The sequence below is a fragment of the Hyaena hyaena genome, unplaced genomic scaffold (assembly GCF_003009895.1).
Source record: "Hyaena hyaena isolate Hyena2069 unplaced genomic scaffold, ASM300989v1 scaffold_200, whole genome shotgun sequence".
In the NCBI taxonomy this organism is placed as follows: domain Eukaryota; kingdom Metazoa; phylum Chordata; class Mammalia; order Carnivora; family Hyaenidae; genus Hyaena; species Hyaena hyaena.
In genome coordinates, this window is record NW_024080834.1 from 1,425,082 (window position 1) to 1,497,170 (window position 72,089).

At 37.5% G+C, this 72,089-nt stretch overlaps 2 protein-coding genes and 1 pseudogene across 2 annotated transcripts in view; 2 read left to right on the forward strand and 1 right to left on the reverse strand.

The window, feature by feature from the left end:
• Positions 1 to 3,222, forward strand: part of WDR49 (WD repeat domain 49) — a 145,855-nt gene extending 142,633 nt beyond the window's left edge. The window contains exon 19 of the mRNA XM_039241936.1: positions 3,075 to 3,222. Within this exon, the coding sequence (XP_039097867.1) occupies positions 3,075 to 3,222 (148 nt within the window). The remainder of the gene's footprint in view (positions 1 to 3,074) is intronic.
• A 2,808-nt stretch (positions 3,223 to 6,030) lies between these two features.
• Positions 6,031 to 36,987, forward strand: SERPINI2 (serpin family I member 2). The gene is made up of 8 exons (XM_039241949.1): positions 6,031 to 6,280; positions 11,625 to 11,855; positions 13,273 to 13,467; positions 13,546 to 13,738; positions 24,577 to 24,674; positions 28,511 to 28,597; positions 31,700 to 31,789; positions 36,766 to 36,987. Exons 1-8 carry the CDS (start codon positions 6,034 to 6,036, stop codon positions 36,840 to 36,842), a joined length of 1,218 nt encoding a protein of 405 aa, XP_039097880.1. The 5' UTR covers positions 6,031 to 6,033; the 3' UTR covers positions 36,843 to 36,987.
• Positions 36,988 to 54,049: 17,062 nt separating this feature from the next.
• LOC120238274 lies at positions 54,050 to 59,536 on the reverse strand (annotated as a pseudogene).
• Positions 59,537 to 72,089: the final 12,553 nt, after the last annotated feature.

Genomic DNA, 72,089 nt, shown 5'->3' on the forward strand with positions numbered 1-72,089 from the left:
TTTTCTGTAAATTTGGAAGTATTTCAAAGTAAATTGTTTTTTAAAAATGAAAAAGGTTGCCTTGGGAAAAAAAAAGATTTTTTGAGATGTTCCAGCAGAGGCTGAGTAACTCTCTCACGGGGATATTGCAGAGAATTCTTGTACTGGTTGGGAGGTTTGATTAGATAATCCATCATTTCAAACTTAGAGCATATGATTTATGAATCATAGATTGATGACAGTACAGTGGAGTGAAATTTGAGCCACATTTCTAGAAATTTAGAGGAATATTAAGATGTTAAAGAGAGAGAATATGGGTACCAACTATGCTGTGAAGGCTTTGTTTTACATCCACGCATCCATCCATCCATCCATCCATCTGTTCATCCATTCATCCATCTATCCAAACAATTCTTCAAGACACATACAAGGGAATGTTCTAGACACCAGGTATATACCTATAAATATAATGCGCTTCTCTTGCCGTCAGCTTCCTGGAGTGAAGGTACATAAAATTCAGTGGTTTATTAAGCAAAGTTTGAATATGTCCGCTAATTTTTCTGGTATAAGTTGGCAATTCTTTTGCTAGACATATTTTTCTTTTTTCTTTTTTTTTTTTTTACTCTTGTAGATGACTTTAAAATGGTTAGTGAAATAGTCTGGTTCATATAGGCCTACCTTCTCTCTATAGCCTACCACGCGTGTAAGGCACTGTGCTATGTTAAAACCCTAATCCCATCTTTAATTAACTTCAGGGCCTCTTCCAGGAAAGGAATTAAGAGGAGCTGTCTCACAAGTATATTTAATGAGAACAGAGCTTTTAAAGGTATGGAGGTCTCTTTTAATGTTACTGTTTCTAACAGTTTGAAACAAAAATGCACACAAAAGGAAAAAAATAAAAAGACATTTAGTTATTATGTCTTACTCTTCTATCTCATAACATCTAATTGTGCAAGGCAGGTAGCAGGGTCTCGCCTATTAAATGTTAATAGAACTGAAGACTTTATAAGCCATTTCTGAAATTAACACTTAGGTTCAATTATTTAAGATCCATTTTTCTACAGTGAAAAGAACTTGTCACATTAAAATAGAATGTGCCAGAACTTTCAATAGGCTACTTTGTTTGTAGTATGTAGATTTACACTAAATATAATTTAACCTGTTATCTTTTCAGAACATTTTCCTCTTATCACATGAAGTATATGGAGCAAAGTGACAGAGGAACAAAATGCCTGAAATTAATCCATGCTCAAATAGTAGAATTAGCTTTTAAGTGCTATTTTAATGAGAACATTTACTTGTATGTTTTCAAAGATGGGAATTAAATACAATTTTAATTTAAAAAAACTAAAAAATTCTAAGAAAGAAAATAAGATTTAACCTCTAACTTCTTGCTATTATTTTTTAATACATATTCCCAGATTTATTTTCTACAGTGAGGGAATGATGGCGCTTAAATATATACCAAGAGACTTTGGCTCTCACTAACGAATATATATATATATATATATATATATATATATGTATGTATACTGCTAATATACATACATATATATATTGCTAATGCTCTAGGGGCACAATGAGGTTGAAGAAGGAACAGATTTGTGAAAATATTGAAAAGGTCTGCAGTAATATTTTATGTACAATTGTGGTATCTTTATTGTCAATTAAAAGAGCTTAGACCAGAGAGAAGAAATTCATGGCCATTCTTTTTTCCTCCTCAAGAGACAGGAAAACGTACGTTGTGCTTGAACTGCTCTAACATAAGGTCCTCACAGAACAACTTCATTAAATGATCTTATGAAGACAGAGTGTCTATCTCTGTCATTGCAAGGAAAAGTAATGGCCTGTTCCTGGGTAAATCACAACATGATCTGAGTAATATGGAGAAATAATTATTTGGTAGCTAAAGGTACTTGTGATGGATGTTTGCTGGTGTCACTACAGGGGTAGGAAAACATTGATTGAGTGATAGTCTTGGACATTCAGACTTATTATTTATGAATTGCATAGTAGAACAAGAAGAAGGATAGCGCTCATGTGCTGCCTAACTCCACTTTTGGAAAATTACCTCTCACAGTGTTAAGTTAAAAGCTGGAAATGAGTTCGCTTATGTTAGAGCAAGTAATATTAGGACATAACCCAAGACTTAGAAAACATTTAGAGATGCCTAGCTGGGCAATTAAGAGTTTTAGTGAATTAGGATATTATGGTCTGTAGCAATCATCAAGTTTCTCATGGCTGTCGGTAAGCTCTAGCCCTGCTAGGACATTGAAAGACATCACAGGATTCTTGAAAAAGTTTTTCTAACGAATTCCTTATCAGGTATTTACATCCACTGTATTTCTTTTAATTTTTTTAATGTTTATTTGTTTTTGAGAGACAGAGTGCAAGTGGGGGAGGAGCAGAGAAAAAGGGAGTCATAGAATAGGAAGCAGGCTCCAGGCTCTGAGCTATCAGCACAGAGCCCGACACGAGGGGCTGGAACTCACAAACCATGAGATCATAACCTGAGCTGCAGTTGGATGCTAACAACTGAGCCACCCCGGCGCCTCCATTTTATTTCTTTTTTATAATTTATCAGAGGTGACATTACATTTAGTTATCAATAGTGTCTGTTTGTTTAATTGCATCTGAAACAAATTTTCCATTTCTCTTCCTAGAGGACATTGATGAATCAGTGTGTTTAATATCTGATTGCCATTGAGGTGATTGATTTGAACTAGAAGAATGAGATCACAATCCATTCAACTATGAATCCAATTTTTATTAATGAGCTATTGGTAGAGAAAATTATGTAAAAGTTTAAAAACATGTAAAAGTAACACCGATGTGAATTATCAAATTACCTATGTTTAATGGTATTGTCACATTATTTGGTAAATCAATAATCTTCATCTGGTCTTTTGATTCATCATAGAGAGTATATTTCTTCAATATCCACCCTTTTTCCTAAGGATTAAAATGGGCCTTGTAACCACAGGAAATTCCTTTGACTATTGTATGATTTGATGAATTGTTGAGAACTTCGTAAATGCAGCAGCAATTTGTCTCTTCATTCTGGACTTGATTTAGCTTTATCTGTTTTCTCACAGGCTTTCTGAAATATTTATGATGGTCTACAGTGGTAATCTGATGCGGAAGTCCTGTGAGAAACAAAAAGAACTAATTACTAGCAAATTTACAAGCCCTGGCACATTCTTCCAAATTCTGTTTCTACTTACTATAAAAGAAGTGGAATAATGGAATAAAGAATACAAGCTTAATGCTTTTTTAAAATTCTGTTATCGTTTCCTCTCTCAATTCTTGACTATTGTATCATTGATCACTAACCGATCATATTAGTCCTTTTATGCAAATGTAGTGAACACCTGCTTTGGGTTTAGAGGAATTAATCATACAGTGTTCAAGATAAGTAAGTTTGGCCTTGACTGATCAGGTATTTTATGTACTAGTGGTTCCCAGCAGGCACATTTCAGTTATAACATCCCAGTGAATAATCAGAAGCCAATTTGGGGTAAGTACCTTAAAATTAAATATCTTTTGAATGAAGCACATGTGTGATAATATTGATCATGAATGTTTAATAGAGCAGGGGAATGGCATTTCAGTTCACTTTGGTACAGATCTTATTTAAATTTATCAAATTAACACATTATTTTTATTCTCCTGAAATAATGTCATTATATATTTGAAGGTCAAATTCTTACAGGACTATTCATTATGTTGTTTAGTTCACCAGTACTTCATACTTTCTAATGAGACCTGATGAGGTAGGATCCAAAACCCAATGAGGTTAAGTGAATTTTTAAAAACATTTTGCGTGTGTGTGTGTGAGCTTATAATTTATTAAATGCCTAGAAATTTTCTGGGAGAATTAGATGCTCGAATAATATAAATTTTAATTATTAAGATTATTAGTATAATGAGGGGCGCCTGGGTGGCTTAGTCGGTTAAGTGTCCGAGTTTCGCTTGGGTCATGATCTCGCGGTTCGTGGGTTCGAGCCCCGCCTCGGGCTCTGTGCTGACTGCCAGCTCAGAGCCTGGAGCCTGTTTCAGTCTGTGACTCCCTCTCTCTCTGACCCTCCCCTGCTCACGCTGTCTCTCTCTCTCTCTCCTAGAAATAAATAAAACATTAAAAAAAAAAGATTATTAGTATAATGAGAGGATACCCCTCAGATTCTACCATAAGGGAAAAATTGTATCCTTCATAATGTTGTTTATTATTGTAATACAAACCAAATACATAATGATGTGCCTTAAGAACTATACTTGATGACTTAAAAGTGCTAATTACATTGTGACTACTTATATATCTACAAACTGCTATTTTTAATCAGAAATCTTCTGAGATATTGAATATATTAGAAAATAATACACAGAGGCATCTGGGTGGCTCAGTTGGGCAGTCTGACTCTTGATTTCTGCTCAGGTCATAATTTTATGGTTCATGAGTTTAAGCCCCATCTGGGCTCAGTGCTGACAGCTCAGATCCTGCTTAGGATTCTCTTTCTCTTCTCTCTCTCTCCTCCCCTCCCTCTTGCATGTGCGCTCTCTCTTTTTCTCTCTCCGCCCCCAAAATGAATAGATAAACATTTTAAAAAATGGTACACGGAAATTTATTTTGTGTATAAAACTTTTCTTACTCACTGTTGCACTTCCACTCACAGCCTTATGTACTAACAATCCTCTAAAAGCACTGATAATATATATTTATATTTACGACTTACCAAAATGTTATTTTTTAACAATTGTTTTAAATTGTATGTTGAGGTATTTTTCCTTTGCAAATTGTATATCTAAACAAATAGAGTTTAACTACAAATATTAGAAAGCAATTTCTAATTGCTAGAAGTAGCTAGATAATGACTCCACAGATTAGGTTTAGGGAGTATTTGACTATTAGTAATGTTTATATGTAATAGTGACTCTTACTCCATTTATGGGTCATGGTGACCCTTCTAATGGTCTGCAAACACACTTTGGAAATACAGTTCTTCATTTTTGAGGCTAACAATACATCGTTCTGGAGGCTTTTATCTTTACCCCCAATGAACAATTACTTCCTAGCAACCTATTAAACTAGGAGTTCCTAAGGGTTTCCAAAATATATTTTTTGCAAGGTAAAATTCGTGTTAATAAAATTTATAAGGCTTTCAGAGTCAATATTCCATGAAGTCTCAATATCCCATGAAGTCTGTGGCAATACTGCAAAATTCATTCTCAAGATATAATCAGATGGATGAATTTCCTGTACTTTTAGTGGAGAGCACATTAATAAGGTGTCATTTATATTGTAAATTGGCTAAAGTTTTCACCTGCAGCTTTCTTATGTGTTACTTTGTCAAATTATTGCTTGGTTTCTTAAAATAGGTGCTTTTTTCTTTTGTTATTGTTGTAGAGGTTATATTTAATTATAATTGTGTTTTTTTACAATTTTTCTGAGTTTTCCTTCCTTTGAAAAAGTACATGGTGAATTTTAGGTTATTTCACCCTTCAGAAGTGAGAGTCCATAAAGTATGAAAATTTGTACCATAAAAACTTTGCCAGATCACTCAAACTGATTTAGAATACATTAACTTTCTAATATTACAGGTTCAAACCCACACTGGAGTGTCTCCATTTTTTATTCCATTTCTCTTTTGATCTATAAGCCATTTTAGAGTAGTGTGGACAGAGGATTCCCTTGATAAAAGAATGACCGGAATCCCACTTAAAACCATGGGAAAAGATAGGAAAATGTATCCTGTAACTATTAAAGGTCATATTGCTATTAACATGATTCCAGAATTACAATTTCTCCTTTGCTTGTAGAAGACTGCCTTCTGTTTTGGACTAGTTCTTGAAGGAATAGGAAAACGCCATCAGCACAGGCTTATTTCTCCTAATAGCTAAGGCTTAGTCTGGAAACTGGCATGAGAATCTCCTTGTAATAATATGTTTGAATTAAGACAATGAGTTCTCATAGGTAGAAGGTTGTCAGTTGACCTCAGTATGGTAAACTCTGGTGATTTTGAAAACTAATGAATTTTGAATCAATGCACAGAAGTCAAAATGGATAAGATCCAGTTGTGGAGTCTTCTGTTGCTTTTTTCTGGAAGTCAAGCCTCACGACCCTTGGCCCAAAGAAGTATTGAATTTTCAGTGGATCTTTACCAAGCTATTTGCTTATCTCATAAGGACAACATTATATTTTCCCCCCTTGGAACAACGTTGGTTCTTGGGATGGTACAACTGGGAGCAAAAGGGCACGCACGGCAGCAGATAAGACAAGCGTTAAAACTTCAGGAAAACTCAACTGGTAAGATTCTTATGTACGATTATTTATGCTGGATAAGATCTGCCCAAATTTATTTTTAAAGTTAGAGAGAAGCTCGGGGTGACACAACTTAAATCAACGGAGAATGCTATCAAAAGTGTACAGTTATAATACAATGGAGAATTGTAAATGATAATCATTGCAGTTGTTCCCCAATGAAAATGTTACCAAAAGAATTTAACATTTTTCAAATGGATATTTTTTAATACAAATATAAAGCTGTGAGTGTGACACTATATTTTCTTCTCATCTGGTTTAGCCAGGTTTAGTTACTTGAGACTGTGTTGTGTGTGCATGAATGTGTGTGTAGCTATGGTTTTTTGTTTGTTTGTTTTTATTCTCACTATCATGATGCCGTGATCATTTTCTCACATCAGTTTCAGAATATGGTTCTTACTCGTTGCATTTTATGGCCTCTTAAGGAAATATCATTACTTACTTAATAATAAGTAAGTTGTTTATAAGGTTGTTTCCAGCATTTCTTTTTCATTTTAATTTTTTTAAATGTTTATTTGTTTTTGAGAGATAGAGACACACAGAGAGCTCAAGCAGGGGAGGGGCAGAGAGAGGGAGACACAGAATCCTAAGCAGGTTCCAGTCTCTGAGCTATCAGCACAGACCCCAATGCAGGGCTCAAGGTCACGTACTGTGAGATCATGACCTGAACCCTAGTTGAATGCTTAACCGACTGTGCCATGAGTCGCCCCATTTCTAGTAAGTATTTCTCTTATAAAAATACTTCAATGATCATTACCCAGAAATCTTTGTGTGCATCTTTCATTATTTTATTAACTTTTTAAAGTTAGTTAGTTTTCTAAAATCTCACTTTTTCACTTAATTGAGACCAAGAAAAGGTATTATTTTATACATTTTGAAATCTTGTTTGGTTAATATATATCTTTTTTAAAAAGCATTTACATAAACTATTTAAGGCCTTTTGGCATTTGAGGGGCTGATGCCTTGGAGTCTCCCAAAGGCCTGTCTGAGATACTGCGTAGAGCTGCGGTGCTGACATCCTGTTTGAAAGGGTCATTGTCTCTTTCTCGGGCCATCCTGTGTTCTCAATTTCCATAATAATTTTTAAAAAAATTTTTTTAATGTTTTATTTATTTCTAGGAGAGAGAGAGAGAGAGAGACAGCGTGAGCAGGGGAGGGTCAGAGAGAGAGGGAGTGACAGACTCTGAAACAGGCTCCAGGCTCTGGGCTGGCAGTCAGCACAGAGCCCGACGCGGGGCTCGAACCCACGAACCGTGAGATCATGACCTAAGTGAAAGTCGGACACTTAACCGACTAAGCCACCCAGGCGCCCCTTAATTTCCATAATAATTTTAATTTGAAACTTCTACATCACTGTCAGATAATACGTCCTAAACATCAGAACAAATTTCCAGAGTTTTAATTTGGAAATTTAATTACTATAACTGTAACTAATTTCAGTATGTTTGCCTTAGAATAGAGTGCTTGTATTTAGGAATTTGCTTTTCCTTTTTTACGAAGTCTTATTCACTTCATTTTAAATAAAGGGAATTTTATGTTGAAAAGAAGTTGGTGATAGTGAAGTTAATTGTAGGAATTTTCCTTTGTGAATAATGTGAAGTGAAGCCATGGTGTTACAGATTTAGTCTTGACTGTCTAGATTAATTTCAGCAAATCCCATAAGAGAGTTGCAGAGCATTTCATCACTTGATACTGCTTTGAAAAGTAAGAGTACATTTATAAAGATATGTAAAGTTGATTCTATGATAAATTAGCAAAATTAGTGCCTCTGAAATCTAAATTACTCTAAATGGATGTATCTTGTAGAGAAACAGAAATCTTAACAACTCTGGATTGTGAATGTAATGCTAATCGTAGCAATAATGATGATGACACTATCAAACATCCATATGACATAGCAGTCACTTTTTTCTGTGCTTGATATCTGTTATCCCAATTACTATTCACAGTTACTCTGTGAGGTAGACATAGCCCTGCTGTTTAAGTGAGGACACGGAGACAAAGAAAAGTTAAAGTAACTTATCCAGAATTAATTCCAAAAATGAGTCATTGAGAATTCTGAATCAAAAGAGCAATATATTATATTTCCCTTGGGAGAATATAGATGGACAATTAAACATTAGCATTCTAACACATGTAACAAAATCTATCAAAATTGCTTTCTTTTATGCTTTGTGAAGGGAGGGGGAACACAGATGGAAGGTAATTGCAGAAAGAAAAGAAAGATGAGCCACAGAGAGAGAAAATATGAAAAATAAACTCTGAGTAAAAAAAGGAGGAGAGAATTAGGGGACAAAGAAAAAGGAGACAGAGATAAGGATGGGAACAGAGTAGAAGAAAGCAAGGAAATGGAAAAGAGGCCCAGATGGCCTAGAGAAAGAAGAGCAAAGTGGTGTGAAGGGTGGAACAAGGGGTAAGACAGATCAGAAGGTAGTGCCTCGTAGAGCCACCTTGGAGCCCAAGATGAAAGGGAAAATCATTAGTAATGATCCCGTCTTTATTGAGCATTTTTACATTTGTTCCTCATGGATTTCTTTGCATTGATACTGATTTTTTTTAATGTGTTACAGTAAAATATTATGTTGATTATTGAGTCTGTTGGCATCTCATTAAATTTTATGCCCAATATAGATGTGTCATTGGCTCATCTTCTTCCTGGCCCTACCTTCCATTCCCAGTGGTTATCAAAAGTTACTGTATGTCATATTAGTCTGTATTTTACTTTTCCTGCTACTAGGGTGTTTTATGTTAACACCTGTCTTATTCTACAGATGGTCATACAGTTCCTGGCATCCTATCTCCACAGGGCTCTCAGTGTTCCTTCTTTCCCCCAACTGTCAAAACATCTGCTCAGAATTTACCTTCTCAAGTCTACTGAGCATCTGATGATGCTCCATTTTGCTTGGCCTCTAATATACTGCTTACTAATCAAAGACAAACCGAGGTCTTCCCTTATTCTAAGAGTGTTATGGAGAGAAGGTCAGCCTTGAATTCTGATCTCAGCTCCGAAACCAAATAATCTTGTGATTTGGTACCTCTCAAGTGACTGTATGTCTCTGGATTTTAGCTTCCTCAATATAAAAAGAAGAGTTTTAATAAATGATTTATATTTATTAAATATAAATATTTATATTTATTTAGACCTTTTGGCTAAAATAATCTATAATCCAATGACTGTCTTTGTTTTCATCTTTGGATCTCTCATATTTCACACACAGTTGGCCTTTGGGTTCTTAATAGCAGGAGAAGTAAACATGAATTGAATTTTAGAACACTTTCTGGAGGACTAGTACAATCAAACCAAAAGTTATATTCACCCCATGACCTGTAGGTTTTCTATGGCCCTCTTTTAGGAAATGAAATAAATTTCTTCTCAGTGCTTATTAGGAGCCATGTATACATATTTGCTTTGATCTGTGCTAGAAGAGGTTATTAATCTGTAAATTAAATCAAATTTATAAGACAGATAACTTTATATTCTCCTCCAAACTTGTGCTACTTGATGACATTTTTCATTGACTTCTGAGCCCAGTGATTTATCAAAGGGCAACTGACTGTCACAAAGTCTTAGACCTTAAGTACATGACATAAATCTATTTGCTCTGACAAATGAGTTGGAACTATTTTTTCTTCCCCTCTCCTTTCCCCCCATTCCTTTAAAGATGTTCATAAATTGCAAATTTCTGAAGATTGGTTTCAAATTCTGCCACTTCATTTCTGACCTTAATTAATTCTTTTGAAAAAACTCCCATGCCTCAACTCAAAAGTCTTCTCTGTCACCTCTCTTTATTGAGATATCTCCCTCAGGTTCAAATAGCAAATGATTGCATCTAAAACCATCACAGAAACAAATTACATAGATTAACTTTGATCCCTTCCTTAGGTAAGAATTCTAGGATTGTAAAGATTTGCTGAAATTCTTCAAATCCGACAAGAGGGAAGTAAGTTTTTATGGCTAAAATTATTTATGTTTGTATCTCTATGCCCAGAATGCAGCATCATGGAGTTTGAAATATAATGAAATATACCAGAGCCTTTGATATGGTTATGTGGGTTGTACCCTCCCCTGTACAAGAGCAGGCGAGGACAAGGAGACAAGTGGGAACATAAATGTAGCCTCCACTCAGCTAGGCGAGATATGAGGCCATGGGGCTGAAGCCCTCCTCCTCCCCCAGCTGTGAGGGAAGCTGTTCTTATTTATACAAAGATGCCCATTGACTGCTATCTTTCTGCTAAAGTGCACTTGCATGTGCACGTGCATGCACACGCGCACACACACTTATTTCCATTGGACAACTCAAGACAAGTTTTTAGTAAAACTTTTCTGTCTATTCAGTTGGTATCTTCTAATGATGAATGATTTATATTTTCTTCAATAATGATTAATTGGATATACTCAACGTTGAAGTTATGGAAGTGGTATTTTTAGTATTTAACTCAAAATAGAACAAACGCCCTGAAAGAAACTTTGATTTGAAATACAGTTCCTAGGCTTCATGATTGAGTTCTAGGATTAAGCTAGAACAGAATGAAAAAACATTATATTTTTGGTCATGGATGGGAAACCTCTGAACAATGATCAAACCTGAATTCTCTCATAGACACATGTATCTTCCCAACAATTGTGGTCAGAATAATCCAATGGTAAGTAAATAATAGACCAACAGTGATTCTTAACTGACTCTAGTGGAATCATTTGGCTAGTGGTAATAGTTGGAATGGTTAAAGACTGTTATTGTTCATGTAGACAGTCAAAGGACATACATTCATGAACCTGAAGAAATAGGCGAGTCTGATTCTTGCACATCTCTAGAGAGATGATTTACCTCATAAACTTTAAAGCTTGGACAGGTGCCATTGCTTGTCTCTTATGAGAACTTTCTTAAGCTGACATAAAAGCAGTAATGAAAAGGATTGCTCATCGCTGTCAGCAACCCCCATCAGTATTCATTCGTATTCTCCTTCCATAAATATCGTATGTTATGCAAAGAATGAGGTTCTAAAAATAAATTTCCAACAAGTAAGAATGAGCTAAATTTGAGTATAAAAAGGGAATTTCCTTCAGCTTGTTTAAATGCACATTCTTGTTTTTGACACATTTTAAATTTACATGGACATTCTTTTCTCCTATATAAGAACTGAATTCTTCATAAAATGCATATTCTATGAAGATAAATGCTTAAAATATTTATACTAACTTAGAAAGGATCGTTACTGTTACCTAAGGGTGCAAAAAATGGTGATATGAATCAACGCCTAGAAGTAAAGCTGAAAAGCTGTTGTTTTTATGTTGTTCGATATGTCAGTATACATTATAATTATTTTTTAGGAGAAGAATTTTCTGTGCTGAAGTCATTTTTCTCTGCCATCTCAGAGAAAAAGCAAGAATTTACATTTAATCTTGCCAATGCCCTCTACCTTCAAGAAGGATTCACAGTGAAAGAACAGTATCTCCATAGCAACAAGGAATTTTTTCAGAGTGCCATAAAACTGGTGGATTTTCAAGATGCAAAGGCTTCTGCAGAGACAATAAGTACCTGGGTAGAAAGTAAAACAGATGGTAAAGTTTCCCGTTTCCATAAAATCATTATTTGCTATTGTATTCATGGTTTTTAATATCCTAAAGTAAAGAATGGTTGAATCTTTTCCTGCAGCCTGTGGCTCAGAGGAATCACACCTCCCATTTTGCTTCCCTCTTATTCAAATTAATACTAACTTATAAAACTGAGAGAAAATATAAGCTGCTTCGAGAAGCACACAGATTTTTTGAGAGACGCCTATTTGGAGAATTTTTAATGAAAAATTTTTCATAATAAGTTTTGTTTAAGCATAGGTTTTTAATCTATGGCAGCTGAAATAATATCTTAGGTGAGGTTAAAAATCAGATCTGTCAGCCTCAAGTGCCTTCTTTCCCACATATACTGTAAATAATTACCACATCTCAGTTGGATGGGTTAATGTTTAATAATAAATGTTGATAATCCTTTCATAAACATGATAATCTAGCCTTTAATCGCAATACAAACTAGCAAAAATTCCTCAGGGACTATGGAGTGACATAGCACAAAGAACACAAGCTTAAAGTCCTCCAGATCTGAATTCAAATCCTAACCAGTTCTAAGCCATGGCCCTATCTAAGATGAGGATACTATTAAAATATTTCAGGTTTATGAGAAGATTTGATACTATTGTATGTGAAATAACAAGCATATATCAGGTCCTTGATTAACGGTAGTTTGTTCCATTGCTCATTCATTCTGCTACCCTAAACTATGATGGTATATGATGCTCCCATATTCTTTATAGGAAGCCTCATACAGAAAGGCATGGTTGAAAATGTGAGATGGCTGTTTTAAGCAGCATTCACAGGGAAGTTCCATTGATGGGACACAAAATGAATACCCCTAGACAGCTCCACGGCACTTGTTCATGCTCTTATCTCTTAACAGAAATAGTCACTGAACATAGAAGTAGCAAACTGGTTGTTTAGAAGAAGAAAATCATACTAACTATTCCATCCTTGTCTCTTCCCAATGGTCAGTGGCTGTAGCCACAGGAGTAGAAGGTTTGAGTGTACATTGACTTATTAATTCTGATTGACCTGCTGGAGAAACTTGAAATAAAGTTTGAAAAACATCAATAAATATGCTGGAAGAGACATTTAGTTTTCATTCTTTCTGGTTGAAGAACGATTTACACAAATAATCTTGCTGAAGAGAGTCCGATGGCAGGTCTGTCCAGGTTTGCCCAAGACAACCTCGTATCTCCTGTTTCCTAGTGAGATGTCTTTTGTAGCTGTTTCTAAGCCAAATGAGTAACAGTGCTCCTCTTTACTCTCAAAATTGCCAAGGTTAGATGATAAAGCACCCTGTTTATGATGATCTGCAAAGAAATTTTTGCTTGAATTCTATTTAGAGCTGTTCCGCTGAGTCACTCTTACACATCTCTCCCTGCCTCCTCCTGCACCCCCTTCACAGGGAAAATTAAAGACATGTTTTCAGGGGAAGAATTTGGCCCTCTGACTCGGCTCGTCCTGGTGAATGCTATTTATTTCAAGGGTGACTGGAAGCAGAAATTCACAAAAGAGAACACGCGGCTGATGAATTTTATTAAGAAAGATGGTGCAGCGGTCAAAATTCCAATGATGAAGGCTCTTCTGAGAACAAAATATGGTGAGATGAGAAATCACGCTTTGAAACATGATTTGGGGAATTGTCAAGAATATTTAATATTTTATTTCTCTGTTCCAGGCTATTTTTCTGAATCCTCCATGAACTACCAGGTTTTGGAATTACCTTATAAAGGTGACAAGTTTAGTTTAATCATCATACTCCCTGCAGAAGATGTGAACATAGAAGAAATGGAAAAGCGAATTTCTTCTCATCGAATCCTAAAATGGGTCTCTGAGATGCAAGAAGAGGAAGTGGAAATCAGCCTCCCTAGGTTGGTAATGTCCTTTTATTATTCCAGTTCTTAGCTTTTCACTTCTGGAGGAATTTGAATAGCTGGCTGAAAGATAACAAATACTTTAAAAGGCTATTGTCGAAAAGAAAAATGCATTTGGAAGCATAGGTCTACTTTAGGGATCCAAAGGCAAGTCTGAACATTGCCAGGACTGCTTCACCATGAGGAGGCACTGAATTTAAGTGCCTAACATTCCCTGCAATAGATGAAGAGGTGTAAGTGTTCCAGCCAGAACATCAGGATGAAAAGGACTTTTTATTCTTTTTATTATACAAACGTATCTTTCTCTCATTTTTTTTTTCTTAATTGGAATTTTAAATATCCATGTTCTGTTACATTTAAAGAAAATATAATCCCCCAACCACTTATGGTACCAGACAATTAAAGATGTGTTACATCAGCTTTGACCACCGGTGCTCCAACAGGCATTGAATTTGAATAGAGTCCTACAGACAGTTTGGGGTAGTTAATGCAAAAGATGGGAATTACAAAGGCTTATCTCAGGAAACAAGAATTATAAACACTGATTTCTAAATTTCTTAATGTTTTTTATTTATTTATGAGAGAGGGAGAGAGAGAGACAGCGTAAGCAGGGGAAGGTCAGAGAGAGAGGGAGATAACAGAATCTGAAACAGGCTCCAGGCTAGCTCAGACCCAACGTGGGTCTCAAACCCATGAATCCCATGAACCATGAGATCATGACCTGAGCTGAAGTTGGATGCTTAACCGACTGAGCCACCCAGGTGCCCCAAACACTGATTTCTAAATACCATGCTTCTAGCCGACAGGAGAAACTTCAGGTAAGTTATGCCCAAAGAACTCAATTCATACTCTACCTCAACTTCTTAAAAGAGGGAGATGTCTAACTGATGATATCTGTTCTTTCATTTCTAAAATTTTCTGCAAACCCATCACATCCTGAATGGTCTGTGCACCCCTCTTCCAGGCTTTTTGCCACCTAAATGTCTTGGCTTTTCCTTCGTTTTCCAATTAGCTGGGATCCAGTCAATCATTTCAATCATATTCACAGATATTTTTTATAGCTTTTTGTTATTTTGTCTTCATCCTGCTCTGATTTCTCCCTAATCATCCTCGAACCCCCAGTCTACTCAAAAAGCCACTCCTGCTCCCCAACTATTGATTTTGTTAAGCAACGGCCCAAGAAGCAGTCCCTTCCAGCATCATTGAGGCTGGAGCTGGCAACTCCTTGTTTCTCTTCAAAGAACTTTCTTTTTTAATACACACACCACACCAAAACTTAACTTCTGTTCCCCAGGCACTACTTTATGTTGATTTCCTTTACTCTCAACATATGTCTCAACTTTCTGTTCCTTAAAGAAAACATCATTAAGCAAATCTGTGTCTCTCTCCTTCACGCCAAATTTGTATACATCTTTGATAATCTTCCCTTCCTCTACCTTCTTTGTCATCCTGGAGAAATAGGTGTCCTATGCTTCTCTCACCCTCACTCTAGATTCTTGATCCTAATATTATTTACTATCTCCTTTTTCTTGAAAAATCTTTCTTTCTTTAACCCCTGGAGCACTCCTCATTCTGTTTATTTTTCTCTCCCCTGTAAAATTGTGCTTCTCCCTCACCTACATTGTTTTTTCTTTCTGTTCCCAACTAATGTTTACTAGAATTTCTTCTTCAGAATTTTCTCCTTCTTACTCTCTTTTATTTGTCCCTTTTTATTCATGTCTCTAAAATCTGAATTTCTCCTCAATCTCTTCCAATTCCCTAGCATCCCTGCATATCTCTACCTGAATATTATTCAGTCTTTCAAAGAGGGTTTTTTTTTTTGGTCCTACTACGTGTGAAACATTGGAAATAAAGGGGATGTGACAGATAGTTTATCTTCTAAAAAGGGATGTGACAGTTTATCTTCTAATAACAATTTAGGGGATTAACATATTTATTTTCAATCTCTCTCTTTTTCCATTGGAAACATCACTGTTTGGGGCCAGAAACACTGAGTTTGAAAATTGTTCATGTCTTGTACTAGCACTAGGGTCTTACGAGTTGCGGTTATATTAGTATGAAGTTCGAATAATGACACTTGTAGCCACGGTGGGCCCAGCATCATCAGCCTAGTTAACAAGTGCCTGGATAATAATGCATAAGTCTCCACAACTCAGTTGGCAACAGGAAATACAGGCTTTTTCAGAATTCCCTTCTCCAACGTTTTAGGAATCTCCACAAGAATGTTGCATAGCCTACACTTCCATCCAGGCGACTGCAGTCTGGACAGCAGACTGTTTGGTCTTATTATCAGCTTCTCTGAACTGTAGCCTCACTCCTCATACAACTTCTCTCATAGTGTGGACACAGACTTCTCTTTTGATTCCTCCAAGAACAGTTATGCATTTGAATTATGTCCTTCCCGATCCATACGTTGAAGTCTTCACTGCCACTATACCCAAAATATGTGAGATTGTTTTGTGACAGTCTTCGTAGAGGTAATCCAGTTAAAGTAAACTCATTAAGGTGGGCCCTAATCCAGAACTGCTGACGTCCTTATAAAAAGGAGAAAGTTGGATAGAGAGATACATATAGCAGGAAGGCTATGTGAAGAGACAAGGAGAAGATGGCCATCTACAGGCTAAGGAGAGAGGCCTAGAACAGGCCTTTCCCTCATAGTTCTCAGAAGGAACCAATGCCCACACCTTAATTTTAGACCTCTACAATTATGAAACAGTACATTTCTGTTATTTAAACCACCTACTTTGTGGTAATTTGTTGAGGTAGCCCTTGGCAAACTAATGCAAGTAAGAACAACTTCAATGTTTAACCAAATTTTATTGCCAACTTTATGTTGATAAAAGGGGACGATAAGGTGGAAATTTAAAACCCAGGTGACAGGGGTGAGTGCTCTGGAGAGCAAGCCAGGGAGTCTTCTCCTGTCCATTGCTGACCTCAGTCTGCCACTGTCATGGTACCAGAACCACCCTCACCCAGAGTCTTTTCTGTCCCCCTCCAACCCAGCATTTGGAGTCCGCCAACACCTGCCAGCAGAAAGGAGGTGACACACAGACTTTCTCCCATCTCCTCTGAGACCAGATTCCCAGTCATGATCAGAATCGACAACAGCAGGTCCTGACCTTCAGTGGATACCTTTTCACATCATGTAGAACACATTATACCCTCATCACTTCAAACGTCACTGTCTCCATCCCACCGGTTCTATCTGCGTTATGGAAATTCCATTGTGTTGCTTTTTCCCAAAAAATAAACACTCCGTCTTCAAGGCGAATGTGGATCTTCAGTGATATGAAAACAGAAATACTAATTGGCAGTTGTACTCCCTTTTCTCAAACAAATTCCAGGCACCAACGATTTAAAAAAATTTTTTTTAAAGTTTCAGTTACAGTACCTCATTACATAATTATATTCATAGCACAAAGTCTGGCAAATAGAAGATGCTAAATAAGTGATGACTATTTTTCTTTCTTTGTTAAGATCCCTGCTGAGTCAGTACCAAACTGGAAAGTCTTCTCTGACTCCTCAGTCTCTCTCATGCCTGTCCCCTCTGTCTGGCAGGCCCTTATCCATGGTGTCTAATCAGGAAATTCTCGTTCATCCTTCAACATCCCTTCACAATTAACTCTTTAGTGAACATTTCTCCCACATGCTTACTTAGAATCAAGCATCCCTTATCTTTATTTCTAGAACATTTTATACAAATTTACATTATAGCACTCATGATATTACATTTCCAACTCTTGCTCGCGTTCTTATCTATCCTGTTCAGATGCGAGCTCTGGGGGTGCCTGGGTGGCTCAGTCGGTTAAGCATCTCACTTCGGCTCAGGTCATTATCTCATGGTTTGTGAGTTCGAGACCCACATCAGGTTCTGTGCTAACAGTTAGCTCAGAGACTAGAGCCTGCTTTGGATTCTGTGTCTCCCTCTTTCTGCCCCTCCCTCGCTCATTCTCTCTCTCTCTCTCTCTCTCTCTCTCTCTCTCAAGAATAAACATTAAAAATTAAAAAAAAAAGATATGAGCTCTGGAACAGGGAATTATGTCTCTGTCATTTTGGTTTCCACAGTCCTTAGGGCATTTCATAGAATATAGTATGTGCTAAATGAATATTGTTGAGTTAAATTATATCAATAATTTCAAAGAAAAACTCTATGTTATTTCCCTTTATCTAATTTTATACACTTCAAAAACCAGAATTCAACTTTCCAGTTACACTTTAATTTATTCCCTGTGAGGATCCTGCAGAAACTTTCCCATACATGCAGCCTAATGAAAGCTAGGACAGCAACCATTTTCTTGGAAACCTCCTTAGAGAAATAAAAAGGAGTTTCTTAAATTCACAAGATTGAAAATTTTGTAATTAATTATTCAACCACATTAACATGACATTACATTTAAAATGCATTCACTTTTCACAAAAGGATGAGTTTTCTGATCGATTAAAGGAATGATTTGCTTATGTGTTAAGTTCGCAAACAATTTTAGTCCATCAAGACACACTTTTGAATTAAGCTTCCTGAGCAGTAAGATCGTGGGTTGGAAGTTCTGACATACCCTTTCCCCCAAATGAATAATTTCTTCACAACAGAAAAATACCTATTTAAAATCTGTGTTCAGTACAGAGAGGGAAAACCATAGAGGCTGAGTACAATACTTATGGATGGACTGAAAAATTTAGCTTTTATTACTCAATGCCATGGTTCTTTTGTATCTGGATGACTCCATTATGCTTTCAAATTGATAACTAAAGACTTTGGTAAAACCAAATAGTTTAATCAGCTGTATTCATTTCCTTGGGCTGTTGTAACAAATGACCACAGACTAGGTGGCTTAAAACAACATAAATTCATTCCTTCCCAGCTCTGGAGGCTAGAAGTCCAAAATCTAGGTGTCAGCAAAGCCACTCTCCTCAAGACCCTGTTGAATCCTTTCTTGCCTCTGTGCCCAGTTTCTGGTGGTGATCCAGAATGTTTGGTGTTCCTCTGCTGATAGATGCACTACTCCAATCTTTGCCTCTATTGTCACATGCCATCTCTCTTCACATGGCATTCTCCTTTCTTACAAGGACACCAGTCATATTGGATTAAGGGCCCACTCTCTTCCATTATGACCTTGACCTAGCTAATTGCATCTGCAATGACCCTATTTCCAAATAAGGTCACACTATGAGGTACTGAGGGATAGGACTTTAACATATGAATGGGGGTGCACAGTTCAATCCATGACACCAACTATACTAAGTTCTGTTAATATAAAGCCAAATAAAAGCTTCTTTGGTGGCAAAATTTAGTAAATGCCAAAAAGAGAAAAATTAATCGTAAGAATCCCTGTATGTTAGTAACACTAGGAAGGAACATGTGAGTGACTATTTAGATTTTAGTTACTATTTAGGAAACACTTCTTTTCCTTTGATATATGACTAGTTTAGAATCAAGGCCAATAGGATAGAGTATAGTCTAAAAATGCTCGAGTGCTTTCTAGTGTTTATTATTTGTAACATACCAGATATCTAGTTTTGAAATTACCCTGTGTTAGTTATCAGCTAACTTTGTCTAAATATTATGTGGGATTCTACAAACATCAGAGTAGTCAAAATTCCTCAGCTTGAAGAATCTGACACACGTTTTCTATGTATCAGATCTTCTCTATATAAGAAACATTCTGAGAACATGCTCTTATGATTAAGTGTATGGGCAAAAGTGATAATTTATACATGCAGATAAGGTGAATAAAGAAGTAACTTTCATTATGTAGCATTTTAACTTTGTAGACCATTTAAAGTATTTTTTTAAGTTAATTTATTTATTTTGAGAGAGACAGAGATGATGCAAGCAGTGGAGGGGTAGAGAGAGAGAGAGAGAGGGAGGGATAGAGAGACAAAATTCCAACCAGTTTCCACTCTGCCAGTGCAGAGCCAGATTCAGGGCTCAAACTCTGGAAACTGTGAGATCATGACCTGAGCCAAAAGCAAGAGTTGGACACTCAACCGAGTCACCCAGTGCCCCTAATTTAACATATTTTAATACTAAATGTTGGGGCGCCTGGGTGGCTTAGTCGGTTAAGCGTCCGACTTTCGCTTAGGTCATGATCTCACGGTTCGTGGGTTCGGGCCCCGCGTCGGGCTCTGCGCTGACTGCCAGCTCAGAGCCTGGAGCCTGTTTCAGTCTGTGACTCCCTCTCTCTCTGACCCTCCCCTGCTCGTGCTGTCTCTCTCTCTCTCTCCTAGAAATAAATAAAAACCTTAAAAAAAATTAAAAAAAAATACTAAATGTTGTGGCTCTACAGTCTGACTTGGTTACATTTTGCATTTTACAGAGAAGGAAACTGAGTCACTCAGTTATGATCTTACTGGTTTGCTACTTCCTGGAAATTTTATCTCCTGCTCCAAAGCACAGATTTATTGAGACCCCACTATGGACAAGGAACAGGAACGGATGCAAAGTGATGGACATGTTCCTTATGGATAAGATGGTTACCACTTAGATGGAGTGGTGCAACATCTGTACAAGAAATTTATTAGCAATATACAGTGGTACACAGTAAATATTAAAAGAAAGGTCTGATCAGTAAGCACTAAGAGGTTTGTGAAAAAAAAAAGAGAGAGAGAGAGAGAGAGAGAAGAAGGGTAAGGGAGCACCAGAAACTGGAGTTATTAAAAAAAAAAAAAAGGCTTTATGGAAAAAGTAAGACCTTGAACTGGGCTTTAAAGGAATTGAGGAGAATGGGGCACCTGGGTGGCTCAGTTGGTTGAGCATCTGACTTCCGCTTAGGCCATGATATCACAGTCCATGCGTCTGAGCCCCATGTTGGACTCTGCTGTCAGCTCAGAGCCTGGAGCTGCTTCGGATTCTGTGTCTCCCTCTCTCTCTGCCCTCCCTACCCCCCAACTCACAGTCTTTCTCTCTGTCTCTCAAAAATAAATAAACATTAAAGAAAAAATTTTTTTAAAGAATAGAGGGGCACCTGGGTGGCTCAGTAAGCTAAGTGTCTGGTTCTTGATTTTCACTCAGGTCATGATGTCACAGTTTGTGGGTTTGAGCCCTGCATCAGGCTCAGTGCTGTCACTGCAGATTCTCTCTCTCCCTCTCTCTCTCTCTCCCCCACCCTCACCTGCATACACATTCTCCTTCTGTCCCTCTCTCTCTCAAAATAAATAAATAAACTTAAAAAAAAAAAAGAATCAAGAAGGCTTAAGTCCCATATTATAAAGGGGTGGCTCAGTTGGTTAAGTGTCCGACTTCGGCTCAGGTCATGATCTCATGATTCATGAGTTCGAGCCCTGCATCAGGCTCTGTGCTGACAGCTAGCTCAGAGCCTGGAGCCTGTTTCAGTCTGTGACTCCCTCTCTCTCTGACCCTCCCCTGCTCACGCTGTCTCTCTCTCTCAGAAATAAATAAAATATTAAAAAAATAAAATAAAATAAAATAAAAAGTTTTCTTTACATTTATTTTTGAGAGACAGAGCATGAGTGGGGGAGGAGCAGAGAGAGAAGGAGACACAGAATTCTAAGTAGGCTCCAGGCTCCGAGCTGTCACCACAGAGCCCGACAAGGGTCTCGAGCTCACAAACACTGAAATCATGAACCAGAGTCAGATGCTTAACCGACTGAGCCACCCAGGCACCCCAATTCTCAGTTTTAATATGTATCGAACATCCCTTATAGTGCCAACACTGTCCTAGATGCTGCCTCTCTTCACCATCTCATTTAATCCCCAAGATAAATTTGATTAGGTATCAGTTTTTATATGTACATTACAGATGAGGCACAGAGAGGTAAACACCTTGCCCATGGTTACATAGCTAACACATGGCAGAGCAAACACTATGAAAGTCAGAAAACAGGTGTAATATAGGCAAGCATGAGGGAGAGCACAGAACAGAGCAAGTGTTCGTGACACAGTGAGAAGCATGAGCTGTAGAGTGGCAGTGTCAAGGAGATAACACCTTCCATAGGACATGAAGTATGTTCTTACTGTGCTAGAAATCAATCCCAGGTCTGGCCAGCTTTGGATCTCTAAACAGGTGAACGCGAACTGTATGGGTGAAAGAAAGTGATCTCAGGGTCAATGAAGCTGAATATGAGAATAGAAGTGTCATGACCAGCTGCAGTAGTGATTACAACATGCTCTCTTACTTTAACTTACTGGGCACTGATACCAATTGGAATCTTGACTTTATATTAAACAGTGTCCACATGTGTTTTGTATGTGACAGAAGGCGTTTTTAGTTCACCCCTTGAGACTAAACAGAGTATTTTATACATAGACACACACAGACACAGACACATAAATACACACACACAAATATACTCTAGGTGACTGGTTAGAGAGTGACCAGAAACTACCATGTACTCATACAGTAGTCTAGGCTCACCAGTGTCCAGGATTATGTTATGTTTTTATCCTCATGGGCAGACCTGAGATTTGATTTGGTTGGCTCTAAACCTGAACATCCCAAGGATGACTCAAGCCCACTCTATGAAGACTGGGATTTCAAATATTGAGGATAGGAACCCCAAGAGAGATCCATCCAAAAGCTTTGTGTCAAACAAGAGTTCTGAGTGTAAAGGGTAAGGAAGGAACAACACCAATCCACGATAGGGCCTGCAGACCAGAAGTGGATCCATCTTAAAATAGAAATTCTCATTTTTTTTCTTCATTTTCTGCACCTGTTATCTATGTTAAACCCTTTAAGCCCAATGCTTCTGCCTGGCAGTAATTGCTGGCTTTTAGGCAAATAGAGAATGTTTACATATGCTAAAATATTCATTTCATGATTACTTAATTGTTAATTGTCTATCCAGTCTTTTTGTCGCTTATTCTTTTTTTCTTTAGATGTATCCTTTACAATTTTAGATGAGGGTCAAGGGAAAGGGGAAATGAAACCACATCTAAAATAAATATTAGGACTCACAAAAATTGGACGAGGTACATAATTAACACTGTATATATATTGATCAAGATTATGATTTGAAATTATATTTTGATGAGAAGGCAATGTGGGTTAGCACATTAACTTTGGCTTGGAATGGACCTGAATTTGAATCCCAGCTCTATCTCCTATCTTGAACTTGAGTCTGGAAACCATCACCTTCTCTTCTTCACTTTCTTAAATAATGGAAATACTAACTTTCTCAGGTTTCTGTGAAGATTAAAAACTGTAATCTATATTAAATGTCTGACACATGGAAGTGCTGCTTCACACCTGGCTATTCATGGCTCTAGTAATTACGGACAATTAGAAACTGGCTGTAGATTATACTTTTATTAAATGGTTGAATGGGTTTCTATTGCTGTAGGTTTCATTGGGCTATATTATAAGCAGGACTATAGCTTCAATGACTGTCCACTGATAATTAGGCATTATTAAAAGTTGTAATAAGTCCTGCAGTATTCTGGTCATTATCCTTAAACTATTATACTAAAAATAGCCATTTTTAGGTGAACTAGAACATTTATTTTCCACCTGTTAGATGCCTATACTCCATTTAGTTGTTAAAAAGAATGTGGTAATAAAAACAGGAAAAAAAATGAACACTTCAAACCCATCATGTTGCATATTATCTTTCTTAGCTGGAACTGAGAAGAAAGAAGCTGATTTTAAATCACTATCCATAGATTTTAATGTCCATGTTGTACCCATACTCAGAGCTCTGAATAAGTTAATATTTTCCAGAAGTATATAATATTTTACCAAGATATAATTCAGGCCCAGTAAATTTCTTACATAGCATGTTCATCATTTTCAAGAACTATAATTAAGAAGCCTGCTCAGTATTTGGCAACTAAAACAGTGATCTAATTGGGCTGATTGTTCAAGCTAATTTCTCACCCCTGGTACGGGCCTACCTATTAGCAAGCAAAGATTCCGTCCTTGACCAGCTTTGTCTGTCTCCAAACTGGAGAATACAGTTCACAGACTGAGCTCCTCAGGCAGAACCTGGTTTGGAATTTCACTGATGTAAGAAATACACAGAAATCCCTGTTCTTTTCTTTCATAAAGTTTCCAACCTGGTTTTAAAATGCACACGGATGCTTCTGGCATCTATAAAGTCGGTAAGGACAAGTTTTTCTTTTTGCTTCCTTTTTAGTGAAACGGTAAAGTGAGGTTCAGTGTTCTGTTAACTTGGAATCACACATCAGCCGGAGAGACTCTCTGAGAGTCTCTGGATAAGGTCTTCACATCAGGCAAATTGAGGTTCAAAGACTTGTGTGGAAGCTAGAGCCCTGCATTGGAAGTCGTGGCCAGCAATTTTTTTTGCCTCCTATAATTTTTATCTTTTATTTTATTTAAAAGAAATTGAATTCCCTTTCTATCTTTTATCCCCTTTACAGAACCTATCGGGAAGACATTAGATGTGTCCATAAATTGAAGGACGTCATATCAGCTATGACAATGGTTGGGAAGAACAACAGATTATTAATGCTTCTCTGTACTTCAGTAGCCAAAAGTTCAAGGGCTGTTGGTTCCTCTTCTCTTTCCACAGTATTTTGGATGCATGCCAGGAACCATCTTTGATGGTGTGAAAAACACCAAGTAATTGAAAACTTAGAACTCTCATCCTGTTTTGTTAGATAATTACAACTTCAAAAAAATATAATATTTTCTTCCCCCTTCCCACCAACCATTTATCTGGGAAGCAAGTTATTAGCAACTTCAGAACTGCTCAGTGGAGCTCGGGGAAAATGGTATTATATATGAGGAAATGCAATTGGGATAATAAAAACAAAGACTTCACATTATAATCTCTTCCAAGTCATCCATTTTATAGAAAACATTTTGGTAGCATAAAGGTGCACAGGTTTTCAAGACTTTTCCTCTTCCTTTTTTTAACAGATTTAAAGTCGAACAAAAATTAGACTTCAAAGAAGCTTTGTATTCTTTGAATATAACTGAGATATTTAGTGGTGGCTGTGACCTTTCTGGAATAACAGGTAGTATGATAAATACGTCTTATATTATTATGTTAATATGTTTTCCTGGTAATTCTGTTAACTGACTGATCTGAAAGAGCATTCAGCCCCAGAAAACACATACACGATGACTAAATGTCATAGTCATGTTGAGCTGTCTGTAAACAAGCACTTTATTTTGCATTTAAGTCATTTTCCTTAATGAAAGTCAGAAAGCATTTTGGAATGTGAGATAAGCCGTCTATCCATGCTTGTAATAAAACTGTGTAGGTAAAGTATTATAGGGGCTTTTATTTCAGCCCTGTTTGGATTTCCTTATCTGAATAATGGAAATTACAACTTCGAGTCTCTCCTCTAAGCAGAGCTAATAAAACTCTTATAAACCCATTTGCAAATGTTAATTTGGTAATATTGGAGCCCATGAAATAGGCACCCATAAGCTGCTGGATGATGAACGTAACCTAGAAACTGTAATGCCACAGCTTGCAGATTTAGCTGGAAACTAACCACACATCCGAGGAGATGGAGCCTTTATGCTAACTCACACCTGGGAAACCGCACTTGGCTAAGAAGCTCACTCACACAACAAAGCCCAAGACAATCTTTTATTTTTTCTTGTCCTGGCAGTACCCACTAGTTCAACAATAACTAGCTAAAAAGAAAAAAAATGGACAAAGAGGGCCAATATGTCTCCAGTTTCTTACCTGCTTTTAAAGTCAGGCTTCAGTTTTATAAAAAAGGGCCTAACCATAAAAGCTTGTCTGTCTGATGGGGTTTTGTATCATCACATGGAAATATTGTATATTCCTATGTAAATTTCTGGGTTTTAGAGAAGTATTCATTAATCTATTCACTCATCAATTATGCAGGTAAATGAATGGAATGAGTGAGCTTTCCTGGTGGAGGAGGTGGGTGGGGTACACTGGTGACAGATGTTCATTATTACCTTCACACATGATTTAGCTACTTGTTCTCACACTGACAGATAGATCTGACTTCTCTGACAATTTCATCAACATCAGGAATGAGGCAGTCGACGTTAAATACTGCAGCACGATGCTATCTAAGTGTGCCCTGGAACACAGCCACTTCGCCAACCTAAAATAAACCAAGCCATTTGTCAAGCACCTCTTCCTGTTAGACTTCTTTCTGGCCTTCTGAAGCTCCCTTGCTATATCTCAGACATTTAAAACAGCCGCTCATCCTGCAAATCTTCAGGGATTTGTGACTTCTATAAAATTTCCTTTTATAGGCAGATTTATCACGAAAAGACCTCCAAAATGCTTTATAAAAGAATTTGTGCAAGTGGATAACCTTAAGTAGAGAAAAACAAATATCTAACACTTTCTGCTCTTTCTCTCCTGAGTTGCCTATTTGAATTGCTTTAACTGCTTTGGTTCTGTCTTGCTGCCTGAAATAAAATAGCCACTGGCCCTACATTTGGACATTAGGAAAACAGTAAATTCCCTGCTATCCCTACATACCATTTGTACAATAAACATTCACTAAAAGTCCAACACTAGTGCCGTGGGATATTTACACAAGAGCTACTCTCCTAGACTTATGTAATTCACAAGTTTTGAGTGAAATGTTTTCAGACAGTTACTTTGTAAACCTGGAGATATATTTGACTTCACACAGTTATTACTTCTTCCATTACCTTTAGTAAAATATTTAACCTTTCTGAGCCTCAACTTTCTAATTTGTTAAATGAGATAATAAATTCCAGTGGTAAAAAAAAATGGAAGGATGTATGTAAATCTCCTCATTCAACATCTGACACAGAGTAGATGCTCAATAAATGCTAAATGCAAAAAAAAAAAAGTGGGCACACTAATATTTATTTGGGTATCTTCTAGCAAAGCTGTAAAAAGTTTCTCCTCCTCTTAATCGAACAAAGATGTACTTGGAATTTTCATAGAAAAGGAAAAAATAATATTACAAACCAGAGAAATCAGTGAATTTATGGAGTCTAGATTCCTTACTCATCTATTGTCTGTCAAGTCCCATTGTTTTCCTGAGACCAGGCCCACTTTGTGGTCAGACAGGATACATGAGACCAGAAGCCTAGTCTAATAGCCATGGAGTCACTTGATCTGGTACCAGTGCTGAAGTGAAGTGAAATTCTCTGCTCCATCCCAACATGCTTTTTGTTCTTCACCCTTGCCTTGGTATGGGGCTCTAGGTCGTCTACTCTGGGCGCCATATGTGAATCTTGCCTTATTTCAAGTAGTCCTCAGGAAAGAACACACTTAACTTACCCAACCTTATAATAGACCATTCTATTGCACTTCAAGATGTGTATGCCCCCCTTTTCCATCTCACAGGTCTCTGCCGCTGGACGTATTCATATCCTTTGATTTATTTGTTTGACAAGTATTTATTCTTTGCCAAATACATGCCAGGAAGTTTTCTAGGGATGCATAAAATGGACAGAGTTCCCCTTCCAGTGAAGTTTATATCTGCTGATGAATAATTAACAAGTAATTAGTTAATTAAATAGTGAGGTGATGGATGCTGTGAATTAACTAAAATAGCATCATGGAATAAAAGGTGATTAGGTCAGATAAAAGCTGACTTAGGGCCGGGAAGAGAACACTGGATTGGGAAGTAACATTTTGGGAGGACCTAAAGAACAAGGGAGCTAGTCAAGGAAAATTCTGGAGAAGGGGGGTTTATGTAGGAGAGTTAGAGTTCATGCCTTCATACCTGACCTTGAGCTGGAGCTACTGCCTGAGGAGAGGAGAGTAGCAGAGATAATCAGGGGCCCAGATAAATTCATCACAAGCAATTTGGAGTTTATTTTTAGGGAGCCATTTTTTATGTAAATATCCCTTTGATGACTTCTCTCTATCTTGCCTGAGGGCCTCTGCCTTTCTGTAAGCTGTCACAACTGGTTCCCCAATAGTAAGGTATTTCTTCCTGAATCCTTCTAAATCTGGTGGTCTGGCTGGAGTCTGACTCATCACATCAGCTTTCTCTCTCAAGAGAGACAGAGCTCCCTTTTCTCCTTTCTCTTCAAGATTCCAGGCCCCTCGTCCTTCCTCCACCTTCTGGCCCCAACTGAACGTATGACCATGTTTCTGCGGTCTCTCTGGGGAACGCTGTCAAACCTAAGTGGTCCTGACACAGCAGGAACGGCTGATGGCTTCTGAACTTGTGGCTTCACATCCCCCTTCTCAAGGAGACTAGCCCCACAGGACACAAGATCAGAAACGCTTCACACACACATCAGTTCCACCAAGGGGAGATGAGGGGCATGTTCTCTCAGCTTGTATCCACACCGGAAGAGAATGTTGTAAGACACTATCTTAACACTGGGAAATTTGACAGGTTTTAAAGCGTAGCTCTGAAGTGATTTTGTAACAGATGACACAAAAGCTCTTTAGACTTTCACGGCCTCACCAGTCTTGAAAGAAAGTAAATTTTGTTTTAAAGTCAGATCACAACTGAGTACAGAGTTTGAAAGGCAAGTTGGCTTTGAGGTTGAATACATAGGGTGGGATTAATTCAAATCTGCAAAGCCTCTTTCATCTTGTCTGTAGACCATAGCTAAGGGGGAGGAAACCTTCTGTCCATACAAATATTTCACTTAGTGGGATACCTGATTTGAGGCTTATCCTGTTCTGTCTTTTCTTTTGTATCTGGGCTAAACTCGATCTCTCTCTCTCTGGGTCTCTGTACCATTTCTGCAAGAGCTAAACCTAAACCACCATCATCTATAGCAAATTAAGTAACTTGGAGTGAGTTTGGGGCTTTTTATCTTCTTCCTTTTCTTTGTTCGTTTGAAAATGGGTCCCAACGAGTAGTGGCTCTGACATTTTAGTCCTTAAATACACTCTCATATTTTCCAACAGATTCAGCTGAGGTGTTTGTTTCCCAAGTCATGCAACACGTTTTTTTTGAGATAAATGAAGATGGGAGTGAAGCTGTGGCGTCGACTGGTAGGACAATGGTTTCATGAGCAGCCGTGAGAACAGACTTGGGGGAGAATTTGTGGCATTAGGGCACTGGCGTTTCTGCGGTACTCAGATCTCCCATTTCCCTCCTGCTGTCTAGTACATTATAGGAAAACAAAGAGAAATTGGTTGTATAAGCTATTTTTGCATCTCTGCGGCCACCACTTAATAAAAAAAGAAGAGAAAGGATTTGGTTAGGAGATGAGGCCCATCTACTGATATTTGCTTATTTGTAAATGGGATTTTACCTGCCAGTGAGGAGATAGGACCTGCGGAGGAAACTGTGGGCTGGCTCAAACATGAAATCATTATTGTCCAGGAATGCTTACTCTTAAGGGATTGTATTAATTTCATTCTTCTATTACATCAGGTAAGTCCCTACTCTTCTCATATGGTTTTCGTCATTACCTCTATGCCAGTGGCTCTCAAACTCAGCTGCACATTAGAATCACCTGGAAAGCTTTTTAAAATCCTATGCCCAGTCCACCTCCTAAAATAATTAGTGCCTCTGAAGATGCAATCCAAACTCTGACATTTTCCTCTGTTTCCCTACATGGTTTAAATGTGTATCCAAGATTGAGAACCATTGCTCTCCAGTGGCTTCCGGCCACTTGCTCCGGCAAGAGTAGTGCCTAGACCGGCCACATCAGCATCACTTGGGAACTTATTAGAAATGCACACCCTCTGGCCCAACCCCAGACCTACATAATCAGAATCTTTGTTTTCCAAGGTCTCTAGGTGATATGTGTACACATTACACTGTGAGAACCACTCCGTTTGATAGATTTCCTTGAACGAATGGCATTTTGAATAATATCTAGGCTGCATACACGTGATACTCAAAAATAATTGGAGGAAATTTCATTAGAAATGCAAAAGCCACTTTGATGAATGTCTCATAAGTCTGTTTTAATTCTTCACACTCTTCTGATCTTATCTAATATGTAAAAGATAGGCACCCTTTAAACCATCTTATTGATACATTTCTATAGATTTATATCCATGGCACTAATTTCTCGGTTAATTTGTAATGCTGTGTAGTGCTAATGGATTTTGACATCTGAATGGGTCACATTAGACTCCCACTACCATTCTGTCATCTCCTGAAGGACTTTGCATTACTGTGCTCGAGGAACTTAAATTGGAGGAGATGGGGTATTTCAATCTTGGAGAAATAAAAAAGTTGCATTGAATGAAGTGTTGGCTTATGTAGACAAATTTTCCAGCTGTTTTTACATAAAAGTCCTGACAGATCATCATCTGATCCTCTCATTATATTGGTGAAGAAACAGGCCCACAATGTGAAGTGGGTTGCCAAGGGCCATACTGGTAATTGACAGCAGAGTATGAACTCTAATCAGGTTCCCTGACTTCAGGTTCAGAGCTCTTTCTAGTATCACCCACTGCCTCTGTTGTTAAGTTTAGAGTTCTCTAAGAGGCCATAACAATCATTCAGGGATCAGCAGGCACCCTGATGTATTACACATCCAAATAGTTTTTAAGTGTGAGCATTTTGACTTTTAGGCATCTGCTCATTGGAGGCTCAAGAACAAAAAAAGCTCCAGCTTCACCCAAATGAGAACAACAGTGACACTGACTAGGCTTTTTTGTATTCTCTCATCAATTCAGCCGTAATTTGCTTGAGTACATAATTGCTTGCATTTGCTGATAATTTGGGCATCATAGCCCCGATATTTCAGGTAGGAGGGTGCCATGCATTTTGTATTTTGTGCTTGATTTTGAAGAGGATAACAATATGGCACCCCAAAATTAGCCACTTTGTCAGAAGGGTTGTTTTGAGCTGGAGAAAACTGAGAAACAGCACATTAAAAAGAGCTCTCTGCTCTCCCTTGGTCTGCCCAAAAGCAGGACATGCATTTCCTTGTGAAGCTGTCTCTTTTCTTCTCTCCCATATCGGGAGAAGAAGAACAACCTTTACCACAGAAGATGAAAACTGGCAGTGAAATGAGTCTGCATAACAAACCCTACTGCATAACCCTCTCATACCATTAATTTTCCCTATATATTTACCTTCCCACAAGTTATTGCCCCCAGAAGCAGAAGCATGCCCCACTTCTGTTTTTTGTTTGTTTGTTTGTTTGTTTCTTTTTTTTGGCCGAGTCTCTTCTCCACAATTTACCACACTTTGTTAAATGGGTAAATAAGCTCTCAAGGTTAACATTTTTGGGAGTATTTACTTCTTCTCTGTGAAGCTCCTCTGGAGACATATAATGAACCATTTTTTCTGTTAATGTCTTTTGTCAGTTTAATTTGCACACCCCAGTCACAAACAAAGAGTGTAGAGGACACATTATTTTCCTTCTCTACCATTATTTTTCAATGCTGATCATTCATGTTGTATTTCTTAAAATGATTTTTTTTCATGACTCTGAAAAACTTGTGTGAAAACATTGCAGTATTGGTAAAGAAAACATCTGAATTCAGTGTAGAAATAGGAAAATATCCAATCATTTAAATTTACCCACTCTAAATGTTGGCAAATGCTACAATGGAGCCACATGATATAAATTATCATAGTAAATAATTATTAAAGGCAACAAATCTCTGTTTCTAGTCATATAATAAAAACCCCATATTTATAGTACAAAGCCTAAAAGCTCTGAGAAGAATGATTCTGGAAAAGTTTTAAAAAAATAAATTTGAACTCAGATGTGATTACCACAAGCCTGAACAGCAAAAGTAAAGTACAAACATATCTGGGTAGGAATTAAGAGTTGAAACCTTATAAGAATAAACCATATAATATAAATAAAAAGTGAGCAGAAAAAAGAAGAAAATTTTCAGCTGCTTTCACTAAATTGAATCGAGTATCTGGCTTTCTTCTTCACTGAACATAAATGTGAAGTTAGAATTATTCCATGAATAATCCAATATTTGTTCTTCTGCCCTTTGATTTTTAAATTTATTCTAAATTCCTCTGCATTTTGAAACTGGTTCTTTTTTTCCCCTACATGTTAACTCCTAAAGCAAAATTACTTTTCCTGTCTACAAAAAAGTATTATGGATATATTTTCTTTACTCATTCTTAATGTGAACATCTAACTATCTGTTGTCTCTGTTTCATAGGCGTGAACATCCCTGTGATTATGAGTCTGGCTCAAAACCAATTTATAGCAAATCATCCATTTCTGTTTATTGTGAAGAATAGCCCAACAGGTATCTTTTGGAGAATTCTCTGGGGGTAACTGCTTACATTAAACAGACCTAGTTCTACCTGCTATTTGGTTTTTATTTTAAGTTTATTTATTTATTTTGAGAGAGAGAGAGAGAGAGAGGGAGAGAGAGAGAGAGCTCTTCTGAGACGGAGAGGGACAGAGAGAGAGAGAGAATCAGCACAGAGCCTGATATGGGGCTTGATCTCTTGAACTGTGAGATCATGACTTGGGCCAAAATTAAGAGTCAATTGCTTAACTGACTGAGCCACCCAGGTGCCCCTGGCTGTTAACTGTAATCTATATATCTGAGATCATTTATTGCTTCAATTTATTAAATTTATTGCAATTTAAAAAATTTATTCTTTCAGTGGCTATTTGTTGAGTGCCTCTTTTATACCAGGTATTAGATTTTAGAGGTGACAGGGGTTTAAAATAGGGTAGTGGTAGTAATAGCTGCCAACACCGCTATTATACACACTAGCCATTTTAAATACCCATCTAAGCTAACACCATCCCAACAGCTTAGGTATTTGACCAATAACAACACAGAAGCTCAGAGAGAGGTTATGCCATTTGTCTGAGGTCATACAGCTGGAAAACGGCAGAGGGGAGATAGAACCTGTTTGTCTTGGAAGACAACTCTCTGTGATGTCACTGCAGGAGTGGAAATTGGGAGTTGCACATTGTGAAATTTTCAGAGGTACATTCCCAAAGAAGAAGTGACTAGCTATGAACTTGAGTGGGAGGGAGAGGTCAAATATATGCAAATATATGCAAATCTCCACTGTGGGCTGTTGGTGAAAGATGATGCAGTTATAGCCACAAAAGGTAGAGGTAGTTGTGGATTGGATTGCATTTGACACAATCTCAACAGGTGGAGTGTTTGGTCATGGGCTCTGCACACAGTGTCAGTATCCCTGGAGACTGAGTGTGAACATGGGCATCAAACTGGGCTCAAGTTCCAGCTCTGTTAACTACTAGTTGTAAGACAGGTCAGTTATACCTCCTAAGCCATATTCTCTCCACCTCCAATTTAAGCATGATATTAGTACTCATCTCCTAAAGTAAAAGAATATATGAAGCCTGTAATACTATGCCTGACACATAGTATTCATTATGAATAAATCAACAACTATAGATGACTGAATGACTGAATACATGAAGGAAGGAAGGAAAATGGAAAAGTTGCTCTGTATAAATTGAGTTACATGGGAAAGAGACATAGTTAATTTCAGATCTGAATCTGTTAGATTAGTTAATGATGATGCTGATACTTTTGGCCCCCTAACAGATATTCCAGTGTCTATTTTTAGGCTCCATGAAATCAGTGCTGAGTGATCCTTTCAAAAGTTATATCTTGGAAACAAAGAGGCAGTTTTAAATTTGCTGAGATTGCATTAACACAACTTTAATCCCAGTGGTGGATGTGTCAGTGTTAAAAGATATTCTAAGAATGTCATTTGATCTATAGGTCTTTAACCTTTGTACAACTCTAATTTCTCACAATTAGTATATAATTATCAAGTATGGAGAACAGAAAGAAATGGAGCTGCGTTGGACATCAGTGTATAAGGAAATAATTTAGAATAATGATGTTTGACTCTCAATTTTCTAAGTTGATGACCACGGCCATGTAATAGCTATCCGTCAAGCAGCAGTGAGAATTCAAACCCCCAAATAATCCATTTATTTATTTTTTTGTGATAATGCTTAACTGTCAGACCTTAATGGCAATTTCTACTGTTTCGTGATCTTCATTGTAATGAGACTTTCTAAACTGGGATTACTCCCTTAAAGTATTGTTTAAAATGAATGGCTACTCATTTATTGGGGGCTGTAAATCATTGCCATATAAAATGTAGATTGGGCTATTATCTTAAGACAATATACATTCAGTGATTTGTTTATTTTCTTCTCACAAATGAACTGAGGAAATTATTGACGTTGATGAAAATGGTGCCTTAGCATAACATAGTAAACTACTAAGTGGCTTAACACGTTACATAAAATATATTCATTTGATGATTTCTGAAGTATGAAGATGAATGATTTTAGATTTATATAATCAATTTTTATCTAGATTTAATATTTTCTTTCATTCAAACAGTCCTCTTTTGCAAAATCCAAGCATTATTTGTATTTTTCTATCATGTTAGTCTCATATATCAGTATATTCACCCGAAGCTCCTATTAAGCCAAACTTGCAGGGAAATGAAGAATACTTTTTTTCTTCCTTTAGGCTGAGGGTGTAGACCTGTGTTAGAGATTTTCAGAAGAAAATTGTGAAAGATGCTACATGAAATGTGCCATTTCTTAGAGAGTGAATTATGATTCTAAAACTGACAGTACTCCACACACAATAAAAAGTATATTGTGTTTAGAATTCTTTCAGGTTTTGGGTTTGAAGAAGCAGACTGCAGTAAATCTGTTAAGAAACACTTCTTCTGGCTTTGGTTATGCTATTGTATTTTAGTATTAGATGATAAAAGTTGCTTCTATCTGATGGTGATGTATGAATATGTTGATTAAATATGGGGGACATCTCTTTGAGAAGGGAGAATGTAGAGAAACATGAAAACAATCATTTCTGCTTCAGCCTACCTCTATATCCATTCCTGTTATGTCTGACAAGAGTTAGCTAATCCATCCAATTTAGTGGAGAATAGATTGGTGACTTCATATGGACTCTATTCAAAATGTGGTTCTCGTTGGTCAAAGAAACAGATTGAAAAGACTGAGACAAATGGCTTTTACGTAATGTCTTCTGCTTCTGAGTATTTAAAATTTTAAATTATTGCCTTCAATTATGAGGTTAGTTTCCATAAAAGTGACTTTAAAAATTTCCCAAACAATTCCAATAAGCATTTTAATGCTGTAGAGTTATAAATATACAACCATCATTGCTGATTCCTATTGTGACAAAATCCTGGGAAAGTTATTTATGTGTTTCCATCTATCTGAAAAACAGGAGTATTTATTTTATTTTTCTTGAAGTTATTTTGACAATTTTGAGGTTAACTATTATTGATTATAATCATAAAATGAAAAAACCTACTGGAGATTATATCTATTTCCATGTACTGCCTCTCCTAAGAATGTCTGTCTTCGGACTTAACACTGTAGAGTTAATGAAAAAGAACTATTATTTCAAATACATTTCAGTATAATTTTCATTAGCTTTAAACTTATGTAAAATTTATTTTATCGCTTTTGAAATTCACATTTATTAGTTTTCTCTCTATATATGTGTGTTTATAATTATATTACTATAATTTATTATTATTTATTTATTTGATATATATTTGATATATATCAAATAATTTATTTGTTTTATATATATATATATACACACACACACAGACATATATACATACAGTGTGCTCTTGGGTTTGGTGGTAGATTATATACACACACACACACACACACACACATATACATACAGTGTGCTCTTGGCTTTGGTGGTAGATTCCCGTGATTCATTGCTTACATACAACACTCAGTGCTCATCTCAACAAGTGCCCTCCTCAATGCACGTCACCTATTTCCCTCTCTCCCCTACCCCCACATAAACCCTCAGTTTGTTCTTCATATTTAAGAGTCTCTTATGGTTTGCCTCCCTCTCTGTTTGAAACTATTTTTTCCCTTTCCTTTCCCCCATGGTCTTCTGTCAAGTTTCTCAAGTTCCATTTATGAGTGAAAACATATGATATCTGTCTTTCTCTGACTGAGTTATTTCACTCAGCATAATACTCTCCAGTTCCATCCATGTTGTTGCAAATGGCAGGATTTCATTCTTTCTCATTTGCCAAGTAGTATTCCATTGTATATATAACCCACATCTTATTTATTTATTTATTTATTTATTTATTTATTTATTTCTGAAAGAGAGAGAGAGACAGTGTGATCGGGGGCGGGGGGGTCAGAGAGAGAGGGAGATACAGAATCTGAAGCAGGCTCTAGGCTCTGAGCTAGCCATCAGCACAGAGCCCAATGCGGGGCTCGAACCCACAAACCATGTGATCATGACCTGAGCCGAAGTCAGAGGCTTAACCGATTGAGCCACCCAGGCACCCCATAACCCACATCTTCTTTATCCACTTATCAGTTGATGGAAATTTGGGCTCTTTCCATAATTTGGCTTATTGAGAGCACTGCTATAAACATTGGGGTACATGGGCCCCTATGAATCAGCACTGCTGTATCCTTTGGATAAATTCCTAGTAGCGTTATTGCTGGGTCATAGGGTAGTTCTATTACATATGTCTGTAAGGAATGTAAAAGGCAAGGCAACACTTGGCATTGATCCATTCAAGCTACTTCTCTTACCCTAATTGAAAAGAAAGGTGAATGGATTTTTGACACATCCCTCATTTCTGCTTTGTCCTCTAGTTCTAGGTTCCCTTTCACCTGCAAACACAGAATGGTTGGATTCAGGTGTTTATGTGCGTGCTGTGTATAATATCACCTCAGTGAGGATTTAAAAGCACTAGCAATAGAAAATACTGTTTTTTTTGCAATGAGCTTTGATTCCGAGCTGAAGGAAGACATCTGAGAAGCTGCACTCTTAACCCTAAGGGCTTACGTTACATGCATAAAAATGCCTTAAATTTAAAACTGCAAGTGCCTTAAATTTAAAACTCTACCATGCTCATCACCATTTCATTATATTATGTTTGCCTCTATATTTAGAAGAACACCTCTCTGCTACTTTATTTTTGCCTTCCTGTATGAAAAACAGGACTGATGCATTTTCCATGACAAGCTGTTGTCGGTGTTAATTTACTTCATAAATTAGCGGAAAATTATTAATAATGATATATTTATGTATTTTAGACAAAGGAGAGGGTTTCACTGTTCAACATTGCCTATTTATCTTACAGATAAATAAAAGACTAAATGATTTGTTAAAATATAGAAAGACTAATTATTATCAACTTTTTTCTTCAGTAATTCCTAGGTTTTTTTTCCTTTTCCTAGACTCAATTTTGTTTATGGGAAAGGTGACAAATCCTGACACCCAGAAAATGAAGGGAAGAGATTTGGATTCACTGTAAATGAAAAGCACAGCCTCAGAATATAAGGTGATTCCTGAAAAATAGTTGATCAGTGAAATATCATCGCCTTGCAAATACTTCCTACACATCTTTTTCTGTTTTAACTGTATCTATATTAATCTGTACTAACATAGACATGTATTAATAAGGGAAATTACTAATAAATGATATTGTTCATTTAATGTTTCTGGTCTTTCTGTATGTTTTATAAGGTCTATATGAGTCAAAAGCAGAGAATTTACATAAAATGTTACTTATTAGTGTGTTAGAACAATTTTGTCCAAGATATCTTTGATAGCAGATTCCTATCTTGGGTATCAAAGTCTCTGTATTCCTCAAAAATTGGATCATCTGACCTCCATGTATAGCAGAATCCAGACTGTGCAGAAGTAAGGTCAAGATACAGAGTAGGCCTGATGTGTTTCTCTGGGTGCCATTTAAGACACAGAGATCTAGTATCTATGACCAGTAGATACACTTTAAGTATTTTACTAATCTTAATTTTTTTTTACTTTTTATTTTAATTCCAGTTAGTTAACATGCAGTATTATATTAGTTTCAGGTGTTCAATATAGTGATTCAACAATTCCATACATCACCCAGTGCTCGTCGTGACAAATGCACCCCTTACTCCCCATTACGTATTTCACCCATCAACTCATTCACCTCCCTTCTGGTCACCATCAGTTTGTTCTCTATAAGAGCCTATTTCTTGGTTTCTCTCTCTCTCTCTTTCTCTCTGTCCCTTTCTTTTGATGAATGGATAAAGAAGATGTTATCTATATAGAGAGAGTGGAGGAATATTATTCAGCGATTAAAAAAAATGAAATATTGTCATTTGCAATGATATGGATGGATCTGGAGAGTATAATGCCAGGTGAAATGAGTCAGAGAAAACAAATGCCGTATGATTTCATTCACATGTGAAATTTAAGAAACAAATAAGCAAAGGGAAAAAATCTTAATCTTAACTCCATGTATTACATTTAATATTTGCCATTGTTTCAACTCCTTTTAGGGCGTATCAATTTTTTTCTTCTGATTTATGCTTCAAATGTATAAGTAAAATAATGAGAACTTTTGTAAAATTTTCCTATACATGAAAGTGGCAGCTAAATTAGTGTGATTTAGGGAAGTTGACCTTCTAAGATTTTATAACACTGAACAAAAGACGTATTTGGGCCAAGATTGTAATCTGTAAAAATTAAATGCAGAACTCTTTCTCTGCCTACTCTGAAATGTCAGATCCAAATATTCAAAAGAATACTACATTCCAATGACTTGATAGAACAGGTTTCATTGTTTTTCCATTTTCATGTTAATGATGTAAAGTGTCCTTTTGTTTGTCTTGGCAGCTCTTAGCAGAGAATTTAATGAAAATGGCAACCCATTGTTGAGCTCTAATTACCTGTTAGGCACTGAAGTCAGCATTTAATCTACATTATGTTAAACATACTAAAAAACCCTGTTTTTATAATGTTACCCAATCTTACAGATGAGAAAACTATGGCTCAAAGCCAGCACATAAATTAGTCAGGGACATATAGCAAAATAAATATGGTGGCCTTTACTGTATTTCCAAGTTTGAAGCCCAGAATATCTGAGCTAGAAACTTGTGACCATAATCACTGAGTCATACTTCTTCTAGGTAAGCCCTTCCAAGTAGTACAGATCTTCCCCCTGAAACATTGTGCTAACCAGTCTCAAAAGTCTAGGTTTCTATTTACAGAAAAATCTAGAACAATACCCAAGACATTATGAAGACCAACTTTATAAGTAATTGGGATTGAATAAAACTATAACATAATTGAAAGCAGTGTTCCTTTTTCTAGACTGTCAACTTGAGCTTACTTAGCTATAGCATAGTAAGTGCTAATCTACATGTTAATAATATACCACAAGTTTGTTGCTCATCATGGAGCTGGTTTAAAAATATACTTCCACAATTCGGGAAGAGAAGAGTAATAGGCTAAGAGGAGAGGGGTTGTCTTTAAGTCTGTCCACTTTCCTGACTCCTTTGGACTGGTGAGCCTTAGGATCCTCTCCATGTGTAACACGTCAGTTTGCTCTGGAGAATTATCCATTCTTTCCAGAAGTATTAACTGAGCTACCACCTTGTTCCAGGAATTGTTCTGGGCACAAGGAATATACCAGTGAACAAATCTGATGAAGGTCTCTGCCTTCATGGAGCTGACATTTTACTGATGGCAGAAAGATAATAGCCAGTGAACAAAGAAAACAGGATAAGGAAATAAGAAGGGATTTATAAATGAGACTATGTCATGAGGTGACTGTCCAAGCTTTAAGTTAAATAGTTTCATAATGTTTCTAATGTATTTGCTTTTATTTAGTAAGATCTGCCAAATGTCTGCCTCAGCTTCCCTCGTCTAGTGCCTGATTTTGCGCTGTCAGATTTTTCTTCCCTGATTTCATGCTCTGTATCAGGTAGGTGTTACTTCTGCTTCAAAAGGAGAGCATTTAAGATTCTTATCAGAGAGGGTGTAGCTTTCTGGTTTGGGTTCAAGCTGAAAATCCCCTCTTTCCTCCCTTCCAGGTTCAAGAAACATAGTTGCCACAGCACTTTTAAGATTAAAACCTTTAATCTTTACCTTCAGGGCAATTAACCCAGTAGTTATTATAACTCCATATCACAAAGGTTAGAAATTTCTGGAACAGGGGCACCTGGGTGGCACAGTTGGTTGGTTAAGTGACTGACTTCGGCTCAGGTCATGATGTCATGCTCAAGTTTGTGGGTTCAAGCCCCACGTCAGGTTCTCTGCTGACAGCTCAGAGCCTGGAGCCTGCTTTGGATTCTGTGTCTCCATCTCTCTCTGACCCTCCCCTGCTCACCCTTTGTCTGTCTCTGTCTCTCAAAAAAAAATAAATATTAAAAAAAAAAAGAAATCTCTGGAACATATTTATAAAAATATATGTGTATATAAAATAAAATATATATAATAAATACTATTTATTATATATAAACATATATAATAAATAAGTATGAAATTATTTTCTTTGCCAAGCTATATAAAATCTTTAAGATTCACAACAGTACATAATCTATGTGGGATAAAAATATTGTCAAATACCCCTTAAAAAAGTCTAATCCATCACGTACATATCACATATACATTTTTTTTCCTCCTTGAGGCAAAATGGCTATTAAATGGAGTAGTATTTGGTGGAACTGTGGAGCTGGGTTTATTGACTTCACATAGTTATAATTCATGGAATATTTTAGGGGAAATAGTCTATTATTTTGGGCAGTGGGAACTAGAGATCAAAGACCTGAGATTTCTGTTTTGTGATAAGATCTATAGAATTTCATGAATTGGGTCATAATGATCTGGAAAACTTGAAAGACAGAAAGATTAGGCAGATTTCATTAGAAGTCAGTGATTTGGACTTCTGGAAATAAGATATTTTCTTTTTTAAAAATTTTTTTTACCATTTATTTATTTTTTGAGAGACAGAGAGAGACAGAGCATGAGCAGGGGAGAGGCAGAGAAAGAGGAAGACAGAGAATCTGAAGTAGGGTCCAGGCTCTGAGCTGTCAGCACAGGGCCTGACATGGGGCTCAAACTCACAAACCGCAAGATCGTGACCTGAGCTGAAGTCAGATGCTTAACTGACTGAGCCGCCCCTGGAAATAAGCTATTTTCTTATAGGATGGCCTCAGACCATTGAGACACACCCAGTGAGGGGCGGATCCCTGAGCTGGGGATCCTGAGGCTGACTCCATCCATAGGATGGAAAAGCGGGCCTACTATAATCTGTTTGCTTGTAAAAGCAGTCCCCCCACCCCGCCGCCACTGCATTTCTTTTTCTGGCTCCATGTGTGATCAACTCTAAATAAAGTCTAAAATTCTAGAGGTCAGAATCTGGTTTTTTTTTTTCTTTCTCTCTTTGATGCCTCAAGTGACCACCCTGATGGTATAATATAAAGGAAATGGAAGATGAGACATATTTCACTTTCTAAAATTATATTTTTGGCTTGTCACCTACCTCAGCTCTCTGGAGCTTCAATGTCCTCACCAGTACAGTGAAGGCTTGGACAAATCTTATTTCAAGTCTTTATTCCAAAGCCCTATGTTTGTAAATCTCGGACTTCTCAGCAAAGACACATTTATGGAATAATGTCTTTTGTCATTAAGTGGTATGGAGTTTTTATGAAACAAACAAAAATTCCAGGATGTGCCTCTCACTAGGATCCTGGTATGTTATATTGTCCTTAATGTATTTGCATTTGTCTATTTATAGGTTTGAGATTGAATTTTTAAAAACAGAATACATATAAAATATTTTCCTATTAGATAGACAGAGACCTCTATCTAATGATTTTTTTAGGTTTATTTATTTATTTTTGAGGGGGGTGGGCAGAGAGAGAGGGAGAGAGAGAGAATCCCAAGCAGCCTCCACACTGTCAGCTAGAAGCCCAGTGCAGACTTCAAACTCATGAATGGTGAGATCATGACTGAGCCAAAATCAAGAGTTGGACACTTGACCAACTGAGGTGCCCTGGTGAAGATGTTTGACTGTGACTTCCTCAGCGTAGAGCTACTGCTGGACAGTGGTGGCCAATCAGGGACTTCATTTCATCCATCATTTATCTGAGTGGACCCTTGCAATCGGTTCTCATTCATGGAATTTGAGTGGAGATGAGTATGTCACTTGTGAGCCCAAATGATTCAGAAACAAGTATCCTTCTTTATCTGTTCTTTTCTGTACCATTTAGACATCAATGCTGAAGATGTCAAGTACTGACTTTGAAGGCTCTACTTAGGTGACAGAGCCTCTGTTAGCCTGGGTGCCTCTGTTACTATGCATTGCAGATCCTCTCTGCTACCAAAGCAACCACGAATACCCATTGGCATTACACTGTGATGTGAACAAAAGTTATAGTTTCATTGAAATTTAAGGGGTTGTTAGTGACAATAGTAAGTTAATTTGGTATTTTTAATGGGATGTTTCCATAACAAAACCCAAAGTATGTGGAATAATTTGAAGTTGGTAGCAGCAACAGCAACACAAACATAACAGGCTGGAAGGCAGGAACGTTTGTTAAGCTGTGGAAATATTTAGTACAAGTGTTGCCTGTAATAACTTCAAAAGTAGATCATGTGTATACTGACCCCACATCCAGCCAGACACTACATTCACATCTCTCTTGAACTTGGTAGACCGCTTGGCCTCTCCTTAGCACACAGAATATGAGCAGAAATGCCATGTGTTACTTCTGGCTGCAGTAGTCCAAAGCCAGTTTCTCTCCTTTTCTTTGTCTTCTGTCCACTCTGCTGGCTGTATATCAACACTAAATGTGACCATGGAAGTCTTATAAGACATCTGGAAAATGACAGAGGCTGGGTTTCTGAATGATTGCAGGGATCACATCCATCTTATCCTCTGCTGCCAACACTGACCAGGGATTCCCACCCTGGACTCTACTGGGAGCAAGAGATAGACCATATAGTGTTAGACCATACGAACTAGGTAGTTAGTGCTCTGCAAAATAATACAACTTTGTTCCTTAACACATGGTTTCCATGCTGTATATTTTCTGTGGTGTATATTTTCTCATCTGGTGCCTGACACCTGGTAAAACAATGTTCTGGAATGCTATTTCAATTTTCCTAATTCTGTCAAAGAACTTCAGGATTGATGTTCCAATGAATTTTACCATGCAAATTGCTCAGCATCATAGTAAAAATGTATCTTCATCAAAAGAGAGGAAAGGATGTAAAATTTAGAATGGGGTACTTTGCTGACTGCCACACAGCTTTTCCAGAATAATAATAAAAATAAATAGCCTTTAACTTCTAGTTACTGTGTGTGTGTGTGTGTGTGTGTGTGTGTGTGTGTGTGCAGAGGTAAGAGAGCTAAAGGTTGAGGGTATCTTCCTTAAAGATTTGTCCTAACAGACTTCTAACTGACATGAAAATTATACCTACTTATAAGGGATGAGAGCACAGGCTTGCTAGTGATCTTTAAAAGCATGTTCTCAATGCTTCACAGAAAATGACAGAAGAAAAGCTGGTCTTAGGAATTCTCCACAGGCATTTGAGGAGACCAAAACAGATCCTTCTTTTGGATTATATATGCATATTAAATTTGAAGTATTTGGTTTGGTATAGCTTGTATACCATTATTCATATCTTATGTCCATGAACGTATACAGAGAAAAAATGGGGGCAAGTAAGTTCCTATTTAGTACTTACCAACAACTTACATTTATAGGGATCTTACTATCACTCAGTAGTGCCTATATGGCATTTTATGTAATCCTCCTGTCTCTGTCACATCCTTTATAAAATGAGGAATTTTGAATCAAAAGGTGAAGAAACTTGGCTCCAGGGTACTCATGGATTATAAATGGTAGGATTGGTACCTGAACACTGATTCTCTGACTCCAGATCCTACCTCTTAGTCACCAAGCCAGCAATTCTCATACTTTAATGTGCATCGGATTCACCTGGAAGACTTGTTCAAACAGACTGGGCTCCACCTCCAAAGTTTCTGATCTGGTAGGTGTTGATTGGGTCCCAAGTATTTACATTTCTAACAAGTTTCCAGGTGATGCTTATGCTGACAGGAAATCTACCCTGAGAAGCCATGAAGTAAGGTAGACTGCTTTTCTTCTGTAAGGTTTCTTTGCTATGCTCAGAATAAGCTGATATTCTATAAAATAGTATAGAAGCTACCAAAATACAAGATTCAATGACGAAAGAGGCCAGTGAGAAAAGATTATGTTAAAAATCCGAGCAAGAAAGGTAAGTGAGAGGCACCTGGGTTGTTCAGTTGGTTAAGCGTCCAACTCAATTTGGGCCCGGATCATGATCTTAACGGTTCCTGAGTTCAAGCCCCATATCAGGCTCTGTGCTGACATTGTGGGGCCTACTTGGGATTCTGTCTCCTTCTTCCTCCGCCCCTCCCCTGCTTGCTCTTTATTTCTCTCTCTCAAAATAAATAAAAATAAACTTTAAAAAGCTAAGTGAATTATAAAGATGATGTCTCCTTATTGCATTAAGAATAAAAGCAAGACTCCTTAGTCAATGTTTAAGGTCTTCCGTAATTTAATCCCACACTTCTAGACTAATCTTTACTCACTGGTACTTGGTTATGCAGCACATCTCCAATCTCTCATGTTGGGTGGATGACTATTAAATCTGCTTCCTCTGCCTGGAAATATTGTCTATACCCTCCTGCAAAATGTCTGTCAAAGGCCTAATTTTGCTTCAAGACCTAGTTCCCAAATATTTCCCTTTCTAATAATGTCATCCAAGTTTCTCTCAATTGCTACTTCTTTCCGCTGACACTCTCTTCTTATATCACAATAGTTCATTGTTTGGGCTGTTCATGGAACAGTGGGCCCAGGAAGATTTACATAGTTTTAACTGTACCATAATGGAGTCTTATTCATCTTTATGTTACCCATAGGACCTACGACCTGTTGTATTCTGGCAGTTGCTCAATGAGGAGTCCTCAAACTGAAATAAATAAAGAACTTTGTTTGAGCCAACAATTGAGGTATGTTTGCCTTATCAGTCTCTATAAGGCCCCCAAAGTTGTAAATAATTGTATAAAGTAGAATGTGTTTTAACTATAACAGTGACTAAGAAAAAGTGGCTTAAGATGACAAAAGTTTATTTCTCTGTCAAATAAAAGAAGTTTGGAGGTTGCCAATCCATGGCTGAGATAAGGGTTCCATGGCTCTGTCCCTATAGTATTGTGTCTTAGCTCAGGGGACTACAACAATATATCATAGACTGGGGGTGGGGGCGGAGGGGAGGTTGTTAAACTCATTTAATTCTGATAGTTCTGGAGGCTGGGAAATCTACCATCAAGGTGTGCTCTTTAGGGAATGTGATTCTATTCCCTCCCTGCTTTTCAGCAATTTGATTAGAACATGTTGTGGGTATATTTTTGCTGTGATTATCCTGCTTGGTGGTGTTGTTCTTATTGGACCCATTGGCCAAGAGCTAATATCAGATTTGAATATTTTTGGCCATATTCTCCAAAACAATTTTCTTTCCTCTCCCCACTTCTGTCTGGAATTACAGGTAGGATACATTGTATCACATCCCTCTGCAGGACACTGTAGCATTGTTTACATCCTTCTGTATGCACTAGTTTGCATAGTTTCCATTGTAATGTCATTGAGTTCATTAATCTATTCTTCTGTAGTGTCTAATCTTCACTGAGTTCCATCCAGTAAAATTTTCATTTTACATATATTTTTTAACTCTAGAAGTTTCATTTTTAAAAATATCTTCCACTTTTCTCCAAATTTTATTTAGGTTTAATACTTTATATATTTATTTAAATTCTTCAATATATTTATAATAGATGTTTTAAGTCCTTGTTAGTTAAATTTATAATCACTGTTATTTGGGAGTCTGGTTTTTTATCAGTTGATTTTCCTTTTACTTATGGATCACATTTTCTGCTTTTTTTGCATTTGTAGCACTGTGACTGGATGCTGGTCACTCTAATTGTTGTTAGTATGTTGCAGTGATTCTGAGTTTTGTTGTCTGCCTTTAAAGAGAATTGAGTTTTGGGGTACCTGGGTGGCTTAGTCAGTTAAGCAACCAACTTCAACTCCAGTCATGATCTCGCAGCTTGTGAGTTTGAGCCCTGCATCTGGCTCTGTGCAGACAGCTCAAAGCTTAAAGCCTGCTTCACATTCTGTGACTCCCTCACTCTCTGCTCCTTCCATGCTCATGCTCTGTCTCTCTTTATCTCTCAAAAATAAATAAACATTAAAAATTTTAAAGAGAATTTAAAGAAAATTGAATTTTATGTTAACAGTCATAAAATTACTTGTAGATCAGATTGATCTTTTTGCGGTCAAAGACCGAATATTCAGCTATATACAGATGATAGTAACATGAAAGTGGAGAATATGATTTGTATATAAAAGGGTTCAGTATTGGAAGAACTTCTGGAAACTGCTGAGCAGTTGCTATTTCTGCTGATTGTTAAAGTTGTTGTAAATATTTACTTATTTACTTTTGTATCCTCATTTTCTCACCTTGTTTCTAACTTGCCATCACTTCTTGGAAGAAAGAAGCCAAAATCTAGAGCTTGGTAGTAAAACTACAGATACATATTCTCCCCCATTGCCTTGTGTAATGATTTGCTGCAATCAAGGCAGCCTCATCCTTAACTTGATTTCCTTACTTTGATCCTAAACTTGATTTCCTTTTCTTACCCATATCACGTTAAGGGTTCTACATGTGCCTCCTGAAGAAGAGAACAAGGAGTTAACTTTGGATAACTTTGTAAATATTGAATTTGGCATGGAAATAATCATTTAAGAACAGATGGAATATGATTAAGTGAGTTTTGCTCTGGTGCATTTTCAAAAGATTAGAAGAAAGATACTTTTATTTGATCAAATTATCTAGAGATTATTGAAGAAAGAATTTAGAAGTTGAGGTGTTTGAGCTTTCTCAGATATACCAAATCACAGCATATGTTTTCAGCATACATTCCTTTCCTTTTAGAGATTTGTACACTTCTATGATTTGAATTTGACTCTTATATTTGCTTATATACTTATTATACCAGTAGGTTAGGATAAAAATATATCAAAACTAAACAATGCTGAAAACATCCATTTCTGTATGTAGGTGTTCAAAGGAAAAAGTAATGTTAGTCATCTAAGACATTTAAGTAAGTCAGTTACCAATTTATTCATTCTACCTACATGATGATGGAAAGTTAACAAAGGAGTCTACCACAGAAATTGATATTTAAGCTTTTTCAGATTCAGTTTAAATTTCCCCAAAGTATTTTATGTGTCAGCAAAATTAAAATAGGAATGTGATTTTCTCTTCTGAAGTTATTGGTATAGGATGCCCCAGTATGTGAATTTGGTTGGTTCAGTTAAAAGCCACAACAAAAAGATACTTTTTGTTAAAATATTTAATTGTTTACTTCTTGATTGTTAGGTTAATGTTGCAATTGTATAATTCATAGCAATATTTCTCCAAGTGGCTGAGACTTTATGAAGTCAAACCATTTTCATAAAAATATCATGAATTTGCCCATTTCACATTAAGTCTCTTATGACTGTACAGCAAAACTTCCATGGGCTATACTATGTATGCCATTGCAACAGACTGAATGAAGAGGCAGATATAAGGCTATTGATGTTGTCAATTAATCAAGGCGTAAAAGAAATACAAAAAATATAAAGACATACTACTGTTCTCTACAATTTTTTTTCAAACTGGAACACAGTTTTTAAAATAAAAATACATTACTTATATAAATGTGTAATAATTTTATTACTGCCATTTTTAAAAGAATTAATATATTTTTAAGGCTCAGGTTTATTTCCTAAGATGACAAATATCTAGCTCTTTGGTATGCTAAATGATCAAGTATAGAAAGATTTCTTCATATCAAAAAATTTGAGAACCCCTAGTATATATTTATATAGGCCATAATGGTATAAGACAGTTCAACATTACACAACAACAAAAAATCTAGATGACTAATGGGAGGGAGATGTGGAAGAATGAGTCTGGGAAACAGGACTATATGATACTGTGAAATAGACACATCGCAGTCAGAGATATGTGCACAATGTGGGTAACTATTTCAAGTAATACAGCACCTCCTCAATATATTTCTCACACCAGAAAAGGAAACAGAATAGCTCTAAAGTCTTTTACATGATAACAGAACAGATGTACTATACAGCAGAATGTAGCCATAGGGACGGCCACAGAGAATCAATGCAAATTAAAAAAAAATACATGCATACATGTGTGGATAACGTGCGTGTGTGTGTGTGTGTGTGTGTGTGTGTAGATCGATCAGTCTATCTATATATCTATATCTATATCTATCTGTATACCCCCTCCTGGTTTTTAACAGAACATGCATTAAGAGAGAAGCAAAACTGGTTTCTATTTTCCCAATGTTTGCAGAGATCTTTGCAAGGTAAATGAGAAATTCAAATAATGTTTAGTCAAGGCTCTTTGGCTACAGAAACCCACCATGCTGAACCAGGAAAGAGGATTTATTTGAGGATATAGGGATATTTTGGTTACCCAGGGAGAAACTACACCCAAGTTTCTGGAGGAACCAGAACATAGAAATGACAGACATCAAGCCTTCAGAATGTTATTAACTTATTCTCCTTCCTTTTAAAAACATTACGGTTCCTCATCTTTTGTTCTCTCTGGGATCCTAATAAATTCATGTGTCTGCAGATGGATGTTTTTGCTGTTTTATGCATGTGGTTAAATAGGTCCCACATAAGTTCTCATATTTACAAGCCAAGCCACCATCATTTTAGTTTAATTCCAAGTGCTTAGAATAATCTGATTGGCCCAATTTGGGTTATATGCCCAGCTCTGATCAGGAGAGTTATCATCTAGAGTTAGTTAGCAGCTGCTGCTCATGAAAGAATATGTTAGCTCTCCGAGAAGTGCCTTGTAAACTGGACAAACACTGTCTTTCAGTGGAAATGAGATAAGTAAATATATCTAGCAGATTTCTCTTTATCTCTAGGTAACTTAGTTACCCTACTCATTATCTCAGGCAATCACTCAGGCAATCACAGTGCCTCATGATTTCAGAACATAATCATCACAGTTTTAGCAACTGATATAAAGACTCTTTTCACATAACGTTTTAAGCTAACTGTTTTGATAGAAATCCCCTGGACGGTTTTCCTTATGAAACTTGAAGCTCTCTAAGCAACTGCTACATTGTAATGAAATGCCTTTCCTTGGGCCCCAGGCTCCAACCTAAATTAATCAAGACCTATATATAAATGGGTGCAACCTGAGAAAATATCTGTGGATAAACATAGGTCTGCACTGGAAGCATAGAGTTGACTTTTCGCACCAGGATCAATTGTGAACGTAGTATTCTGTTCAGAATGCTTTTGTCGGATTGTCTCATCACTGTTGCTGATGTTAGAACTACATTCAATCACAGTCATAAAATGGAAAGCCTCCAGGCCACCCCTCCCCTGCAGCCTGAGTCAGTGGGACATGGAGCACCTGTTCTGACATGCAATGATGGACCTCTTCCGGAACGGCCAAAACACAGATCGGTTTTCTTAGTGATGCAACTCACTTCCATTGAGTCCTACCTAGAGGGCTGAGAAAATGTGATACCCAGCTCTTCTTTGGCCACGTACTGTGTCTTTTATTGCTCTAGATAATGGGAGAAATTGGAACTAGAATTCAAGCTCGACTATATCTGATGGGTACTGAATCACATGTGTCTCTATGTAAGTTCCCACTTAATTAAAGAGGAAAAAGTAATTCCAGCAGGTCCACTCTTGGGACTAGAAAGTTAGATCTTAATTAGACTAATTTAGTAAGTGGGGCAATATGATATGTGCTTCAGTTACAGTTCTTTTATAAACAATTCATTTGAAATCTCCATTCTCAGTGCTTATCATGGCTGTACCCAGAAGTCATTTCTTCGAATCTTTTACAGATCCTAAGGTCCTGATTTGATGTTCTCAAATTCCCTGCCATCATCTAACATAGCCAACAACTGATGTACTCAAAGGAATACTTACCCGAATGTTGAAACTGGGTGGTGGTATTAGGAAACAGGACCAAAACCCAACTCCCAGATCTTCTCCTGGCTGGTTGCCTATTGCTGCCCTAGATTCAATATCACCCTTAGAACCAGGTAAGAGAGTTCGGGTCCCCTGTTATAAACCTACTCTGTCTATGCTTTCTCTCCAAGGAGTTAAAAGTCTGCAAACAAGGGGTATGCCCATCCAAAACTTGGTAAAATCCCACAATTCACTTTCTAAACAGCCCAAGCCTCCTTCCAACATATATGTAGAGCATTTCTAGAGTCTGTTCTCTCTAGGAAATAATGCGCAGCTATAGGGCCCTCTCCAAGACCCAAGAAAGGGCCAAAGGACTGGTTTTTGCAGAAACAGAGATGAAACTTAGACTTACAGATTGGGATAGTCATCCTGTAACCAGATCCTCCCTAGGGTGGGATAGAGGCAGGAATAGAGGAGAAAGGAATGGGTTACCGCCTTTAGGGCACAAGGGACTGGCTCTCCTTATGCAGTCATCTATTGTTACAGAAACCCAATGAATTCAAATATTTTAAATTCAAACCTGGCCTTTCAGGTTATTATGAAGGTTTATTTTTCGAACTAGGAGAATAGACTTATTTTCTTTAAATTATTGGCTTAATTTATAACTTTATTACTTGGGCATATGGTATGTGGGCCTCCATTTGTATTCTTCCCAGGGACTAACAAATGTTAGAGGTTAGCATGCCCAGAGTCTTAGAAGTTTCCAGAAAAATGCAAATGCTTTTTCAAGATATGACTTTTCCCCCTAACTCTAAAGTATTTGTTTGCTAGGCTAAGTTGGACAGGAAGAGACAAAAACAAAATCCTCTGGCAACTTAAACTGGAATCAGATTAGGCAGCACAGCCTGTTTATGTCTCTTCCAAGCCCAGAGCTACATTTCTTCTCTTTATATTCAATCTTCAAAACGAAGGGAAGGTGAATCTAAGGAAATGCCTAAAGAAGGGGAGTGGAAGATCAGGGTTGACTTTAAGACTCAGAGAACATCAAACTAAAACCGTCTCTAGGATTCTTGTATCTGACACTGACCATGGGACCTGAAAGACATTTTCTCTATCTACACTTGACTATGATTTCTTAATGAAGAGACACTGAAAATTACCATCGAGATATTATTATTTGTATTTCTGGGGCACAAAAAAACTATAGGTTGAATACTTTGTTCTGTGACTCATTTTGCTGCTATGCTTAAGTCCGGAACAAAAATCACTTTCAAGGGTTGTTATAAACTGACATGTAGACTTGGAAGACCTGAAGCTAAGATTATTGTGGGAGAGTGGACTGAGAAATGTTCTTGAGCAGTGCCCTTTAGAGAACCATGCTTCAGTGAGATCAGCGTGTGCCCAGGTGTGCCCTAACTCACAAACACAGCCTTCAGTGATGCCCCAGACAGAGTAGGATTGCTGTTTCACAGCATTCAAGTAGCAGCGTGAATGCTAAACATTCAGATTTCTTACTACCCTTCCTCTGGTAAATTAATCCTGCAATATTTATTATTATTATTATTATTATTATTATTATTACTAAGCACCTAGGCACCTAATATGAGAGTATGGTTCAGATGTTAGTAAAGTTTGTAAGGTCAATATTATTCACTGCTGATCTTCTGATCAACTGCCATGTTTTCTGGCAGGTCAAAATGTGGAAGCATTAGCCATATGGTCTGTTCTCAAGCTCGATGTTATATCCAGCTACGCGGCAATGCTTATAACGCCTAACCTTCTCAGGGCTCACCCTGTGTGTAAGCAGGTTAGGTGGCTGCCTCAGAGGCATGATTTTGGAGGCTGCAAACCCTCCAAATATTTTGGGTATTTTAAAAATATGCGATATTTTTAAACATCTACTTTGCACCCACTATTGTACTAAAACGTTTGCTAAATGCTAGAGCTAGGAAGACAGAGACTTTGCTTTCCAAATCAGCAGCGCTGTGAATGTTGCAGACATGGTTGACATGCAAAGGTGTGTGGATTTCTTGTAGGAAAGGTGCTTTTTGTCATTAAGTAACTAGGTCTCTATGTTGCCTGGGTTAAAAATGCAAACATGGAAGATAAAACTCAATGGTCTATTAATATCTGTATTAGTTAGGTAAAGGCTAAGCTGCCATTAAAAATATAGGTCCCAAACCTAGTGGCTTTACCAGATCTGTCAGTTCTTAGGACATGTCTTCATCTGTATGAGCAGAGCTAAATGGCATATATGTCCATGTTCTGGCTCAAGGCAAGGGAAAAGAATACATTATGAGGGCAAGCAATGTTTTTTAAACCAATGAAGTAGGCATTGCACTTACCATTTCCGCTCGTATTCTCTTGGTGATAACTAAGTCACATACCGGAGTCAGCTGCAAAGAAGGCTGGAAGATGTAGTCTTAGCTGTGCAGCCACATACCCAGTTTGAACTCTATTACTATGGAATAGTGTGGATTTTGATAGACAACTAGCAGTCTCTACCACAGGATCATTCAAAACGTCAGCTTTTTCTGCGTAGTCCATTCAATAAAGTAGCGATTGCTTTAGTAAAATCTTGAAGTTATGGGATGTAGAGCAGGAATATTTTTAACAGGGAGAGAGTAAATAAGCACTCTGCAGATTATTTGAGCCTGATGGTGAGTTCAGTGTGGAGACAAGACTACAGTTGTCCAAGATAAGTTTGGAGACCCTGTGAGGGACCCCCTTGGAACTTAGTGGAACAGGCAGTAGAGCAAGATCAACATTTTCCCAGAGCTGTCTGCCAGCACATCAGTAATTATATTACACACACATTCACTTTTTGCAAACGATGTTGCACCTATACTTGCCTTTCCTACTGGAAAAGTAATATAGGTATGGACATTCCTTTTGGGAATTTCTATATATAAAGCTGTTTTAGTATTATCAGAAAAAAATCATTTTAAATTAATGTATTTACACTTGAGAGATTTCATACTACCTCCCCCTTTTGATATCCTCATTTGGATTTTTAAAGAAAAATTTAAAATATACAATGAAAATTATAAACATATATTTATGCTTATTCATTTGAAATGCTTGTGGTTTCTGGGAATTAGTAGTTATGTGGTGATCTGGCGCCACCCAGCAGACTAAGTAAACATTGACTTTGTTACCTCTTCTAGCACAGGGCAGAGAGTGGAACTGGCAGACGTTCCTGATGGTGGCCTGAAGCAGCTTCCACCAAAACAGCCTGTCTTCCCTGGTCGACTAGGCAGTCAGGCCATTCAGAAACTACTGGGAAAACACTGATCTTTTGAATTAGATTATTTTTTAAATTATTTTTATTATTTTTTATGCTTGTTTTTAAGAGAGAGAGGCTGTGAGTGGGACAGGGGCAGGGAGAGGGGGACAGAAGATCTGAAGCAGGCTCTGCACTGACAGCAAAGAACCCGATGCGAGGCTCAAACCCACAAACCGTGAGATCATGACCTGAGCTGAAGGCAGATGCTTAACCGACTGAGCCACTCAGGCGCCCCAGATTTTTATTTTTTAAATGCCAATTTCTATGCCCCAAATTAGAATTTTTCCACCTTGTACTATTTCCATTTGCCCCCTTCTTTTCGGGAATAAAGTTGGGATTTGACTCTTTATTGCCACTCCTTAAAGTCCTTCTTCAAGTCCTAAAGTCTTAAGAAGAAACATCTTATTTATAGGATTGTAGTTTAGACTTCCCTAATATTTACCTCTTTTCCACACACCCTTTCAATCTCCTGAGTTCCCTGGAGAGTACCTCCATTTGTATAAATTACAAAGAAAAACGTATTCAAACTTTCTACTCTTTGTTGTGAAAAATATTAGTAGGCTTTTGCCCAAATTGCCTTTAAGTATTATTGCATTCTTCTTTATAAATGTATGCCTTTTTAGACCCTTCAGACAGTGCTGTTGATCAAAATATAGTACCAAGGGCTAATTATCTCTGAAGATGTCACTTAGGTCAAAAATTAACATAACGTAAAAGAAACTATGATAATCTCTCCTCTTGGGAAGAGTTTATTGGTCACTTGAATTGAACAAAGGGCCTACAGCATCTTTCTTATAGCTTGTAGTAGACTTTTTAATTATTTGTGACACGGGTTATTGATTTCAAGTCAGAAGTTCCTATTCAGCTTAAAAGTCAAGATCCCTGAAAGATTAACCTCTACTAACTTTTTCTTCACCTGCACTTCTCATTCAGTTTTCAGCTCAGTACAATCAGGTTTCCAACCCTTTTCTTCATGAAAGTCATTCTGTTAAGAGTCGGGAGAAATGTTCCATTTTCTAATTTTTTTTAATGTTTTTTTTTTAAATTTATTTCTGAGAGAGAGAGAGAGAGAGAGAGAGAGACAGCGTGAGCAGGGGAGGGTCAGAGAGAGAGGGAGACACAGAATCTGAAACAGGCTCCAGGCTCCGAGCTGGTTGTCAGCACAGAGCCTGACGTGGGGCTCGAACCCATGAACTGTGAGATCATGACCTGAGCCGAAGTCTGGCGCTTAACTGACTGATCCACCCAGGCACCCCAATGTTCCATTTTCTAAATACAAGGAATGTGCTTCAGTCTCCACTGTCTTGTAGCATTTAGCTCCCCTGGCTACTATCGTCTTTTTGAATTCATGTCTCTCCTTGGTTTTCCTGACATAATTTTTTCTGATTATTATCCTATCCTTTCCTTCTTTGTGTCCACCACAGTTTCCTCTTCCTCTACCTCCTCTTTCTGAGACAGAGTTCAAGGGTCTGTATTTGGCCGTGTACTTGTCTCTTGGTATCTTTTAACCATTCCATTGACATCAGTCACTATGACTATTTCTAATCTGAACTATTCAGTTGCCTATGGACATTTCCCTCAATGTCTCACAGATCAAAAAAGTATCCAGAGTGAAGTCATTGTCTTTCTTCTCAGTTGTGATTCTCTTCCTTATACTATTTTGATGAAAACCATCCATCCAGTCTCCCAGCAAGAATCCTTGAAGATTGTAGGAGGCTTCCTACCACCACCTCCTACCTGTACCAAGCATCCAAGAAGTGACTATAAATTATAGAAACTAATAAATTTTAGAATTTAAATACATCTCCAGTTTATTACCTTTTCTCTACCCCTACTTTTTTCTTCATTAATTCAGCCCATCATCATCTCTTACTTGGTGACTGCAATAATTACTAATTTATACTCAATCTCTCTCTCTGTCTCTCCCTGCCTCCTTCAAAACTTCTTTGACAATTCCACCAGAGCAAAACATGCAAATTTGATCTTACTATTTCCTTATTATAAAGTTGTTCTATTAATTATTGGCCAAAGGATAATGAAATATTCTACTAAAATTATAAATTCATCCATTTCTTTTTGTAAAAATGTTAAAGTCTTCTGTGAATTTGCCTATATTTCTGTAAAGTTTTGCTTCACTTACTTTTAAGCTTTATTATTGGGAACATGAACATTTAGACAATTCAGTTCTCTTTGGTTAGTCGACTTAGTTATCATCTGAGATAGATATCATCTCTATCTCTGGTAATATTCTTTGTTTTGGAGTCTACATTATCAGATATTAATATAACCATGCCAACTCTGTTCTGATTGGGATTTGCATGGTATGTCTTTTTCCATCCTTTTACTTTCAAACTATTCATATTGCATTTAAAATGAGACCCTTGTAGAGACCATTATTAGTATTAGTAATTTTTTAACTATTATCAATTACTATTAGCAATCATCTTTAATCCTTCTGACAATATCACTTTTTATTTGGCATATGTATTCCACTTACATTTAATGTAACTATTGGTATGGTTTTTATTTGTTAAACACATTTCTTTACTTTTTAAATGTTTATTTATTCTTACAAGAAAAAGCATCAGTGGGGGAGGGGCAGAAAGAGGGGACAGAGGATCTGAAACAGGCTCTGCGCTGATAACAGCAAGCCCAATGCAGTGCTAAAACTCACTAACCTGAGTCATGAACCCTGAGATCATGACCTGAGCTGAAGTCAGATGCTCAGTGGACTGAACCACCTGGGTGCCCCACTATTGTATGGTTTCCTTGGAGTTTGACACTTTACTTTTATTTTCTATTTGTTTTTCCTATTTTTCCTTTGATCTTACTTTCCTGCTAAATTAATCTAAGATATTTTAGTATTCTATTTTATCTAATCTGTTGGATTTTTATTTTATCTTTTATTTTTTTAAGAGGTTGCTCTAGGTATGCACCTTTATCATATTCTATCTTAAATTAATGTTATTTGGAAGCTCACCAAATTATAATTCCATGTATCCCCATTTAATCATTTTTATAATTCTTATGTATATTGCTATTATATCTTATAAGCCCCACGATATAAATGTTGTTTTTGATTTAAGTATGCAGATGTCTTTCAAAGAAATCAGAAGAGAAAAAATAATTAGAGTCATATTTATCTTCTTTACCATTTTCAGCATGCTTCAAGTCTTCCGGCAGATCTGAATTTCCAAATGGTATCATTTCTCTTCAGACCTAAGAACTTCTTTTTGCCTGTCTGGTAGTGCAGGTCTGATGGCAACAAATTCTCTCAGCTTTCATTTATTATTTATTTATTCATCTAAAAATGTATGCAATTTACCTTCATTTTTGAAGGCTATTTCTGCTAGACATAGGATTCTAGGCTGACATTATAGTTTGGTCACTTTCTTTTAGTCCCTTAAAGATGTCAATCCACTGTGCCTGCCTTGCAGTCCTTTTAATGAGATGGTCATTTCTCCGTGTGTGTTACACATTTTCCTCTGGCTCCTTTTAGAATTTTTCTCTTTGTGTTTGGCTTTCAGTAGTGTGACAGTGATATGCCCAGGTGCACTCTCTGTGAATTTTTTTTCTACTTGAGATTCTCTGAACTTCATGGGTTTCTAGCTTATGTGTTTTAATCATAAGAAAAAATCATTTCAGTAATTATTTTGTAAGTCTCCCTCCCCCCCCCCCGCCCTATTCACTCTTTCCTATCCTTCTGGAATTCCAATTACACATATCGTTGACTGCTTGATATTGTTTCAGAGTTCAACGAATGCTTCTGTTCTGTGTATTTTTTGGCTTTTCTTTTGATGCTTTACTTACCAGAAAAGTGAGAATTGAAAAACAATACTGTTTTTTTTTTATTAATAATACTGTTTTTGTTTTTCCTCCAAAGATTTTAATTTCTTTTCTCAGCTGTTAGTTATAGTCAGGAGATTTTTCACATTTCAACAAGGTTTCATTTGACTGGGACTGAGTTGCAGCTCATGTCTCGTCAACTCAAGCCCCAACATCCAGTTTCCTACAGAAGGGCTAGTATCTTCGTTCTTACCAGGATTGGATGTGGGGCCCCTTTTGGATTCCTCCATATCAGGCATACGGAGAATGTGGGAGATGAGACGGATGATATGTTTTCTTTCTCTTTATCGGTCCTCCCTTCACTTGCATTTTTCACAGTAAATTTGGGATGGGGGAGAGAGAATTTACTGTGTTGAGCAAATTCTTGTATTTATAGCTTTTCAGACTCCCAAACTTCCCACCTGTCTCCACCATTGCCAGGAGCCCGGGTGGCTTCGTGTCCACTCAGTTAAGTTCTGGATCTTGAGCAGCTCTCTTCTCTCCCTGCCTCCAGACTATCCAGGACTCACTATTCACTTATGAAGGACTCCTCTCTCTGGAAATAAGTTCATCAAGACTTCCATGTTTCCATTGTTCTTTGATAGTCCCACATAAGTATGGTTTTTAAATTATCTGTATATGTATAGATTTTATGTTTCCACAGGAGCTAAGGTTTTCTCTGTCATACTTGGAAGCAGAAAGTACCTAAAGAAGTTTTAAGTATTTTTTTGAGACTCTATTCAGTGTTACCTCTCAGAGGTATTTACTGAACTTCTCTTTTGAAACTAATTCTTCTGTTGTGGCTCCTGTATACAATCCTATATCAGCTGTGATTCTTTAGAGTACCTAGTTGTTTATAAGATCTATCTTTCTATAAAATAGTAAAATGTTTGAGTCCAGGGCCACATTTAATGCCAATAAATAGTGTAGATTGTGCCTCACAATAGACACGTAATGCATGTTTGTTGAATATACCATATTTTCTATAGCCTCCCTGACCGTGAATATGCCTGAGTTTTCATGTTGCTGTTGTTTGTTTTGTTGCTGTTATGATTCCCCTCATATGAAATTTTCTTCCTTTCCTTTACCTAGGAAACTCAAACTTATGCTTCAGCATCCAGCTCAGTCAATCTCGTTTTGGTCAGATTTCCCTGAGCCTCTTTAAGAGCACTTACCACATTGTATGGGAATTTTAATTATGTTGCCATCCCCAGCCCTAGAGTGCAAGCCATAGAAGACAGTAAAAGGAAGTAGCTTAGTGTGGTTGAAAGAACATTGGCTTCGGTTTCAGATGGGCTGGGGTTTAAATGGACCAGATTTGTACTTAATAGTTTGGAAATCTTTACCTAGTTTCTTAAATTTTCTGAAACTGCCTGTGTACAATGCCTGACACATAATTGGCACTCTATAAATGGCAGTTATTATCACTGTGTGGTATTAAAATATTTGGCGTTACAAAGTATTCACCAAATATTTATTGAGTGACCTAGTGAACAATAGCTGTAGTGATTTAATTAAACTTTCAGCAGCTTTTGCTCTTACTTGGGTTATCTCTGTAAACTACTTCTTTCTTGTATCTGAGATTTCTCATTTTCATCAGTTTAGCAATGCCTCTTAATTAACTGTTTTCATATAGATTTTGAATAAAGTCAAGGTGGCCTGTGATAATACCCTGCCTATTTAAAACAAATTTAGTTTTGATGTCTCACATTCTCAAATTTCACTAAAAGTTTGCAGTTATCAGATATCTAAAATTAAACCTTCTTTCATGTGCTGTCATAATTCCTTAGACGAAAAAAGAAGGGTTCGTAGTAAATACCAGCCAGTTGTGATAATAAATGTTCATTAAATCTTTATACAATTGATATGTACATATTTCATAATAAATTCACTAAGTGTTGAAAATATTTTCTTTAAAATTTTTTTAGTGTTTTATTTATTTCTGAGAGAGAGAGAGAGACAGCGTGAATAGGGCAGGGCCAGAGAAAGGGAGACACAGAATCCAAAACAGGCTCCAGGCTCTGAGCTAGCTGTCAGCACAGAACCCGACGTGGGGCTTGAACCCATGAGCTGTGAGAGCATGACCTGAGTCGAAGTCGGGTGCTTAACTGATTGAGCCACCCAGACACCCCAAAAATATTTTCTAGCTAATACAACATACATATCACAATTTATGATGTATAATTTTATTTTTTTCTGCTTTTCCTCCTTTTTTTCAAGTTTTTATTCAAATTCTGGTCAATTAACATATAAGGTCATATTGGTTTCAGGGGTAGAATTTAGTGATTCATCACTTACATACAACAACACCCAGGGCTCATTACAACAAGTGCCCTCCTTAATACCCATCACCCATCTAGCTCATCTCCCCCAACCTTCCTCCGTTAACTCTTAGTTTGTTCTTCATAGTTAAGAGTCTCACGGTTTGCTTCTCTCTTTTCTGTTTTATTCCCCACCCCATATGTTTTCCTCTTCCTCCTTGGATGATTTCTTCCTTCTTGGCCTGGAGCCACTCTTCACAGTGCTTGCATGCTTCTGTGGTCTTAGATCTGTGGGCTTCAGCCTGGTCAGACAGAAGCTTCTTGCGGATCTTGTCTGCCTTCAGCTTGTGGATGTGTTCCATGAGAATCTGCTTGTTTTTGAACACATTACCCTTCACTTTCAAATACAGGCTGTGATACATGTGGCAGTCAATCTTAGCTTCGTGGTATCTTCTGAGCAGCTGGCCCAGATTCTCATCCTCCTCATCCAACCTGGTCCAGATAACTCAGGTTACCTTCTGAGGCATCCAAGCATTAGCAGTACCTTTTCTCTTACCAGTGCCCATATGCCTGCCCTTCCAGCAGGCCACGGTGTTTTTCCAGCACTCCCCTAGTGAATAGACAGTCACAAGCTTCTGGATGATCAGCCCACCTTTGATCACTTGCTGGATCTGCTGATGGAGTTGGCATTGGCAATTTCACTGGGATCATTGGGGTCCAGCCAGTCCTTCTTTTTGCCACAGCGGAGGACCCTGGAGGCAAGCCTCTTCTGAAGCCTGAGCATACTCATGGGTGCAGCTACAAGGGCAAAAGGAAAGCTAAACCGCACCTTCTTTATCCATTCATCAGTTGATGGACATTTGAGCTCTTTCCACAATTTGGCTATTGTTGATAGTGCTGCTACAAACATCGGGGTGCATATGCCCCTTCAAATCTGTATTTTTGCATCTTTTGGGTAAATACCTAGTAGTGCAATTGGTGGGTCATAGGGTATTCTATTTTAAACTTTTTGAGGAGCCTCCATACTGTTTTCCAGAATGGATGCACTGGTTTGCATTCCCACCAGCAGTGTAGGAGTGTTCCTCTTCCTATGCATCCTTGTTATGGCCTATAATTTCAAAGTTCATAAATCCAGACTGAATATTTTTCTGAAGGATTAGGGATTTTTTATTTCCTGTAGTAAAAGCATATTATTGACTATGTTATCCACTTCTTCAGAGAATCTTATTTTTTTATGTTTCTTGTAGACCGACAATAGTATATTTGACATGGCAAGATAATATTAATTTGCATTTCTCAGTTATAGTCAAGTCACTTCTCACTGTGATAAGATATTGAAAGGGGGGGGGGAACCCAGTAAGACATCCTGACACAGCTGTACATTTCTGAAGCATAAACAAAATGAAGAATCTGAGAATCCACAAATCAATTCTTCAGTGTAGATATTCATTATCTGCTATCTTGCTTGACTGAACAACTCTGTGACTGAACCAGAATTAGAACTCATTCAAGTTTTTTCCACTTCTTGTAGCACATTCATGAAACAAAGTGCCAGGATGAAACAGGCACACTACCAACTTCATGGATTTTTTCTCCTGTACATCAGGATGCTTACCAGCCCAAATATGCCTTGTTTCTGTTCTCTTCAACCCCTGGGCTTGATTTTCCTCATCTGCAATTTGCAGTTTGCTGAGCCTAAACTCCATCTCGTTTTATATGCAACACAACCTTTCTTCTTTGTTTTGCCAGTGAATTCGTGCTTGCTATTTTGAAAACCACGTAAGATCCAACACCCCTCCCCTCCCAACACACACACCACTGCCAAACACTGCTGATTCAGCAGGGCACTTTTCCCCTAGAAAGGCAAAGCCATTTCTAGCGAAAGTTCTCCCAAAGATGATTTGTTTCTTCTTAGCATTATAAGTTTTGTCATCGTCTGCATTTCTCTCAGCATAAAATGCTCCCTCCTGCCTTTTCCTTTTATTTATTGGCTGCTGTGCTAACAATAGTTTTCCTGGAAGCAGGGGCATTTCTTTCCTTCTGACTTCTTGCTGGTCAACACAACTCTTCACTTTGACATGTTACATTTGGGAATGAAATATTAATATATGAGACTAGGCGGTGTTTCAAGGAAGATGAAATAAGGAAGTAACACATAATTGATAACTTTTTGACATGGAAAATGTATGTGTGTGTGTGTGTGTGTGTGTGTGTGTACGTGTGCGTGCACACGCACACATGTTGTAATGGGATAGGGAATAATTTCTTTATTTTTAAAAGATCATTATGGGGGTACCTGGGTGGCTCAGTGGGTTAAGCCTCCGACTCTCGATTGTGGCTCGGGTCATGATCTCAGGGTCATGGCATCAAGCCCTGAGCCAGGCTCTGCTCTTAGCATGGAGCTTACTTAGAATTCTCTCTCTCTCTTTCTCTCTCTCTCTGTCTCCCCCCTTGTCCTTTTCCCCTGCTTGTGCCCTTTCTCTTTCTTTAAAATAAAAAAAAATAATAATAAAAGAGCATTATGAGCCACCGTATAGTTTTTATGAGGTGACTTGCGTATCTTTGCAAACCTAAAGCACTTCTCTTCCTTATTCAAATGGAATTTAACAATTCAGTTGGTAGCTGAAAAACAAAAAAATCTGAAAAATGCAAAGGAATTGGAACCAGAAAACACAAGTGAGGAGTAGAAGGCGGTGATGGAAAGGAGCCAAATTCTACGACTGAGAATCTTCGTGCTTAACTAATATCTCATCAGTTCTGCACGCAAGTAGCTGAGTTTTTCATGTTTATAAATGAGATACTCAAGGATTTAATGATTAGGAAAGGGAAAAAAAGGTAAACAGTGTTATGCTTACCATGTGAGACGGGGGACAGTGTCTTTCTCCCTGGTCTTTCTCCTACAATAACAACAAGCAGATCTGACATTATTGTGTCTCGTGAAAAGCAGAGACAAATGATGATAGTTTAAATTTCCTGAAGATATTTTGTGATATATGTTTTTCATCACACTTTGTTCTTATCAAGAAAAGGGCAAGAAAAATTGTTCATGTAATTCTTTTCCAATTAAAATGTTCATTGACAAAAACTTGAAGACTTTAGTGTATCACCATCATGTTTATTTTGAAAGGACTTTGTCATTTGCACACTCTTATTCATAAATCATAAATATTTATAACATGCCCAGGCATTCGTGACTAGTTTTGACAAAGCAAAGCAGAACAAAATGAGCCATTACTTCTTAATAATAAGTCAAATCTGAGTATAACAAATAAAATCTCTAAGCTCATGACCACAATTTTACCCACTTATTTGAAATTGTGTAAGAGTCCATTTGGGGGCGCCTGAGTGGCTCAGTCGGTCAAGCATCCGAATTAGGCCCAGGTCATGACCTTGCAGTCTGTGAGTTGGAGGCCAATTCAGGCTTTGTGCTAACAGCTTGGAGCCTGGATCCTGCTTCGGATTCTGTGCCTCCTCCTTCTCTCTGCCCCTCTCCAGCTCACAGTCTGTCTCTCTTTCTCTCAAAAAGAAATAAACATTAAAAAATAAGAGTCCATTTGGATATCTTTTTAATATAAAAATAAATATAGGGGCGCCACTCTGGTGGCTCAGTCGGTTACACGTCCAACTTTGGCTCGGGTCATTATCTCACATTTCATGGGTTTGAGCCCCACATCAGACTCTGTGCTGACAGCTTGGAGCCTGGAGCCTGCTTAGGATTCTGTGTCTTCTTTTCTGTTTGCACCTCTACTGCTTGAGCTCACTCTGTCTCTCTCTTTCTCAAAAATAAATAAACATTAAAAGTTTTAAAAACATAAAAATATATAAACATATATGAATACTATTCCTTTGTTATACACCTAAAATATGCTTGCAATGTGATCAAATTAAGATTTTCTTGGAACTTAGTAGCATATTTCTTTGAAATTTGGTTTCTGGACTGTCTGCATCAGAACTATCTAAATCAGGGCTTCTTAAACTATTTGGGAGAAAGGCTTTTTATATTTTTTATTTTTCCTAATCTGTAGAGAACTGAAATTTTTATTCTACACTCTGTGCAATGAGGCCAGTCCACTAATTATGGGGCTTGGATGTAGCAGCAATGTCAGATTGTTCATAAAGTTTCTAGGCCTTTATTCTCATTATCAGTATTTCTTTCTTCCAGGAGGGTAACAAATAATTTGCAAACTTGTGCTTGGCTTCAAAGCACATGTCGAGTAACCCTGAGTGAGCAAGCTCATGAAAATCTGAATCAGAGTCTTGTGAGGTGGCTCTTAAGGATCGGCATGTCTAACAAGTCCCTAGGTGATATTTGTGTAAGAGTCTAAGAATTTTGCTTTCAGATAAATACAAATATCAACATTGGTTTCAATCACAAGTCCATGCAACTTAATGTTAATTATAGTACTTTATGGGGCAAATCAATTTGTAACCGGGAATTTCCTCCACAGCCCAGCACATGGCCTCCCCACAGTGTCTTCAGCGGTCAGCATCCGGGGACTTCATTCAGTTTTCATCATCTGAAGACGCCTAGTTTTTGTCTCTTAGACACATGTGGTCTTTTTTCCTACCTTGGCTTTCAAAGTATTGCACCAGAGAATTCATCTCTCCTACTTCTGCATTTCTTTTACTTATTTTTTCCCTGCTTATTCTGCCCATTAGCCTTGCTCCAAGTTCAACGTTATTGTTGTTATATATATATTATATATATATATTATATATATATATTAAATGTTTATTTATTTATTTTGAGAGAGAGAGGTAGAGAGCAAGCAGGGGAGGGGCAAAGAGAAAGAGAGAGAGAGAGAGAGAGAGAGTCCCAAGCAGGCTCCACAGCTGTCAGTGCAGAGCCCGACCTGGGGCTCAAACTCAGGAACCATGAGACCATGATCTGAGCTAAAACCAAGAGTCCAACACTTAACCGATTTAGCACTCAGGTACCCTTCCTTGTTGTGTTTTTATACATACTTTCTTCCTCAGTGATTTTACTCATTGTGATGACTTCCTTCTATCATCTCTATATTAACAATTCCAGTTTTGGTAATTAAAATTTTTTAGTGTTTATTTATTTATTTTGAGAGAGAGAAGAAGTGCAAGTGGGGTACGGGCAGAGAGAAGGTGAGACAGAATCCCAAGCAGGTTCCACACCATCAGTGCAGAGCCTGATGTGGGGCTCCAGCTCATGAACCATGAGATCATGATCTGAGCTGAGATTAAGACTTGGGTGCTTAATTGACTGCACCACCCGCCCCCTCCCCCCACCAGTTTTAGTGATGTTAATCCAGTGTTTTTTCTACCCTTCCACTCTGCCTATAAGATTATCGTCCTTAAAACTCTTATCTCATTCATTTCTATCTCTGCCAGTGCTGTCTTTTGACCCGTGCCTTGAAAATGGCCACATAAGGGGCGCCTGGTTGGCTTAGTCAGTTAAGCGTCCGACTTTCGCTTGGGTCATGATCTCGCGGTTCGTGGTTCGAGCCCCGCGTCGGGCTCTGTGCTGACTGCCGGCTCAGAGCCTGGAGCCTGTTTCAGTCTGTGACTCCCTCTCTCTCTGACCCTCCCCTGCTCACGCTGTCTCTCTCTCTCTCCTAAAGATAAAAAAAAAAAAATTTTAAAAAAAAATAAAAAAAGAAAAAAAAAAAAGAAAATGGCCACATAAGTTACATCCTGTACAATTTTGTTTACATGCCATTCAATTATTCTTCAGTGAATGCTGTCCCCTGGAGTTGGGCGCCATAGTAATCCCAATTCTCCCAATCACCCTTGGTTTACAATCATGCAGACAGACTTCTTTACATTGTTTACAATGTCGTTTGTTTCTACATTCAGCAACAGAGCACAGCTGGGAGCAGCTGACAGAGAGCCAGGGAAATGCATCCGTCAGCAGTCAGCTCTACTGCGTGACAGCATAGAACAGAGAACGAAGATGGATCTGAGGGCAAACAGACCCAGGATCACCATGCCAGTATACATATATTCAGGAAATGTATATTTGCCTGGGTTAGAGTGGGGTGCACTAAGCAGAAGTTTCTCCAGGATGGGAAGGAGTTCTGAAATCATGTCATGGCAACTATCTTCCTCGTGAGGTAATCCCCGAGTAAGCTATGAAGAGGTAAAGCAAAACAAAGGAATACCTGACTTTAACTGAGGTATGGTCACCAGCCTTAAAGAAGAACTCCAGGAAATGAGGGTGAGCCATGCAGAAAGCTCCTTTTATACCAACTAAGCCAAATCCTCAAACCAAAGTGGACTGCATGGCTTTCTCTCTTGATTCTATCCTTTTGCTTGAGCTCTTCCGAATTTGTAACTCAGGATACCTATGGGCAAAAGGGCAAAATGGGCCAGAATCAAAGAGAGATATAAAGAAGAATAAAGAAAGTGTATGTCCTGATATGAGACAGCTGGCTAATACTGCCTTGCAAGTGTGGCTCAGGACAGGCCACGGATCTAGACTCAGCAATCATGTGGTAAAGGAGTGATGAGAAGATGGGGGGCTCACGGTAAGGGAGCATGCCCAGGCCTGCTGAGCACAGCACAGCCTGTGCTGAGTGGAAGACAAGGGAGACGGGGGTGGGGGTGGGGGGCACCCAAAATAATATGTTGACTTTCAGCCCTTTCAAAACCTCTTACAACATGACTCAAGTCCATCTTCTATCCTCTAGATTAGGGGAAGGAAGTGCAGTTCTGTCTCTATGCCAGAGCAAAGGGGGCTCAAATTAAAAGGAGTCATGGTGCCTGCTCTGAGGAAGCTCACCCATGTGACTAGGGGAAGCCAACCTATAGCTATTCCTGTTCTTTCTACAGTGGCTGGCGTGGGCATGGCAAGTACTTCAAAAAATGGCGATATAGGTTGATGTCATAAAAATAAGAAAGTAAAAAGCTTCCTGCTTTTTGATATTTATCATTATGGAAGAACATAGATGTGTCGTGATATCCAGACCAAATATTATTCTGGAGTTAGACACATATTTTAAGTATATCTTTGTCAACACGACTTTGACCAAAGGTGTCCAGCACATAGTGTCAATGTATATCATTACAAAACTCACCAATCGTAGTGCTTGCTGCTATGGCTTGTGTGATCTTGTCTTCCCAACTCTTCATTAATTGGAATACCGTAATGGAATATATTACCCTTTGAAAACGTGAACTTGAGGCACCTGGGTGGCTCAGTTGATTGAACCACTGACTCTTTTGGCTCAGGTCATGATCCCAGGGTCATAGTAGGGTCGAGCCCTGTGTTGGGCTCTGTGTTGAGTGTGGAGCCTGCTTGAGATTCTCTTTCTTGATCTCCCCTTACTTCTCCCGTGCACATATGCATGCTCTCTCCCCTTCTCTTTCTCTAAAAGAAAAAAAGAAAGAGAAAATGTGAACTTAACCAGTGTTAAAGCGTGTTCTCTGAGCGATAATTTCATCGTGTAGGAGTTTGGAAAAAAGTTGCTTAGAAACAGTTTCCCAGGTTTCTTCTTATCATAACAATATCTTTGCATTTATTGTAGAATACAGATTCTCAGGACTCTTGGAGATTCTGAATCAGTAGATCTGATGAGGGGCGCCAGGAAATTGAAGTTTTTAACAAGTACCCCATGTGAGTCTTATGATCAAGAAACACAATTGTAAGGTATCTATCTCTGAAATCTAATATTCTATAATTCTGTTGTACTCTCTTGGACCACAATGAACATATCTCTAATGGCTGTATCAGAGTTAGAATTGCACCGAGAACAAAGAGGGTATTCAGCATTGATTTAATTAATCATTGGTGAGCATTTGACACATTCTCAGCCTTCAATTCATATGCATAGTTTATAGCCAGTGGTGTTTGGATGGTGTCTTGTAGGTGAAAGTGGATCATTAGAAACAAAGTTATTGTGATTTTCAAAACATTTCATATTTCACAATGTCTTTTTATTATGGGCTCTCTTGCAAACCTCATCACAACCTGATAAAGTGCTGTTACTGATATTTTGCAAATGTAAAAGTCATGAATGTTCAGAACCTGCTCGCTTTTTCCTCAGTTACTGCATGTGGAATTAAGATTCAAATTCTTAGGGGCGCCTGGGTGGCTTAGTCGGTTAAGCGTCCGACTTTCGCTTGGGTCATGATCTCGCGGTTCGTGGGTTCGAGCCCCGCGTCGGGCTCTGTGCTGACTGCCAGCTCGGAGCCTGGAGCCTGTTTCAGTCTGTGACTCCCTCTCTCTCTGACCCTCCCCTGCTCACGCTGTCTCTCTCTCTCTCCTAGAAATAAATAAAAAAAAAACATTAAAAAAAAATTAAAAAAAAAAAAAGATTCAAATTCTTATTTCAGGGTTCTTTATGATCTTTATGATCTTTCTATCAGGCTACTCCTCTAACACAGGCTATCCTGCCTGTTCTTGTAAACCCAGCAGAAGAGAATTCACTACTTTATTGTTGCATATAAAGACTAGTATTTAAAGTGAAACCAGCCAGTACCAAAATTGATAACTATTATATACAAAACATGAGACCAAAGTGGAATATTCAACTTTTGAGAGTTATCACATCTCAAAAAAAAGGGCTTTAGTAATTTCTAATGAGTTCAAGAAAACATCCCTCTAGTCCAATCAATACATCCTCATATCTCATCATTTTCTCACCACAGTACTGGTCTTCATTCTTCTAAATGACATAAGTAAATGGTGTACTTTTGAGAATCCTGGGGAATGAGTCCAATGAGTTAGCAAGAAATTTTCAAGTCTTCCTTCAGAGGATGAACTGAAATTAGAAAGATAATTGAACGTCCATTGTAGGTGCTTGTAAAAGGTACAGATTCTTGAAGTCCACCTCAGACTGATAAAATCAGAATTTCTAGGATTGGGTCCTTTATAGGATATTTATGCACAGTTATACCAGAAATACTGCTGGAAAGAACTTAACCTGATTGTTTACATAGAGATAAATCTTTTTTTGAGGAGCTAGTTCCCTACGTATATGTCAAAGTTGTGGCAGCTTTTGGTAGCACCTATAAGAATAGATCAACATTAATGAAGAGTTGCTGGTTTGGGGCACATAGCATTTTGTCTCAGAGGAATTGAGATATCAGATACTTACCTCTCTTAGTTTTTAAAAATGCTAATTTATTTTGGGAGAGAGAGAGCCAGAGCACTAGTAGTATAGGGGCAGAGAAAGAGAGAGGGAGAGAACCCCAAGCAGGCTCATGCTGTCAGCACAGAGCCAGATGCAGGGCTCAATCTCATGAACTATGAGATCATGACCTGAACTGAAATCAAGAGTCAGATGCCCAACTGAGTGAGCCACCTAGATGCCCCATATCTCTCTTCTTCATAGCAGAAAAAAACATGAGTTTGAGAGATGAAAGGATAAAGCAGCATTTTTTTTTTTTGTACCGAGTATAAAGCAGCATTTTTTTGTACTGAGTTAATTGTTATTTTCTATTTAATCTCATAGTCTGCATCGTTTTTTGGAAAATAAGCAACTGTATTCTTTGCCAGTAATATTAAATCCTAAATTGTGTCCATTTGTTATGTGGCTTGTATTTATACAATCAGAAAAGAAACTAATGTTCAAGCCAGCAATTTCCAAACAATTTCCATTGGAAATACAATATTTTTAAAATCTACAGATAGCAAATGTTGCTTGGCCATGAGCTATATCAAGACTGGGGAAAAAGTTAAAATGAAAAAGTTGAGAAGCACTGAAATGTTAAGTTATAGTACAACTCCACCCGATGGATATCTGTTGAATTTCACTTGTGTTGAGAAACACTATATATACGAGATGCCATCTGAACTTATACTTGATCACAATATGTGAAGATTAAATGGTTAGTGATATGGATAGAGAAAGGGCTGGAAGAAAATGCATCCAGATATAAACAGCTTTTGATAGGTATGGAAAACTTAGAGTGAATATGTTTTCTATATTTAAAATTTTTCCACGTTTTCATCTGTCTATATCTATATCTCTCTATATATGTAAACTTATGAGTGAAAAAGTTCAGCAAAATACATTTTTAAAAAGTAGGAAACATTTTACAAAGTGCCGACAGGCAGTTTTGTGGGGCTGTCTCCATGATAAAAAGGTTATGCTGCTTAGCTCTTATATCCTGTTTTTAATTGGTTGTGACTTGTAATCCAATAGTTCAATAAAAACAGAAGTGAGATAATTGCATTTTACTTCCACCTTTTCCATTAACTTGGTTTGCTATTATGGGCAAATAATTTAATATCTCTACTTTGGTTTCTTCAGTGAAATGAGGACAACCACATTAGCTTTTTTTTTTTTTTAACTTTAGCATCAAGAATTAATTGAGGCAATGACTGGAAAAAATCACTAGTACATGAAGAAAATATTCATTAATATTCTGCAAGATAATATCATTATTTCCTCGAGCAGTTTAGAAATACTAGCAACCTAAAGCTTTTTTTTAGTAAAATAAATCCAAATAAAAAATGCCAAAACATAAAAGTGGCAATGGAAACTTGTTTAGTTGAACATAAAAATGAATATGTTTCATGAATAAGTTAACCCTAAGTTGCTAAAAACATTACATATAGTAGCTTAAATAAGGTAGAATTTAATTTTTTTAAAGTTTATTTATTTTGAGAGAAAACACAAGTCATGGAGGGGCAGAAACAGAGAGGGAGAAAGAGAATGCCAAGCAGTCTCTGTGATGCCAGTGCAGAGCCCAATGTGGGTCTCAAACCCACGAAACCATGAGATCATGACCTCAGCCAAAATCCAAAAGTCAACAGATGCTTAACTGACTAAGCCACCGAAGGCACCCCATAAGTTAATTTTTTTTGGTAAAGTCTGGAAATGGGCATCCGGACTGGTAGGGACACTATCACTAACATCCCCTTGAGTGATAAGAATTTAGTCATAAAGCCACATCCAGCTTTTAGAGGGGCTTGGAAATGCAATCTCTAAGTGTTTACCGTTTTATTAGGGAAAAGGGTTAAAATTTTTTATGTTGTTTGTTTTAGGCTAACTAGCATTCTGCTCATTATATTTACACTTAGCTTGGTTTCTGATAAGAGTTTGTGAAATCATTGCATCATTGTAAGGAAATGATATCCTACACTTACTCCTTCATCATCTCATCCCATCTGATTGCTTTAAATTACACCAAATGTATGATCCTTGATGGAAATACACCAAAATAGTATAGTGAGCAGTATACTCATCCATCCACATGGACACCTAACATCTCAAATTTAACATGTCAAGTCAGTTAACGGACCAACATTCACCCCAAATCCAGAAGCTGGATTTGATTTCTCCCCTTCACAAGAAGTCAATCCATGATATTTCCATTTGGTCTTTCTTCTGCTGCTAATAGAAACTCTGTTTTAGATAGGCACCTGGCATCCCAGCTACAGACTATTTTTCCAGCTTCCATTGCAGTCAGATGTGGTTACATGACTAAGGCCTGTTTTATGGGATAAAGACTGAAGCCACCCATGCGATTTCCAGGTCATGCTCATAAAAGAAGTGATAGCAAATGGAAATCTCATACTTGTACACAAATGTTTATAGCAGCTTTATTCATAAGAGACAAAAACTAGACACAATGAAATGTCCATAAAATGATGAATGTATAAACAAATTGTGGTATATCTATTCAATGGAATAGTTGTCAGCAACAAAAGGGGATAAACTGCTTATACACACCTCAACAAGGAAAATTTTCAGGATCATTTGGCCGAGTGTAAGAAGCTTTACACAAAAGAGTACTAATGGAATGTTTATATTTAGAATGAACACTAGAACAGGAAAAAATATTCCAACCTCCTTCCATAGTAGCAGAAAGATGAGTGGTTATCTGGGAGTATTCACTGCAAAGGAGCAAACAGGAACTGTTTTGGAATGATATATATTTTCCATATCTTGAGTTTATTGGTAGTTATACAGGCATGTACATTTGTCAAAATTCACTGACTGTAAACTTAAAATGTGTATAATTTATTGTATGTACATTATATATACCCCAGTAAAGTTGGGTAAAAGAAAAGATAGCCTTATTTGCAGTAGAACTCAAATGGTAGCAATTAAAAATTAATCATGTTGAAAAGAAACAGTTCTCAGAAATAGAAATACCAATGGCCATTAGAAAATGCTCAAACTCATTAGGAGTAAATGTAAATTTAAGATATGATTTAGACATATCAATTATTGAAAAAACAAAGAGGATCCTCTCTGATCTGGCCTTTTCTGAAGTAAGAAGCTTTGGAGTCACCATTCAGTTCTAATAAGTGAAAAGTTGAACAAACTGAAAAAGCAACAATGCTCCTTAGATCTGTAAGAATAGTAAGTTCACAGGGCAAACCACTGCCTCTAAATAGTAGACGCCTATAGGCAAACACAGAGAATCACAGCTTGCTGGAACAGAAACTTCTTTGGGAATCAGTGGCAGGGTAGGGAAACTTGAACTGTAATTGAGGAATTGCTGGAGGTGCAGTTTAACTCAGAGTTAAAAACTCCAGAGGGATGCAGTTACTGGAAGGATGCCACACTTTTGTGAGTTTTGCCTCCTGAAATTCTACCAGGTTCCTGCAGTGAACATTGGGTGAAAATCCCCTCACACTTCCAGTAGGGGGAATGGAAATTTTTTTTCAACTACATCAAAACATTCTGTTCTAAAGAAGGCTTACCCACAGGGGGTGCACCAGGGTGACTCAGTTAGTTAAGCATCTGACTCTTGATTTCCACTCAGCTCGTGTCTTACTCTCAGCTCAAGTCATGATCTCATGGCTCGTAAGATTGAGCCCTGTATCAGGCTCTGCACTAACAATGTGGAGCCTGCTAGGGATTCTCTCCCTCTCTCTCTACCCCTCCCCTGCTCATATGCTCATGTTTTTTTCTTTCTCTCTCTCTCTCTAAAACTAAATATATATATATATATTTTTAAAAGAAGGTCTACCTGCAGGAGAAATTATTTAACCAGAGTCTAAACTGCTGGCATTTTTATTAAAACCTAACTGACAAGAGTGAAGGGAAATATCCAACTCTAGCTGACTTTGTCATCATGTCCCCCTTAAATGGGAAGCAAAACAACTGAGAAATATATGAGAAGTCAAAGTCCTGAGGCACAGACTCAGTAAAGAACTGAAACATAATTATAAGACTTGAGTGTCTCCCCTCCTTCCACACTTTCCACCACATTACTAAAGCCCTTACAGCAATTCCTTTTACCTAGTATATCATGGCCAACTATCAAGAAAAAAGATACTAAAAGACAAAAATAAACAAAAACAAAAACATAGTTCTAAGACACAAAGCAAGAATCAGAACCAGACTCAGATATGGCAGGTATGTTTTGGAATGATCAGATTGAGTATTTGAAACAACTGCGGTTAATAAACT

What these genes read in the sequence shown, in the direction of transcription:
- SERPINI2 (XM_039241949.1), top strand. Translation starts at nt 6,034, where the DNA reads ATGGATAAGATCCAGTTGTGGAGTCTTCTGTTGCTTTTTTCTGGAAGT. An exon ending in ACTTCAGGAAAACTCAACTG is followed by an intron (nt 6,281 to 11,624) that starts GTAAGATTCTTA and finishes ATTATTTTTTAG; the next exon opens with GAGAAGAATTTTCTGTGCTG. An exon ending in TGAAGCTGTGGCGTCGACTG is followed by an intron (nt 28,598 to 31,699) that starts GTAGGACAATGG and finishes TCTGTTTCATAG; the next exon opens with GCGTGAACATCCCTGTGATT.